The following is a 72089-nucleotide window of genomic DNA, read 5'->3' on the forward strand; positions in this document are numbered from 1 at the left end:
ACTCCATCCAGGGAAAGTCAAGGGCAGTCTTCACACCCAGAGGCCAAGTGACGCCCTTAAAGTGGCCAGTTAAGGATCTCGTCCCGTTGAGGCTAGTAGAATACCACCAGCCAGAGTGTCTCCCCACCCCAGGGGGGATCTGCCCAGTAAGAACTGGCGGCCTCCCTGTGGGCTCGGGTGTGGGGTTGGCCTTCCTGACTGGGCACCCTGTGGCCCTAGCGACTCTGGCCAGCCCACGGAAACACCTCCACGCTCTCCCCAGCAACCCTCACAGCTCGCAGGGCATACCTGACCGATCCAGCAGTCTCCACCCCACTCCCTTCCCTCCTGAGGGCCGCTCTGTCCTGCTGCTCCGTCCCTTCTTTAAGACGCTCCTTTAAATCTCGCTCATCTGCCCTCAGATCTCCTCCTGCGGCTCGGTATCAGATTTTGTTTTACAACACTCCTGTGAAACACTTTGGGATGTTTTATTACATTAAAGGCCCTGTATAAGTTGCTGTTGTTTTTAAAAGCAGTGCAGGAACCAGGCAGCAATCGTAGTGCAGCAAAGTAGACGGGGAGGGTAGAAGATTTAAAAGCAGCATGTGAGTCAGTTGGTCACAGTGCAGTGCAGCAAAGCAGAAATCAAAACAGAGGCAGGGAAACATTCAAAAAGTGACGTCATAATCAAATTCCACAGAGGGTCAAGCAGCAAAACCCGAGGGTTTTAAGACAAGTGTGTAGGTTAAGTATCTGTATACCTAGATCCACTAGACATGTGCATTTAGCATTTTTAGCATGATTAATTAGTTCAACAGTCAGCGAGTCTGGAGGGAGGCTGAAGGCATGTGAACATCAAGGAGAGAGGTAAAAAAACACCTAAAAAGTGAAATCAGTGCAAGAGAAGGAGCTGGTTGGTGAGTAGTTGGTGACTTTTTTTGCTGAGACCATGAACAAGTCTTAAGTTGATTTCCCATAGACTCATAGACGTTTACAGCACAGAAGGAGGCCATTCAGCCCATTGTGTCCGCGTCAGTCAACAAAGAACTGACTACACTAATCCCATTTTCCAGCACTTGGCCCATAGCCCTGGAGGCTATGGCAACACAAATGAATATCTAAATACTTCTTAAATGTTACAAGAGTTTCTGACTCAACTACCCTTTCAGGCAGTGAGCTACAGACTCCCATCACCCTCTGAGTGAAAAAATTTCTCCTCAACTCTCCTCTTAGCCTTCCACCTCTTACCTTAAATCTATGCCCCCTGCTTACTGACCCCTCTACTAATGGAAAAAGTGCCTTCCTATCCATCCTATCTATGCCCCTCATAATCTTATACACCTCTATCAGGTCCCTTCTCAACCTTCGCTGCTCCAAGGAAAACAACCCCAGCATATCCAATCTTTCCTCATAGCTCAGACCCTCCAGCCCAGGCAGCATCCTGGTAAATCTCCTCTGCACCCTCTCTAGTGCAATCACATCCTTCCTATAATGTGGTAACCAGAACTGCACGCAGTACTCCAGTTATGGCCTAACCAGTGTTTTATACAGTTCCAGCATAACCTCCTGCTCTTGTATTCTATGCCTCGGCTAATAAAGGCAAGTATCCCATATGACTTCTTAGCCACCCTATCTACCTGCTCTAACACCTTCAGGGATCTGTTGATATGCACACCAAGGTCCCTCTGATCTTCAGTACTTTCTGGGGTCCTACCATTCATAGTGTAATCCTTTGCCTTGTTAGCCCTCCCCAAGTGCATTACCTCACACGTTTCTGGGTTGAATTCCGTTTGTCACTGCTCTGCCCACCTGACCAGCCCATTGATATCCTCCTGCAGTTTACGGCTATCCTCCTCACTATTTACCATTTTCATGTCATCTGTAAACTTCTTGCTCATACCCCCTACATTTAAGTCCAAATCATTTATGCACACCACAAACAGCAAGGGCCCCAGCACCGAACCCTATGGAACCCCACTAGAAACAGACTCCCAGTCACAGAAACATCCCTCTACCATCACCCTCTGCTTCCTGCCTCTCAGCCAATTTTGGATCCAACGTGCCACTTTGCCTTGGATCCCATGGGCTCTTACTTTCTTGACCAGTCTGCCATTAGGGACCTTATCAAAAGCCTTGCTAAGGTCCATGTAGACCACATCAAATACATTGCCCTCATCAACACTCCTGGTTACCTCAAAAAATTAGATCAAATTTGTCAAACACAACCTTCCCTTTACAAAACCATGCTGACTATCCCTGATTAATCCGTGTCTCTCTAAGTGAAAATATATTCTGTCCCTCAGAATTCTTTCCAGTAACTTCCCCACCACCGAGGTTAGACTGACTGGCCTGTAATTTCCTGGTCTATCCCTTCCTCCATTTTTTAATAATGGGACGTTAGCAATCCTCCAGTCCTCTGGCACCTCACCTATGGCCAGAGAGGATTTGAAAATTACTGCCAGGGTTCCTGATATCTCTTCCCTTACCTCCCTCAACAGCCTGCGAGACATCTCATCCAGGCCTGTGGATTTATCCACTTTTAAGGCCACTAAACCCACTAGTACCTTCTCTCTCTCTATGTTAATTTCCTTGAATATTTCACTGTCCTCTACCCTGATGTCTATACCTGTGTCGTCCTTTCCCGATGCAAAGTATTCATTAAGAAACTGTACCCACGTCTTCCGGGTACACACACAGATTACTTCTATGGTCCCTAATTGGCCCTACTCTTTCCCTAGTTATTCTCTTGCTCCTTATATATTTAAAAAACCCTTTAGATTTTCCTTTATTCTACCACCAATACTTTCTCATGCACTCTCTTAGCTTTCCTAATTTCCTTTTGAAGTTCATAAGAACATAAGAAATAGGAGCAGTAGGCCATTCGGCCCCTCAAGCCTGCCCCGCCATTCAATAAGATCATGGCTGATCTTCCCCAGGCCCCAACTCCTCTGTCGTGCCAGCTCCTCATAGCCCTCAACTCCCCAATATTTCAAAAATCTATCTACCTCCTCTTCAAATACTTTCAGTGATCTAGTCTCCACAACCCTTTGGGGTAGAGAATTCCTGACATTCACTGCCCTCTGAGAGAAGAAATTCCTTCCTTAAATGAGTGTCCCCTTATTCTGTAACTATGTCCCTTAGTTCAAGATTCCCCCACTAATGGAAACATCTCAACATCTACCCTGTCAAGCTCCCTCAGAATCTTGTACGTTTCAATAAGATCACCCCTCACTCTTCAAACTCTAATGAATAAAGGCCTAACCTGTTTAGCCGTTCTTGATAAGTCACTATCTCCAAAATGCTCCCCTACTGATACACCTTCCATCAACTGGGCTCAATTCCAAATATTAGGTACAGATCTGCTCCCTCCCTTTTTGGGCTATGTACTGGATAAAAAAGTTCTCTTAGATGCATCTTAAGAATTTTGCTGCCTCCCTACCTTGCACACTAAAACTATCCCAGTTATTATTTGGGTAGTTAAAATCCCCGACTATTACTGCCCTATTATTCTTACACTTCTCTGAAATTTAATTACATATTTGATCCTCTATCTCTCCTTGACTCTTTGGGGGCCTATAGCACACACCCAACAGCGCGTTTGTCCCTTTTGTGTTTTTTACTTCTACCCATATGGCCTCATTTGATGATCCTTCCAAGGTACCATCCCTCCTCACTGCTATAATTGATTCCTTGATCAATATTGTGACCACCCCTGCTCTTCTTCTATCTCCCTCTCTATCTCGTCTGAATACCCTATAACCAGGAATGTTGAGCTGCCAATCCTGCCCTTTTAGCCAAGTCTCGATCATGGCTATATCATACTCCCAGGTACCTATCTGTGCCCTCAGCTCGTCTGTCTTATTCCTCAGGCTCCTTGCATTGAAATATATTCCACTTAGTCTTGCTAAACTCACTTCTTTCTTATTTAGCCTATGTTTCCTCTGCCTTCCAGACTCACTCACTAGCGTTTTAACTTCTAATTCCATCTCAGCTTCTCTCCCCCCTGAACTACTTTTCAGGATCCCATCCCCCTGCCAATTTGGTTTAAATCTGCCCCAACAGCATTAGTAAACCTCCCCGCGAGGATGTTGGTCCCGTTCCTGTTCAGATGTAACCCGTCCAACTTTCACAGGTCCCATCTCCCCCAGAAATGATCCCAATGCCCCAGGAATCTAAAGCCCTCCCTCCTGCACCGTGATCTCCAGCCACACATTCATCTGCTCTATCCTGTTCCTATACTCACTACTGCGTGGAACCGGGAGTAATCCCGAGATTACTACCTTTGAAGTCCTGCTTTTCACTTTCCTACCTAACTGTCTTCTTATGTCATTGGTCCCAACATGGACCATGACCCCTGGCTGTTCACCCTCCCCCTTCAGAATGCTCTGCAGCTGTCCTGTGACATCCTTGACCCTGGCACCTGAGAGGCAACATACCATCGCAGAGTCACGCCTATGGCCGCAGAAGCCCCTGTCTACTCCCCTCACTAATGACTCCCCTACCACCATTGCCCTTCCACGCTTCTTCCTCCCCCCACTGAGCAGCTGGACCACCCACAGTGCCGTGGCCTTGGCTCTGGTTGGCATCCACAGAGGAACCGTCACTCTCACCATTTTCCAAGGCTGTAAAATGGCTTGCAAGTGAGATGCACTCGGGTGATTCCCTCACTACCTGCCTGGTCCCCTTCTTCTGTCTGGCAGTTACCCATTCCCTCTCTGATTGCACTTCCTTAAGCTGTGGGGTAACCACGTCCTGAAACATGCTATCCACGGACCTCTCAGCCTCGTGAATGCATGGTAGTGCCCCCAGCTGCCGCTCAAGCTCCAAAACCCAGGGCTTGAGTTACTCCAGTTGGAGGCATCTCCTGCACACATGGTCATCCAGACCGGCAGGAGCATCTAGGATTTCCCACATAGCGCAGGATGTGCAAATCACGAGACTGAGCTCCCCAGGCACATCTTAGCTAAATAGAATATGGACCCTTGCTTTTATTTTACCCTTACTCCAACTTGAGTATAGACTAAACGCTAGATCCTTTAGATAGACTAGATCCTCTTGGTGCTGCTGACTGCCTGTCCCAGGGTCCTCCTCTCGCACTGTCTAGGTGCTGCTGACTGCCTGTCCCAGGGTCCTCCTCTCGCACTGTCTAGGTGCTGCTGACTGCCTGTCCCAGGGTCCTCCTCTCGCACTGTCTAGGTGCTGCTGACTGCCTGTCCCAGGGTCCTCCTCTCGCACTGTCTAGGTGCTGCTGACTGCCTGTCCCAGGCTCCTCCTCTCGCACTGTCTAGGTGCTGCTGACTGCCTGTCCCAGGGTCCTCCTCTCGCACTCTCTAGGTGCTGCTGACTGCCTGTCCCAGGGTCCTCCTCTAGCACTCTCCTCTGGTGAGTTTAGTTACGGTTTGATAAATAGAGGCATGACAGGGCATTCATTCCTGTCAAATGCACATCCTGTGTCATGTGGGAACTCCAGAACGTTTCTCGTGCCCTGGACAACCAGACGTGCAGGAGGTTCTGGCAGCTGGAGAGGCACAAGCTTTGGCTTTGGAGTTTGGGGAGCAGCTGGCATCACTGCAGTGCATCCCAAGGCTGAGAGCTACATGGATAGCACATTACTGAGACTAACTAGAGAGAGTACAGAAGGGATTTACGAGGATGTTGTCAGGGATGGAGGATTTTAGCTGTAAGGAGAGATTGGATAGGCTGGGGTTACTTTCTTTGGAATAGAGAAGGCTGAGAGCGGATTCACTTGAGGTGTATCAAATTATGAGGGGCCTAAGTAGAGTGGATAGGAAGGACCTAGTCCCCTTAGCAGGGAGGTCAATAATCAAAGGTCGTAGATTTAAAGTCATTGGTAGAAGGATCAGAGGGCAAAATTTTTGACCCAGAGGGTGGTGGGGGTCTGGAACTCAAGAGGTGGTCGAGGTAGAAACCTTAATAGCATAAGATGTCCCGAGGCTGTGAAAGGTGCAATAAAATGCAAATCCTTTTTTCTTAAATGGAGAATGACTGCAGAATTCAAAGCTGCAGAGAGACCTAGGTGTTCTCGTGCATGAGTCACAAAAAGTTAATATGCAGGTACAATAAGTAATTAAGAAGGCTAATGGAATGCCATCCTTCATTGCGAGAGGAATTGAACGTAAAAGTAAGGATGTTATGTTTCAGTTATACAGGGCATTGCTTAGATCACATCTCGAATACTGTGTGCAGTTTTGGTCTCCTTATTTAAGGAAGAATGTAAATGCGTTGGAGGCGGTTCAGAGGAGGTTCACAAGGTTGATACCTGGAATGAGCAGGTTGCCTTATGAGGAAAGGTTGGACAGACTGGGCTTGTTTCCACTGGAGTTTAGAAGAGTGAGGGGCGGCTTGATTGAAGTTTACGAGATCCTGAACGGCCTTGACAAGGCGAATGTCGAAAGGATGTTTCCTCTTGTGAGTGAGACCAGAACTAGGGGGCACGGTTTTAAAATTGGAGGTTGCCCTTTCAGGACAGAGAGGAGGAGAATGTTTTTTCTCTACAGAGTGTTGTGCAACTTTGGAACTCTCTGCCTCAGAAGGTGGGTGGAGGCGGGGTCACTGAATATTTTTAAGGTGGAAGTGGGTAGATTCTTGTTAGGCAAGGGAAACAAAGGTTATCGGGGGGTAGATGGAAATGTGAAATTAGTAATACAAACAGATCAGCCCTGATCTTATTGAATGGTGGAGCAGGCTCGACAGGCCAAATGGCCTATATCTGCGAGTTTCATATGTTTGTATGTTCGTTAATGTACTGCTACCTCTGCACCACCAGCTGTCCTTGCTGCAATTTACAAACCATGCACAATTACGAGACCCACAGAGGGAGCAAAATCACAGGAGCTGGTGATCTGATAAAATATATGCTGATGTGCTTTCACGCTGTGTGGCTTTCTCTTCCTAACAGTTAACTTACCTGTGCTATTAGCGCTAAATGATGATCCTTCTTCCTCAGTTTGTTTTAACATCTCTTAAGGGACTTCACCCAAAATGTTTAGTTCCCATTTCCCTTCTTAAGAGGCTAGTGGCCTTGTTGTGTATTTACAGCATATTCTGTTTCTCTTTTAGAAACGTAGGCCAGAATTTTACGCTTGGCGTGCGGGTGTGCACCCGACACGCCCGTGCGTAATATGACGCGTGATGATGTCGGGCGTGCGTCCCGACGTCATCCCACACTTGCGCGATGTTTTGTTCGACAGGCACGCGCCGGAGTTGGCTGCCCGCCCGCCGATAATTGAAAGGCCTATTAAGGCCATTAACGAGCTAATTAACTTGAAATTTACACAGCCCGTCCAACCTAACGATTGGCGGGCAGGCGAAAAGGCTGAGCGGCCTTTACATTTTTTAGGAAACCTCATCCACGAGCGGGATGAGGTTTCCTAAAGCTAATACACATTAAATAAAAACATTATTTTGAAATTAAAAACATGTCCCACCTCATGTGACACAGTCACACGAGGAGACATGTTTTATTAAATTTTTATTGTCTTTATTAATTTTTTAAAAAAGCGCTTCAATCTCCCGGAGGCAGTTCCGTGTCTCAGGGAGATTGAAGCGCTCTTTCGTGCACATGCGCTAAATGCACACCAGGCCCACTCTCCCTCCTCTCCCCCCCCCCCCCCACCCCACCGCACAAGCAGCGCTCAGCGCTGACGCTCGCGATGTATGCGGGGCGGGCCTTAATTGGCCCACCTGAGTGAAATCGCAGAGTGGAGCCTATCGCGGGTTAGTGGTCGACTTCCCGATTGCCGCCGCCTGCTCCCGCTGAGGGAAAAATTCTGGCCATAGAAACATAGAAAATAGGAGCAGGAATAGGTCATTTGGCCCTTCGAGCCGGCTCCACCATTCTGAATGAAAAAGTTTCTCCTCATTTCAGTCCTAAGTGGTCTACCCCGTATCCTGAGACTGTGACCCCTTGTTCTAGATTCCCTAGCCAGAGGAAACATCATCCCTGCATCCAGTCTGTCCATCCCTGTCAGAATTTTACATGTTTCAATGAGATCTCCTCTCATTCTTCTAAACTCCAGTGAATACAAGCCTAGTCAGCCCAATTTCTCCTCATACAACAATCCTGCCATCCCGGGAATCAGTCTGGTGAACCTTCGCTGCGCTCCCTCTATGGCGAGTATATCCTTTCTTAGGTAAGGAGACCAAAAGTGCACACAATACTCCAGGTGTAGTCTCACCAAGGCCCTGTACAGCTGCAGTAAGACATTCTTGCTCTTGTACTCAAGTCCTCTCACAATGAAGGCCAACTTACCATTTGCCTCCTTAACTGCTTGCTGTACCTGCATGCTTGCTTTCAGTGATTGGTGTACAAGGACACCCAGGTCCCTTTGTACATCAATATTTCCCAATCTATCACCATTTAAATAATTTTAATTGGATTCCAGGCTGGGTACAAGTGAAACCCTCCTCCCGTTGCCCCACCACAGCTATCCTCCTTAACCCAGCAAGGTGTCAGAGAGACGTTTCACCTGAAACAATCTCCACCTGACCTGATCTAAGTCTGCTTGTAATTCTGGGTTCATGTCACCCCAATAGGTCTGACATTCTTCCCCTCCCTCCTGAATGCAGGCCAAAATGGCAGAATGCACCAGCTTTCAGATCAGATGTTTAACCGAGGGCTCATCTGCCCTGTCAGGAGGACATAAATGTACATATGCCACTATTTGGAGAAGAGAAGGGGAATTCTCCCGGTGTCCTGGGGCCATAATTCACCCATCAACCAATATCACTAAAAGAAAACATTATCCGGTCATTACCACATTGCCGTTTGTGGGATCTTGCTGTGTGCTCAAATTGGCTGCTGTGTTTCCTACATTACCACAGTGACTACAAAAATACTTAATTGGCTTTAATGTGCTTTGGGATGTCCTGAGTTCATGAAAGGCATTGTAGAAATGTGAGAATTTCTTTCTTTCTAAGCATTTGTTATCAGTGGTAGAGTGTACTCTGATATAGGCTTCCACAGGCATTGTCAGCCTGAGTAGGCCCAGTGGTCACCTTGCTGGCTCTGTTTTAAAAAAAACACAGCTATTTGCCAAACGGGCTGCCTGTCTGTTTCCTCATTTAAGGCTGCACACAAGCAATAAGGCTCCGCCTGACATTGGGCAGTGCTTTCCCTTGGAGCTATGGCGAGCCAAGATCCAGAAAACTGAGGGGGTGGGGTGTGGGGAAAGCCCACTGACAACATTCTGTAATTACAACGCCCGTGTCTGTTTTGGAAGCAAGCCCTCCATCTCTTCCCTTCCCCTAAAATACGCAGCAAAATTAGCTTTATCAGAAGCCTCCACCCCTTTTCACCTCTGATCTACATCAGGGACAACTTCTCACCAGGTACAAAGCAAAAAAAAATCATTGAATCTTAAAGCACAGAAGGAGGCCATTCAGCCCTTCGTGCCTCTGCCAGCTCTTTGAAAGAGCTATCCAATTTAGTCCCATATTCCCCACTGCTCTTACCCCATTCCATTAACTTTTGATCAAATTTAGCTTCTGAAAGTTATTGTCGAACCTGCTCTCTGGCAATGCAAAAAGACCAATCTGACTGAATTCTTAACCATTAAAAAAAAATGTCAAGGCACTGCAAGCTGCAAACTCCAAGAGTACGAGAAAAAGTTGAACTGAAAGCGGCTTAAAGGGGCAGTGCCTGCATGAAAAGAGCGCTCAGCAAAACTTGTGCCTGGGAAAATGGAGTTGGGTTATTTTTGTTATTGCAAAACCATACATCTCAGCTGGTGAATTGTGTTCAACTCTGGGCATTACACTTTAAAAAAAGATGTCAAGTCCTTGGAGAGGGTGCAGAAGAGATTTACTGGAATGATACCAGGGTTGAGGAGCTTTAGTTCTGTGCAGAGACTGGAGAAGCTGGGGTTGTTCCCCTTAGAGCAGAGAATTTAAGGGGAGGTTTGATGGAGGTTTTTGATAGATTAAATAAAGAGAAACTTTTTCCATTGGCAGGAGAGATAGTAACCAGAGGACACAGATTTAAGGTGATTGGCAAAAGAACTGGAGGCAACACAACAAAGCATTTTTTTCACACAGTACGTTGTCAAGGTTTGGAATGTGCTGCCTTAAAGGGTGGTGGAAGCAGATTAAATAGTAACCTCCAAAAGGGAATTGGATAAATACTTTAGGGAAAAGTAATTACACGGGGAAACTAGCAGGGGAAACTCTTTCGAGTTATCAACAGTCACAGATTGCAACTCTTTCGAGTACAATCACAGTTCTTGGTTTCCGGGAGTGGGACATGAGCTCACAACCCTCTGATTCAAAGGCGAGGGTGCTATGAACTGAGCCACAGCCACAGTAGATTGAATGGCTTCCTTCTGTGCTGTATTATTCCAGCATGCTATATTCTACAAGGCCGTTTATTGCATCATGTATGTAAACAAGCAGGTAGTAACTCCAGTTACTTAATGCACTACAAGATGATTTGAACAGGGCAGGTGAGGATCACTTTGTTAACCCTCCGAGACTGAGTTTGAATACTTTGCAACTTGACTAATCATACTGTGGTTATGAAGGAAGCTGAGACCAGGAGACATTCAAGCCAACCACAAGCAGCGGCTAAACAAACAGCTTTTTGGGCAGGTAACTGAGCCTACAGTGAACAGGCAGGCCTATTAGTTCCTGGGGACTGAAGAAGACAAATGCTGCCTTTCAGGGGAGATTATAGCATAGCAGTAATGTCACTGGACTATGTAACCCAGAGGCCAAGGCTAATGCTGTGGGGAGATGGGTTCATACCCCACAGTGGCAGCTGGTGGAATTTAACTTCAATTAATAAATCTGGAATATAAAGCTAGTCTCAGTAATGGTGACCATGAAACTATCATTGATTGTCATAAAAACCCATCTGGTTCACTAATGTCCTTTAGGGCATGAAATCTGCTGAGTTTACCTGGTCTGGCCCACAGCGAGGTGGTTAACTCTTAACCGCCCAGAAAGCCTGGAAGGGCAATTGGGGATCGGCAACAAATGCTGGTCTTGCCAGTGCTGCCCACATCCCATGAAAGAATAAATATTTATTAAATTGGGATACTTGGACTTAACCGGGTTACTCCAGAGTAGAATTCCACAATTCCTTTCATTTTTCCATAATTATCAATCAATAAATAGAACATTTGACATGTTAATATATTAATGTTTATTCCTCAATCTGAACTCAGGTCGGAATCATTCGACGCTTCTTCCTCTCAGTCCTCCTGTTTCCTGGCTCTGAACTTGCTTCAAAACTGTTGAGTCTCTAACTTCTTCCAGTTCTAATGGAAGGTCTACCTGAAATGTTAACTCTGTTTCTCTTCCCATGAACACTATCTGGTCTGCCAGATATTTCCAGCATTCTCTGTTTTATTAGACATTAAAGTATTGTTGTTGCCGACACAGTGCATCTCTGAGGTAGCCTGCCCCTATTGGTCCTTTTCTCTTTTCTTCGCAGTGTGAGCAGCAGGATATCCCTGCGCGCTGTCTCACTCACAAAACAATACAGCACGGGGTCCAGGATGCAGTTTAAGCAGACAAGAGCCACTGATAATCGGTAAGGGACGAAGATGTATTTTACAATGCTGCAGGTTTTCTCCATGATGTTCCGGACCAACAGCATGATGTGGTAGGGGGCGAAGCAGATGGTGAACCCCACCGTGATGGTCAGCATCAGCTGCACTGCCCTTCTCTTCTCGTGGTGCTGAGTGGCGATATTGTCCCTCAGCGAGCAGTAAATTCTGCAGTGGAAGGCGAGGATCAGGGTGAATGGGAGCAGAAAGCCAAAGGTTATCTTGAAATAGTTCAGCTCGGCCTTCCAAGGCTCAATCGGGTAGATATCATAACACAACCGGTGATAGTTGGAGTCGTTGGCAATCTCCGGCTTGATTAACAGTTCAAGATTGGAAGCTGACTGGTAGGCCCAGACAATGCAGCTAATTGTGATTGTAGCTCGCATTGTGCGGGCTCCAGTCACCCTCAGAGGGTGGACCACCCCGAGGTATCGGACAAAGGAGATACAACACATGAAGGCGGTGCTTGCATACAAATTGGCGTAGGTCAAAAAGGAGCAGATCTGGCACATTCTGGCCCCAGCTCGCCAGTCGTCATCGTGCACAGTGAAATCAATCCAGAATGGCAGGGTCAGTATATACAGCAGATCAGCCAGGGTGAGATTGAAGAGGTATACTCCTAACTCGTTCTTGCGTCTCACTTGCTTGTAGGCTGCGTAAAGGGCGATGCAGTTTACCGGCAGGCCCAGGAGGAACACCAAGGTATAGACAGTTGGAAATAACCACCGGTCAATGGAATGTTGAATGGAGCATACGTCAACCTATTAAGAGGATCAAGAAATGAGTGAGTGAGAGATGGAGAAGAGATGCATGTAAAGGCTTCACCAGGAAACCCACTTTAACCTCACCCAAAGAGTGCTTCTTCATGTGTAAGCGTAGACACTGAATGTTACCAGAATAATGCACAATAGGACCATGGTTACCCTAATAATCCTTTCTCAGGATAAGGAGTTGGCCATTTAGGGCTGAGACAAGGAGATTGGTGAATCTCTGGAATTCTCTACCTCAGAAAACTGTGAATGCTCGCCATTGAGTATGTCCAAGACTGAGATCGATAACTTTTTGGGCACTGGATCGGGCAGGAGAGTGGCATTGTAGATGTTCAGCCATGACCTTATTGAACGGTAGAGCAGGTTTGAGGGAACTATATGGCTTACTCTTGTTTCTAGTTCTTTTGTTGCATTGCCTAGCTATGTTCTGTTGCTTTGAAGGCATTTTTGTTTTATTAAGTTTCTTAAGGGTGGATGTCCCCATGTTAATATTGCAAAGAGCAGCATCCAGCCACCAAAGCATCCCCGCTCCCTTCATTCCAGCATTGGTGGCCATGATTTCAGCGCCCCCCCCGCCCCAGACCTTTAGCTCTACAGTTTCCTCTCTAAACCTCCTCACTTCTATCTCCTCCTTCAAGGCCCTCTTTAAAGATAACAAGGGGAAGAAGACCCTGGTGGGAGTCGTCTATATGCCCCCTAACAGTTGCTGTACTGTTGGACAGAGAATAAATCAGGAGATAATGAGGGCATGTAAAAAAAGGAGTACATTAATCATGGGTAACTTTGATCTTCATTAAGATTGGGAAAATTAAATTGGCAGAGGTAGCCATGAGCAAGAATTCATAGAGTGTATTCGGGACAGTTTCCTAGAACAATATGTTGTGGATCCAACTAGGGATCAGGCTATTTTGGATCTGGCAATGTGTAATGAGGCAGGTTTAATAAATGACCTCAGAGTGAAAGATCCCCTAGGATTCAGTGACCATAACATAGTAGGATTTATAGGTGGGAAGGCAAGTGGTGAGGATGACACAAAGAGTCTACAGAGGGATATAGACAGGTTAAATGAGTGGGCAAAAACTTGGCAGATGGAATATAGTGTGGGAAAATGTGAGGTTATGCACTTTGGCAGGAATAATAGAGGAGCTGAATATTATTTAAATGGAGAAAGACTGCAGAAAGCTACAGTACAGAGGGATTTGGGGGTCCTCATGCATGAATCACAAAAAGCTAACATACAAGTTCAGCAGCTAATAGGGAAGGCAAATGGAATGTTGGCCTTCATTTCAAAGGGAATGGAGTATAAAAATAGGGAAGTCTTGCTAAAACTATACAAGGCACTAATTCGACCACACCTAGAATACTGTGAACACTTTAGGTCCTCTTATCTAAAGGAAGATATACTGGCATTGGAGGCAGTCCAGAGAAGGTTCACTAGGTTGATCCCAGGTATGGAGGGATTTTCTTATAAGGAGAGGTTGAGTATGTTGGGCCTGTACTCATTGGAGTTTAGAAGAATGAGAGGCGACCTAATTGAAACATATAAGATTCTTAGGGGGCTTGACAGGGTAGATGCTGAGAGGTTGTTTCCCCTTGTGGGAGAGTGTAGAACCAGAGGGCATAATCTCAGAGTAAGGGGTCGCCCATTTAAGACAGAGATGAAGAGGAATTTCTTTTCTCAGGGGGTAGTGAATCTGTGGAATTCTTTACCGCAGAGGACTGTAGAGGCTGGGTCGTTATGTATGTAGGGTTATGAGAAAAAGGCAGGAAAGTGGAGTTGCGGATTATCAGATCAGCCATGATCTCATTGAATGGCGGAACAGGATCGAGGGGCTGAGTGGCCTACTCATGCTCCTAATTCTTTTATTCCTGTCCCTGGCTTGCGACTGACCAAAATGGGGGAGGTTCATTCGGGAGGGCACAGAACACATCGTGAGACTTCATCGGGAAGGTGCAGAGGTGAAGTTGAGGCAGCAGAGGGAGCGCACCAACCTCCCAACAACCCATCTACCCGACCCTTCAAGCACCACCCACCCTGCATGTGGCAGAGTCTGCAGATCGAGCACTGGACTTATTAGCCATCTCAGAATTCATGAACCGGGGTGGAAGCATGTCATCCTCGATCCTGAGGGACTGTCTGAGAAGGAAAAAATAAAAGCAACATACTGCTCATGTTGGAGATCTGAAATAAAAACAGAAAATGCTAGAAAAACTCAGTAGGTCTGGCTGCGTCTGTGGGGAGAGAAACAGACTTAATGACACAACTTGGACTTGAAACATTGGGCAGAATTTTGCTCTCGTCAGGCGGGCGTGACGTGCGGGCGCGAGGCTGACCACCGCCCGCAATCGGGCCCCAACATGGATTTCACGCTGATAAAAACAAAAAGCTAAAAGCTACTACGGATGCTGGAAATCCAAAACAAAAACAGAATTACCTGGAAAAACTCAGCAGGTCTGGCAGCATCGGTGGAGAAGAAATCAGTTAACGTTTCGAGCCTTCACAACCCTTCGGCAGAACTGAAGCATAGTTAGGAGAAAGGTGAAATATAAGCTGGTTTAAGGTGGGGGGGGCGGGGAGAGAGAGAAGTTGAGGGTGTGGTGATTGTGGAGATAAGCAAGCAGTGATAGGAGCAGATAATCAAAAGATGTCATCTGTGACATCAGTGCTGCCAGGGAGGAGTCCGAGTGCTGAGGTTTACACATGCGCGCAGTAAAAGCTCCTTGGGGCTGAAGATTTTTATCAATATAAGTAAAGAGTTTTAAAATAATGAAAACATGTCTCCTCGTGTGACTCTGTCACATGAACAGGGACATGTAAAATATGAGTGAAAAAAATTTTTTTTTCTTTAACCACTGGACGAAACCTTACCCCCGCCTGTTGATGAGGTTTTGTCCGCCCGCCAACTAAGCCGTTGGACAGGCAGCGAAAAATTCCAGTCAATTAGTTCCTTAAGGCCTTAGTAGGCCGCTTAATTGTCGGCAGGCAAGCTGCCAACTCCCACTCGTGCCCGCTGACCGGAGTATCGCCCGAGTGCGGGATGACGTCAGGACGCTTGCCCAACGTCATTGCGCGTCATTTTACACTCGTTCGGTCGGGTGCGCAATGTTCTGCCCGTTAACTCTGTTTCTCTCTCCACAGATGCTGTCAGGCCTGCTGAGCTTTTCCAGCATTTTCTGTCTTTATGCCTATGGAGATTGGCTAGAAATTGCTGCAACTAATGCTTAATATATTCAAATGATTCTTCTGTCTGTGACTTTAACTGAAGGAATTAAACAAGTTTTTTTGAAATAGGTTAACTCCTCTACTGAAATAGCAGACAGAGGCATGTTTTACAGGCGGAATAAACACTAATCTCCCTTTAACACCTACAGTAATTTCTAGCTTCATGTGTTAGGAAATGCTTTAAGGGAACATACGTTGATTAGTATTGGAAACATCAAGGTTATTTAGCTGCAATCCCTTATCAGATTGAGTTTTATGACTTTGTTTAGATATGAGTGCTGTCTCGTGCCTGAGTCAAAAGCCTACGGATTCAACTCCATCATCTCTCTATGCCGCACTGGTGCTATCAGCAAACACTGGTATGTCTACCAAGAGGAAATTGAAGGCAAGATGGTGGGAGGCAGAGCACTAACACTTTGGAATTCAGAGAATATATAGGCCTGACATTACTGATTTCTCAGGCTTCACACTGTCCGAGCTGGGTGGTCTTTAGGTTGCAAAGATGCTCCTGATGTGTGCATGCTTACAAGGACACATTGCCAGTCAATGAGCACCGAGGAGATGGTGGTGTAGTGGTAATGTCACATTCACATACAGACCATACCCACCATCAGACCTTGTTCACAATCAGAGCACACTCACAATCAGAGCACACTCACAATCAGAGCACACTCACAATCAGAGCACACTCACAATCAGAGCACACTCACAATCAGAGCACACTCACAATCAGATCATACCCACAACCAGGGCAGAAGTTAGCCCTTGATGGGCAGGCGGGCAGACGACTGCCGCCGCTGAAACGGGCCCCGCCGCCATTTTGAGTGGGCGGGCCAATTAAGGCCCACCCAGCGGGTTGGCCGATGGGAAGCGCTATACACTTCCTGTGTGGAGGGGGAGGGATTCCCCAACTGTCAAAGTGCGCGTGTTCGCACATGCTTACGAAAGAGCGTACATCTCCCTGAGACTAAGTGCTGCCTCAGGGAGATCGGTGAAAGTTTAAAAAACATCAAAAATAGCAAAATAAAAAAATTAACATGTTCCTCTCATGTAACAATGTCACACGAGATGGGACATGTTAATAAATATTACATAAACTTTATTAAAGATTTTTTAAACAGACATGAAACCTCATCCCGCCGGTGGACGAGGTTTCATGTTTTTTCAGAAGCCCGCCGGGGCTCCTGGCCTGCCTGCCAGCCTTAAGAACCTGCACTTCGCTTGGGTCTACGAGCTTTGTTTGCCTACCTTGCTTCGGGCAACACTTATAATCATCAACGCCAGTCTTCGCAGACAGCACCACATCACTTTTAGGGGGGTTCATGGGCAGGACTCTACCTACCAGACCAGCTGTAAGGCAGGGGTGGCTTTTCAATGGTTGCAGGGCTAGGGCTTGCTTGGGGAAGGGGGAGAACTGGCTTCAGGGAAGGGAAGAGGCTGCAGGGTGAGGGCTTTACTGGGGAAGGGTGTACGTGGGGGCACATGTTGATCCGTGCAAGTGACCTCAAGATGGTGAGGGCTGAGGAGGCAGTCTCCAAAGGAGGTGAGGTCAGATGGCGATCGAGGGTGTGTGTGAGAGAGTGAGCGGTGATGTCCCTTGAGCTGGCAGTGAATGAGATGCCAGTGAATGTGTGATGGCCCTGTGATTATGTGAGTTTAAGAGTGGTAAGATGGTTGACTTACCCTGGCGGCACGGATGAGATCATTTATCTGTTTTCTGCACTGAATGGTTTACCACCACCTCTCAAGCTGGAGTGGTGAAACTGATTGGCCAGAATGGGGGTAGAGGACATCACAGTGGATCTCCACGACATCCAGAAGGCACCTTAGGGATGTGTCACTGAATCGGGGGGCTGCACTCTTCTTGGCTTTTGGGGCCATGTCTTCACTGGAGCAGTCCTGGGCTGCGAGCATTGAGAAGTGTGTGTACGGCTGCAGTTTGAATATGGTGCCCTGCGTGAGGAAGCAACGAGATAACGGTGTGGCGGGCAAATTGGAGGCCTCCTGCCAGCCAGGCGGCGTGGTTCCTGTGATTAATTAATGAGGCGGGAATGGAACAATATGGTGCGAAAAGTCGCCATTGCGACCGGCGGGTAAAACAATTATTTTCCTCCGGCTACTGCACCCTGTGGGTAAAGCGCCTGCAATTTCTTCACCTACTTCCTGGGATGGAAACAAGTCAGCTCCTGGGGTTTTGCAAGCCTTAGTTAGCATTACCTTTTTCTAACACTATTTTCTCACTTAATCCAAAACGTCAGAATATGTGCTGAATAAATTGTTGCAAGCAACATTGTCTAGCAACGCCCCCAAACTTCCCAGAAACTCAATTTTCTTGACTTTAGCACTCTCGCCTTCCAGAGATTCTAAATCCACCACTGCTGCAAACTGTTGTATTGTTCCAGTTTCTTTGCATACAGTGAGGTCTGGGAGCTGATGGATATGCCTGCAGTTTAAGGTATGGTAAACCTTTCAGTCTAGCCTGGCTTCATGCATTGTAATATCTATACTTGGTTTGGCCTGTCAGGCTTTTGAAGGTTGGGCCAAGGTTCTTTTTAAGTTCTAACACAAAAGCAAAATACTGCTGGAAATCTGAAATAAAAAAAGAAAAAAATGCTAGGAAAACTCAGCAGGTCAGGTAGCATTTTGCAGAGAAACTGAGTTAACTTTTCAGGTCGATGGCCTTTCATTGGAACTGAAGAAAGATAGAAATGTAAGAGATTTTAATGGGGGGGGGGTGGGGGGGGGGGTGCGGTGGGGAGGGCGTGGAGGTGCAGAAAGATCAAAGGAGAAGGTCTATGATATGACGGAGGCCAGAAGAGATTATTTCGTGATGCAACAGCCAAAGAGAATGTTAATAAGTAAAAAAACAAAGGCTGTGTCCAAATGAGGCATGAATGGCTACTTAAAGCCATCTGAAGGCAACATGAAGGGATAAAAAAAACATGATGAAGACCGACACAGTAAAACAAAAAAAAACACATGGAACAAGGTGAAGGCAAAGCTTATGAGATAAAGTTGTTGAACTCAATGTTGAGTACAGAAAGCTGAAGAGTGTGGAGTTGAAAGATAAGGTGCTGTTCCTCGAGCTTGCGTTGAGCTTCACTGGAACACCGTAGAGGGCATGGACAGAAATGTCACCGTGGGAACAAGGTGGACTCAAAATCCAGTTGCTGTCTGAGAACAGTTTAAAATCCAGTGCACTGGTGTATTTTTCCTATGTTAGTGTTTCCATGATAGAGCTTTAGCCTTCTGACAACATGCACTGGGAACTGAGAAGTGTGTGAGCGGCTGCAGTTTAAATATGGTGCCCCGCGTGAGGAATTTTCCATATCAAACAAAACGCCACGTGTTTTCAGAATACCGTTTGCTTTGACACGTGAAGCTCGCACATGGAAGAGCAAAGGCAGGAGACAAGCTTTTACAGTCGCGAGAATTGAGTCACTGAGTGAATCTGAGGTTATGCTTACTGACCTGCAATTTTACTCCCGCACCGAAATCCCAGCTCAAATCTAAAAATCGTTAATCTAAAATGCAAATTGGTTTGGCAGGGTTTGCTTAAGACTATATCTGCCTGGCTTTTGTGCTTGACTGAAGACTTACCACAAATGACCCATTCTCCTGAGATGAACTATTCGGCGTAGTTCCCATCAGTTCGGACATCCTTTCAGATTCAAAAACAGCCGAAAGTTGACTGGTAAGCAACAGGAAGCAGTTGGCTTGGCAAATGGCTGTGTGAATGTTAGTTGCAACAGGAAGCCACTCAGCAAGTAAAAATGAAATCTTTTATGTATGGCTAGAAAAGGGATGTTACGTGTCTCCGTGTGGTATACTGTGAAAAGGAACTTTCAGGTGGCAGTGAAAGAGAAATTGTTAATGGCTCTGTCTAGCAGTGGTAAATGAGTTAAAATTGTGCCTGTGCTTGCTAACCTACATTGGATCCCGGTCCAGCAACATCTCAATTTTAAACTTCTCATCCTTGTGTCAAATCCATTCATGGCCTTGCCCCTCAATATCTCTGAAATTTCCTCCAGCACCCCCACCCTTCTGATATCTGTGCTCGTCCTAACTGGGCCTCTTGAGCATCCCCAAGTTTAACTGCTCTGTCATTGGCAACCATGCCTAGGCCCGAAACTCTGGAATTGCCTCCCTAAACCTCTCTGCCTTTCTACGTTTCTCCTAACAGGAAGGCAGGGGCTGGCATGGCTACAGTCTGTGACGTAGGTACACCCACACTGCTGATAGGGAGCAAGTTCCAGGATTTTTTTACCCAGTGACAGTGAAGGAATGGCGATATTATTCCAAGTCAGGATGGTGTGTGTAACTTGAAGGGGACCTGCCAGGCGATGGTGTTCCATATGCCTGCTGTCCTTGTTCTTCTAGGTGGTAGAGGTCACAAGTTTAGGAGGTGCTGTCGAAGTCTTGGCAACTTTCCGCAATGCATCTTGTCGATGATACACACTGCAGCCACTGTGTACCAGTGGTGGAGGGAATAAATGTTTAAAGTGGTGGATGGGGTGCCGATCAAGATGGGCTGCTTTTACTCACCTACGTTAATGTCTCATGAGGCTCAGTGACAAATTTTGTTTGATAGTCAGTCATTTTAAGTGTCTTGTGCAATTTTATGACATGAAAGGCATTGTACAAAAGCAAAATGTTGTTAAAATTGAGGAAGTGCCTGTGCTGATGGCATTTCAACTGCGTACAGTCATATTCCTCTGACCCCGAAAGCAAAGTCTGGGCCACAACCCAGAGTCTCCACCATCCCCCATCCACAGCCAAAACCACACCCCATGACTTACTGAAGTGCTAACCGATGATCTCCAGGATGCCTGATGACTCCCTGGTGGAAACAAGCCAATTCCCTCTTTACACTCAATCCACTCAGACTGATAGGATGTAAATTAATTTACCAGTTATTAATATCAGCAGGAATTCTTGCAGAGTGTTACGATACCTGCTACTGTCAATACTGGACAAGTCAGATCCCAGGGTGAAACCTGGCTTGGTAGATCCTAACTTTTTTAAGTAAATGTGGAGGGAAGTTACTGAACAAGTTCACAGGAGTCTGCTGATGAACTTTTAGTATAAAGAATAAAATATTTATTACAACAAGAAAAGCGAACTATATTACACCAGACAAAAAGATTGGAAAGATCTCAATACAAATACAAGAAGACAATTCAAATTCCCACTATTCCTTTTCCCCAGCAATATCTCTACAGACACATAAACCAGTGAAGAGTTACCACTAGCTTCACACAAAGGCTTCTAGCTTGGGACTGGCACCGTTGCAAACGGTTTTCTTCTGGTGAATTCCTGAACATTCACTTGATGCTTCTCACCCAACTCGTATCTCTCCCTGAGACACCAAGGGCAGAATTTTCTGCTTGTCAGGCGGGCGGGTGTGCACCTGGGCCGAGCGAGTGTAAAATGACGTGCGATGATGTCAAGCGTCCCGATGTCATAGCGCATTTGCACGATGTTTCAGTTGGCGGGCGTGCGCGGGAGTTGGAGCCATGCCCGCCATTAATTAAGAGGCTAGTTAAGGCCCTTGACAACCCAACTGACGGCGATTTAACGTTGCCCGTGCGATTTTTCGCTTGTTGCATGGGCAAAACGGGCAGCCCACAATTTGCAAAACCACATCCATGGGTGGGATAAAAATGGTCAGCAGCATTGCCAGTGTGAGTCGTGAGGGGTGTTGGAGATAGTTTGCTGCTGATTGCTTATTGGTGCTTGTCAGCTTAATCTCTGATCGGGGCTTCATTCTTAGCATTTCCAGGCATTATTTCAGGACTCATTGGTGTCTTCAAGGCCCCATGAGGATTCTCACAGTGTGGACCCTTCCAGGTATCAGACAGCCTTCCGTTACCGCGTCAATGGGGATGGTGGTCTCCGCTGGAAACACCACCTCTGAGGAGGAAAAGAGGGGCAGAAGGGAGAGGAGGCCACAAGTCCCAACACAGCTTCCAGGATAGGGTCCTATGGGAGGAGAAGCCAGCAGGAAGTCCAAGGGAGAAGGGGCTGCAGAAGATGCCACTATCCTGCCGCCAGGGTTTACAGGTGGCGATGCAGCTACCTCAATATGTCGAAGGTACAATGCCGAAGGAGGCTCCGTCTGTCCAGGGAGACCGTGACCTCCATTTGTCAGATGATTGGACCTGAGATCAGCTCTGACTGTGTGGATGGACACCCTATGCCAGTGGCTCTGAAGGTCACAGTGGCCCTCAAACCCTATGCCTCCGGCTCTTTCCAGGGGTCAGTGGGGGATCTGTGTGGAGTTTCCCTATCAGCTGTCCACAGTTGCGTCAAGCTGGTGACAGGAGCTCTGTTCAGGTGGGTATTGACTTTCATTCATTTCCGAATGGACAAGGCCAGCCAGGCTGAGCGAGCCAGAGGCTTTGCAGCGATTGCTGGGTTCCCCCGCATCCAGAATCACACAGTGCAGAAGAGGCCCTTCGGCCCATCGAGTCTGCACCAACACATGAGAAACACCTGACCTACCTACCTAATCCCATTTACCAGCACTTGGCCCATAGCCTTGAATGTTATGATGTGCCAAGTCCTCATCTAGGTACTTTTTAAAGGATGTGAGGCAACCCGCCTCCACCACCCTCCCAGGCAGCGCATTCCAGACCGTCACCACCTCTGGGTAAAAATGTTTTTCCTCACATCCCCCCTAAATCTCCTGCCCCTCACCTTGAACTTTTGTCCCCTCGTGACTGACCCTTCAACTAAGGGGAACAGCTGCTCCCTATCCATCCTGTCCATGCCCTTCATAATTTTGTACACCTTGATCAGGTCGCCCCTCAGTCTTCTCTGCTCCAATGAAAACAACCTAAGTCGATCCAACCTCGCTTCATAACTTAAATGTTTCATCTCAGGCAACATCCCGGTGAATCTCCTCTGCACCCCCTCCAATGCAATCACATCCTTCCGATAATGTGGCGACCAGAACTGCACACACTACTCCAGCTGTGGCCTCACCAAGGTTCTATACAACTCCAACATGACCTCCCTACTTTTGTAATCTATGCCTCGATTGATAAAGGCAAATGTCCCATATGCCTTTTTCACCGCCCCACTAACATACCCCTCTGCCTTCAGAGATCTATGGACACACACGCCAAGGTCCCTTTGTTCCTCAGAACTTCCTAGTGTCATGCCATTCATTGAATGCTTTCTTGTCAAATTACTCCTTCCAAAGTGTATCACCTCACACTTTTCAGGGTTAAATTCCATCTGCCACTTATCTGCCCATTTGACCACCCCATCTATATCTTCTTGTAGCCCAAGACACTCAACCTCACTGTTAACCACCCAGCCAATCTTTGTGTCATCCGCAAACTTACTAATCCTACCCCCCACATAGTCATCTATGTCGTTTATATAAATGACAAATAATAGGGGACCCAGCACAGATCCCTGTGGTACGCCACTGGACACTGGCTTCCAGTCACTAAAGCAGCCTTCTGTCATCACCCTCTGTCTCCTACAACTAAGCCAATTTTGAATCCACCTTATCAAATTACCCTGTATCCCATGTGCCTTTGCATTCTTTATAAGTCTCCCATGTGGGACCTTGTCAAAGGCTTTGCTGAAATCCATATAAACTACTCTCATCTGCACTACTCTCATCTACATACCTGGTCACCACCTCAAAAAATTCAATCAAATTTGTTAGGCATGACCTCCCTCTGACAAAGCCATGCTGACTATCCTTGATCAAACCTTGCCTCTCCAAGCGGAAATAGATTCTCTCCTTTAGAATTTTCTCCATATAGTTTCCCTACCACTGACCTGAGACTCACTGGTCTGTAGTTCCCTGTTATCTCTACAACCCTTCTTAAATAGCGGAACCACATTAGCTGTTCTCCAGTCCTCTGGTACCTCCCCCGTGGTCAGAGAGGAATTAAAAATTTGGGTCAGAGCCCCTGCGATCTCCTCCCTAGCCTCCCTCAGCAGTCTGGGACACATCATCTGGACCTGGAGATTTGTCCACTTTGAAGCCTACCAACACCTCCAATACCTTGTCACTCCCTCTATCAATTTGCTCAAGAACCTCGCAGTCTCTCTCCACGAGTTCCATATCTTCATCCTCACTCTCTTGGGTGAAGACGGATGTGAAGTATTCGTTCAACATTCTAGCGATGTCCTCTGGCTCCACCCATAGATTGCCCCCTTGGTCCCGAATGGGCCCTACTCTTTCCCTGGTTATCCTCTTCCCATTGATATACTTATTGAATATCTTGGGATTTTCCCTACTTTTACCAGCCAGAGCTCTCTCATATCCCCTCTTTGCTCTCCTAATTGCTTTCTTAAGCTCCACCCTGCACTTTCTGTACTCCACTAATGCCTCCGCTGATTTGCTCCCCTTGTAACTGCTAAAAGCCTCTCGTTCCCTTCTCATCATATCCTGAATATCTCTGTTCATCCATGGTTCTCTGGGCTTGTTATCCTTCCTATCACCCTAGAGGGAACATGTTGAGCCTGTACCCTCCCCATTTCCTTTTTGAATGCCCCCCACTGCTCCTCTGTAGATTTCCCCACAAGTACCTGTTCCCAGTCTACCTTGGCCAGTACCTGCCTTATTTTACTAAAATCTGCTCTCCCCCAATCCAAAACATTTTTTTGCAACTTGTCTATTTCTTTGTCCATAACAGTTTAAATTGTACAATGTTCTGGTCGCTATCACTAAAATGCTCCCCCACCACCACCTCAGCCACCTGTCCAGCTTCATTCCCCAGAATTAGGTCCAGCATGTGCTGGACCCTCTACATATTGACCTAAAAAGTTCTCCTGTACACATTTCAAGAAATCCACTCCATCCAAGCCCTTAGCACTATGTCTATCCCAATTAATGTTGGGAAAGCTGAAATCACCTAATATAATTACCCTATTGTTATTGTTTTTACACACCTCCGCGAATTGTGTACATATTTGCTCCTTAATTTCCCGCTGACTATCTGGGGGTCTATAATAAACACCTAACAACGTGGCTGCCCCTTTTTTATTCCTAAGCTCTGCCCACAAAGCTTAATTCGGTGCCCCCTCCAAGATATCATCTCTCCTTACTGCAGTAACTGACTCCTTAACTAATAATGCAACGCCTCCTCTTTTACCCCCTCCCCTGTCTCGCATGAAGATTCTGTATCCCGGAACGTTGAGCTGCTAATCCTGCCCCTCCCTCAACCATGTCTCTGTAATAGCTACTATATCACAATTCCACGTGTGAATCCTCACCCTTAACTCATCTGTTTTACCTGTAATACTCCTGGTATTAAAGTAGAGGTCATCCAGCCTTGCCTTACTCCCTTGAAACTTAATGCAGCTGTACTCCCTTTGACTTGATTGTTTTACTGTATTATGATGTGTCCCTATTCTGCTAACATTCTGTGTCCCCTCCCCCTGCCGAATTAGTTTAAACTCCTCCCAACAGCACTAGCAAACCCGCCCGCTAGGATGTTAGTCCCGCTGTGGTTCAGATGTAGACCGTCCCACTTGTACAGGTCCCACCTTCCCCAGAAACGGTCCCAGTGATCAAGGAATCTAAAACCCTCCCTCCTGCACCAACTCTTAAGCCACATATTCATCTGCGCTATTCTCCTATTTCTGAGCTCGCTAGCACGTGGCACTGGAAGTAATCCAGAGATTACAACCCGAGAGGTTTTTTAGTCTACTGCCTAACTCCCTGAATTCTTGATGCAAGACCTCATCCCTCTTTCTACCTATGTCATTGGTACTAACATGTACCATGACCTCTGCCTTATCACCCTCTCCCTTCAGGATGTCCTGCAGCCGTTCAGTGACATCCCAGACCCTGGCACCAGGGAGGCAACATACCATCCTGGAGTCACGATGACGGCCACAGTAGCGCCTATCTGTTGCCCTGACTATAGAATCCCCTATTACTATTGCTCTTCCTCTTTTCCTCCCCTTCTAGGCCAGAATATTGCCATCGGCATGCAGGGGCGGGTTCAACACGTCGATGCGTAAAATGACACGAGATGACATCAGGCATGTGCCCCAACGTCATCATGTGCCATTTTGATGCTGCGATCGGCAGGCGCGCGCCAGAGTCAGCTGCGCGTCCGCCGAACTGTCAAAGACCTATTAAGGCCATTAAAAAACTAATTTAACTCATTAACAATGCTGCCCATCCAACCTTAAAGTTGGCGGGCAGGCGAAGAGCCCAAGCGACCTTCGCGTTTTCCAGGAAACCTCATCCATGGGCGGGATGAGATTTCCTGAAGGTTTCATAAAATTAATAAGTTTGGTAAACTTGACAAACATGTCCCTGTCACTGTCACATGAGGGGACATGTTTAAATAATTTTTTACTTGAATTTTTAAAAACTTTTATTGTCTATTCAATCTCCCTGAAGCAGCTCCGTGCGCAAAAGAGCGCAGACCCCGGCTCTCCCTCCACCTGCACAGGTAGTGCTGAGCCCTGTGGAATGCGTATTACGCTGGGCGGGCCTTAATTGGCCCACCCGCGTAAAATGGTGGCGTGCAGCCAATTGCGGGTGGTGATCTGCTCTGTGCCCGCTCCCACCCAGCCCGCCCGGCATAGGTAAGATTCAGCCCCTAATTTTCATCCTGTACGCCTCAGGAACCAACTCATATGCACTCAAAATAGCCTTTTTTACTGCCTCATAATCTATCAATATCTCTCTGACAGCGAAGCATAAACCTCATGAGCTCTACCTACCAACCTAGACTGTAAAAGCAATGTCTAGATTTCTTGTGGCCATTTCATCTGCTTAGCTATCTTCTTATACAAAATAAAGAACACCGCTACATTCTTTTCCTCAAACTTTGGAAGTGCTTGCACAAATTCAAACATCTCCCCACTGGGCTTTAGATTGGAAGTGGTCATTTTATCCTCAGAACCCCCCCCTCTCAGCCTCTGAGATATCTTTTTTAACTTCCAGTTTTTTAAGCTGATATTTCCTTTCTCTTTTCTTCTCCCTTTCCTCCACTGATAATTTCTCCAGTTCAAATTCTCTTTCCTGTTTTCATTCTCTCTCCTGCCTTTCTGCTTGCTCCCTTTGGAATATCCTTTCTCGTTACTTTTTCTTTTCCTCTGCCCCTAGCCTTTTCAATTCCAATTCTCTCTATCTTCCTTTTTCTTCCAATTCAAGTTTCTTCAGTTCCCTCGCTTGTTCAAGTTCAAGCTTCTTCATTTGTAACTGAAGTCTCACTACCTCCAGCTGTGACTCATCAGGTATCCCTTCTAATTTCAAACGCTGCGTTGTTACTTCAATTATGTCTGCTTTCTTTGCCCCTACAGTTAAGCTCAACTGCAATTTATCCACCAATTCTATTAACTTACCCCTGGATACTTTTTGTAAACCAATCAGAGTTATATCTTCTACTCCCAGAAAAGTCTTAGCTATGGATAAAGCCATTTTTGCAGCCTCACCGCTTTAAAATCCTTCACACCGACTCCCGAATTCAATGTGCTTCTTGTACTCATAGCCTTAAGATTCACCAACTCCAAACCAATCAAGGAATTTCAAGAATCCTGCAAAGAGCCTCCAATTTTGTTATGACATGGCAGGTGATACGTGCCAGGTGGACCAAATCCACAAGGAAACTTGGCCATGCCATCAAAATGGTTTTGCAATTTGTATTTATTACAAGGAGGCTTATGCACTGAATTCAGAAGAATCGAGTCCACTAACACGTTTAGAGGTTTTAAAATTAAGTTAAAACATCTATTAACAAACGAAAAACAAGCTAAACAATTAATACACACAAGATCACAATTACATGATTAGTTAGTCTTAACAGTTCCAAAAATTCTTCATTAAACAGACTCCCAACTACACACCCCCTTTAAGGCAACAGTCCAAAATAGATTTGAAATTATAAAATCAACCCAGCAAGGTTAGCACAGCACCCACTCAACAGTGAAATTCCAAAGGCTTGTAACACAATTTTAGTTGCTGGACACAGCAGACTTCTGCTATAGTAGCTGGAGGCTCTTCCCCAAGGACTCCTTCCCACATTGTACCTTTTGATCTCACATGGCAACATCCCCTACATAGCCATCCACCCTTCTTTACATATGTTTTCTCTCTCTTTAATCTGTAAATTCCATTGTTCTACAGGTCTTTGGAAACTTAGGTTTCCCATAATATAAAAATCTTTCATGTTGTCAATATGGCCTCTTTCATTTTAGGAAAAACAAACATAATAACCTTGCGTTATTTATCCTGTTAGTTGTAAACATGCTACCAATCCTTTGAAACCCAAACACTTTTTCACTTATCTGAAAATGCAAATTTCCTTAACACTCTACATGCTACCCTCATCCATGTTTACTCATTAGCAATTCGAATGCCTTTTTACACATAACTTCTTTTGATAATTTCAACCTTACAGTCTATCTGACTTTAAATTAATTAGATCAGCCATGCAGACAACCATAAACCCAAACGCAGCAGCCAATTTACATGTAGCGAACTCCCACAGACAGAAATGTGATAATGATCAGATAATCTGTTTTGTAATGATGCTGGTTTAGAGATAAATATGGACACCAAGGAGAACTCACCGGCTCTTCTTCAAAACAGTGGAACTGGATCTTTTATGTCCACCTGCGAGGGCAGACGGAACCTCAGTTTAAAGTCTCATTTGAAAGACAGATGCTCCTACAGTGCAGTACTCACTCAATATTGTATAAGAGTTAGCCTAGACCTTAATCCCCAAATGTTTGGAGTGAGAGTCAAACCCATGATGTTCTGAGTCAGAGTGCTACCTACTGAGCCACAGCCATGACTGACAAAGGTGCTAACAGAGAATGGTTTCCATCCATTGGCCTCTGAGTTACAAGTCAAGCACACTTCTGCTGTACTATTCTGCTCAGATGCTGGTTCCAATTCTGAGGTTTCCAATTTTTCCAATGTTGTGTAACATCCTTGAGTATTCAGAGTATTTTATAATGCTATTTTCTACAGCTTCCTCAAAAGAAACTTACCAGAGGAAGTGATAAAGGTTATAGTAAGTACATACACTGCAGTCTTCGGTCTGAACAGAATGGGAGATAATAAATATGTCAGTTCTCACTGACAGGCACTATGTTTGAGACTGTTCCATCTCCTGCCCCCATTTCCTTCTATCGGGTTCCCAGTCTCCACTCCCACTGAAGCGAAAAGGAAAAGAAAGTTGGACAGGGCTGTAAAATGATCTGAAGGTTTGTTATTGCCCGCTTTTCGCTATCATCCAAGACCACTTTCATCCTCAATGTGCATTGTGTCTATTAAGACTCCACAATATCATCTACAAATTTGTCTAATTTGTAATGGGTTTCTGATCCAGGTCATTGATGTGAATCTAAAACAATAGTGGTTCCAACACTGAGCTATGAGGGATGCCCTCAGTACTTGCACAGCTCCCCAATCTAACGTAACCTCTCTATCATGTACTCACTGTTTTCTATTCCAGCTGAGTTCATGTCCACATCCAAGGTTTGACCTGAACCGTCTCAGCTAACAGCCTTGAAGTCTAGTCACACCATGTAGCAGGGCTTAATTAAAGTCCAATTGGGATGACACTTCCTTCAACAAGTTCAGAAAGATAGTCAGGCATGATCTAACCTCAGCTTGTTTGGATGAGATTGGGGGCTACAAGATGGATGAGCAAACTGTCCATTGCACCATATTACAAGAAGCCATTCAAGTGGGGGGAGAAAAAAGGAATGTAGTGGTAGTAGAGGACAGCTTAGTGAGGGGGATTGACACGTTCTCTGCAGCAAAGAGCGAGAATCCAGTGAGATAGTTTGTGTTGGTTTTAATTTTCCAAAACTTCCTGGATTCGGGGAAGGTGCCATTCAGTTGGAAAATAACAAATGTAGTTGCCTGCTTCCTGTCTCCCTCCCTTTATTCAAAAAGAAGGGAGACGGAATGCAGGCAATTACAGGCCAGTTAGCTTAACATCTGTCATGGGGGAAAATGTTGGAAGCTATTATTAAAGATGTCATAGCAGGGCACTCAGAAAAATTCAAGGCATCAGGCAGAGTCAACATGGTTTTGTGAAAGGGAAATCATGTTTAACCAATTTATTGGAATTCTTTGAAGGAGTTAAATGTGCTGTGGACAAAGAGGTGGATGCATTGTACTTAGATTTCCAGAAGGAATTTGATAAGATGCCACATCAAAAGTTATTGTGGAAAATAAAAGCTCATGGTGTAGGGGTAACATGGCATCAACAGAAGATTGATTGGCTAACAGGAAACAGGGGGTAATAAATGGGCATTTTTTTCTGGTTGGCGGGTATAATAAGTGGTATACTAAAGAGTTCAGTGCTGGGGTCTGAACTTCTTACAATTTATATAAATCATTTGGATAAAGGGGGAGAAGGCATGGTAGTAAAATTTGCTTTTGATACAAAGATAGGTAGGAAAGTAAGTTGTGAAGAGGATATAAAGAGGCTACAAGTTGTCAATAGAAAAGTGAGTGGGCAAAGATCTGGCAATTGCAGTATAATGTGGGAAAATGTGAAATTGTCCATTTTGGCAGGAAGAATGAAAAAGAAGCATATTATCTAAATGGTGAGAGATTGTAGAACTCTGAGATTCAGAGAGGGATCTGGGTGTCCTAGTGCATGAATCACAAAAGGCTGTATGCAGACACAGCAAGTAATTAGGAAAGCATATCGTTTATTGCAAGGGGAAATTGAATACAAATGTAGGGAGGTTATGCTTCAGTTATAAAGGACACTGGTGAGACCACATCTGAGGTAATGTGGACAGTATTGGTCTCATTTAAGAAAGGATATGAATGCATTACAAGCAGTTCAGAGAAAGTTTACTAAATTAACACCAGGAATAGGCGGGTTGTCTTATGAGGAAAGATTGGATAGGCTCGGCTTGTCTCTGCTGGAGTTTAGAAGAGTTAGAGGCAACTTGATTTGAAACATATAAGATCCTGAGGGGTCTTTACAGGGTCGATGTGGAGAGGATGTTTCCTCTTGTGGGAGAATCTAGAACTAGGGGCCACTATTTAAAAATAAGAATAATTTTTTTCTCTCAGGGGGTAGTGAGTCTCTGGATCTCCCTTCCTCAAAAGGCAGTGGAAGCAAAGTCTTTGATTGTTTTCAAGGCAGAAGTAGATAGATTCTCGATAAACAAGGAGGTGAAAGGTTAACGGAGGTAAGGCGGGGATGTGGAGTTGATGTTATAATCAGATCAGCCATGATTTTATTGAATGACAGAGCAGGTTCGAGGGGCCGAATGGCCTACTCCTGTTCCTAATTCGTGGTAGATTCTTGATAAGCAATTCGTATGTTCTCCCTATCTACTCTGTAAAGGCCCCTCACGATTTTGAAAAGCTCCATCAAATCTCCTGACAGCCTTCTTTTCTCCAAGGAAAACAGTTCTACCATCTCCAATCTATCTTCATAACTGAAGTTCCTCATCCCTGGAACGAATCTCGTGAATATTTTCTGCACTCTCTCCAATACGTTTACATTCTTCCTGGAGTGCAGCACCCAGAACCAGACGTAATATTCCAGCTGAGGCCAAACTAGTGTCTTATACAAGTTCTACGTAACCTCCTTGCTCTTGTACTCTGCACCCCTATTAATAAGGCCTAGGATGCTGTATGTTTTATTAATCCCCTGCCTGTTAGTTTAAATCCTCCCCAATAGCACCAGCTAAATGACACCCCCACAACCACCCCCCGCCACACTCCACCCCCACCCCCACCTAAGGAACTCAGTCCCGGCTCTATTTAGGTATAAACCGTCCAGCCTGTATAGATCCCACCTCTCTCAGAGCTGGCCCCAATGTCCCAAGAATCAAAAGCCTTCCCTCCTGCACCATCTTTCCATCCACAGATTCATCACAGGTTCATCTGCTTTATCCTCCTATTTCTGCACTCACTTGTGCATGGTACTGGGAGCAATCTGGAGATTACCACTTTTGAGGTCCTGCTTGCTAATTTCCTTTCCAGCTCTCTAAATTTTGACTGCAGGACCACATCCCTCTTTCTGCCTACACCTTTTGTACCTATGTGGACCATAGCTGCTGGTTGCTCATCCTCCCCCCCACATGCCACCTCCTCCTCCTGTTCCTCCCACCCCCGACTGGTCTCAGGGTACTCTGCAGCTATCAGTAGCATCCTTGATGGGAGGCAACACACCATCCTGGATTCACTACTACAGTCACGGAAACATCTACCCATCGAATCACCTGTCACGATTGTTCTTCCAGTCTTCCTTATACCCACCCTGTACAGCTGAGCCACCAGTCATGGACTTGGTTCTGGCTGCACTCCCCAGATGCATCATTGCTCTCATCAATATTCAGAACCGAATACTGGTTGCAGAATGGGATGCACTTGGGGGACTCTGCACTACCTGCCTGTTTCTATTTGACAGTCTGGTGGTCACTCATTCCCTCGCTCCCTGCATACTCCTGTAGGGTGATCACATCTATAAATGAGCTATCCACAAAGCTCTTAACCTCATGGGTATGCCATAGTGACGCTAGCTGCTGCTCAAGTTCCAAAATCCAGAGCTCAAGCTGCTGCAACTGATGACAATTCTGCAGAAATGGTTATCCAGGACACAGGAAGCGACCTGGAGCTCCCACATGGCACAGGGTGTGCACTCTAGAGGTTGTAACAGCCCTGCCATTTCTCTGTTAGTTAATAACTTTGCTACTTCTAATAAATCTTACTGTTGTGAATAAACCTTACCAACACTAATAAACTTTACTAATACTGATAAATCAAACTAATACTTAATATACCTTACTAGTAGTAATATGCCTTACTTTCAGAAAAGAAAGCTACGAATCACCAGATTATTCGCTAGTTTAGATAAAATAAATAGGAAACACTCACCAGCCATTCACCATCCTGCTTCCCCGTGATGTCACACCTTTATCTTTCTTTCTGAATGTGGGCTCTGACTGGCTCCTGGTGGCAGTGGCGTTGGCTAGCTGTTTATATTCCCGCTCCTGGTCTCGCTCTTTCCGCTGCTCGCAGGCTCAACATACCTGTAGATACACCCGCCCAGGTCTCTCTGTTCCTGCATGACCTTTAAAATTGCATAATTTCGTTTATATTATGTCCCCTCATTTTTTCTTAAAACGAGTCCCTGCACTATTCTCTACTTTAAATTTCACCTGCCACATGTCTGCCCATTTCATCAGTCTATGTCATCAAGCCTGTTATTATTCTCCTTACTGTTTACTACATTTTTGAATTTTGCATCATTGGCAAACTTTGAAATTAGGTTCTGTACTTTTAAATTACTTTGCACTCACACATGGTATTAAAGACAGAACAAGGCTTGCAAAGTACATTCCAGGCTGATGCATGGCTTAGCACACATGCAGCTTAGCAGGAACATTGGTGGCCACCACCTGGAAATGTGCTCAAAGAAATTCCCAGCCTCCTGCATGTACTGCTTGAGCTTGAGTTGCTTGGAGGCACTTCTTAAACACGCAGTTATCCAGAACATATGAGGCATCCTGGAGTTCCCACAGGGAACAGGAATTTCAACCAGTGGGTCTTAGCAGTCTCATTATTTTGTTTAAGTCTATCTACTTAGATTTTGTGCTCCATGTTGGACACTGTTATTTTTGGTCCTTTATTCATTGGAGTTCAGCAGAATGAAAGGTGATCTTATTGAAACGTATAAGATCCTGAAGGGACTTGACAGGGTGGGTTATGTGGAGCAGTCTAGAAGTAGGGGGCACAGTTTGAAAATTAGGGGTCCCCCACTTAAGACTGAGGATTTTTTTCACCTCAGAGGGTTGTTATTCTTTGGAATTCTCTTCCCAAAGAGCAGTCAAAGCTTGGTCATTGAATGTATTCAAGGCTGAGTTAGATAGATTTTTGATCGACAACAGTTAAGGGCTATTAAGGCAGAAAGATAAGTGAAGACACAATTAGGCCAGCCATGGTCTTATTGAATGGCAGAGCAGATGCGAAGGGCCCAATGGCCTACCCCTGCTCCTAAATCTTGTGTATTTTATATATGTCTCATATGTTATATATGTGTTTAGTTTAACATCCCCTTGGTCCTTTTTATTATGTACACCAAATGTTTATTTCATTGCAATTTGGAAACCTTTAGAATTGGTAGCCTCTTGGTTAGTTTTATCTCCTTCTATCTAAATAATTATTCTGATGATTTTATATATTTACTTATTTATTGCTACTCCTTAGTTTTAATTACTTAGCACCTCATTGCCTCCTGCACCCAATTCCCATCATCACTGCTTAGCAAGTTAATCTGTTTGGCAGATTCATTCAAAGCTGTGTTTTTGCAGAAATAGTTTTAATATGTAGTCTTGAGAATTTACTCATTTCATTGCAGTGAGCCTTTTTAAAGTTGTATACCTAGCTCCTGAATTTTGGTATTTCTGAATTCCAGATAATATCAAATTTAATTCCGTGGCCACCCTTCCCCGACTACTTCCATTTTCTGCAAGTTGTCTGGATCACTTATGAATATTATATCATGATTTTGCAGACAGCTGTGACTACTTCTTCTTTTTGGCACTTCCTTTGATGCGCGGTTCTGTCTTCAAACCTCTTGGATTTTTTTCAATTTATGTAAGGTCAAATGGAAGTCACCCAGTGAAGTAATTCCATATTCTCATCTGTTGGGAGTCGGTTAGTTCAGTTGGCTGGATGGATAGAGAGTGCTGCAGAGCAATGCCAATGGCCTGGGCTCAAACCCTGTGTTGTTAGAGATAGTCATGGGGGTCTGTCTCCTTGCCATGCCCCATGCTTAATGTGGAGCGGTGCCCCTTGAAATATATAACCGCTTGTCTCTCTCTAATAGAGAGAGTCCAATGGTCTCTTGTGGACTATGAGAAATTATCTTATTTTAAATTCTCATATATCCCATTTCTTCACAGAGGACCATTTTCTACAATTTGGGAGCCTCCTCTTGACAAAGGCATACGTGGATGACAAAATTCATAATCGCCTCCCATGTGCCAGCTTAGCCTTTGGCTGACTGAGGAAAGAGTTTCTGAGCACCTGGATTTCAAACCTGAGGCTTAAGGTCATGGTTTATTGGGCAGCAGTGATCCCGAGCTCCTACATGCTTTGGAGACTTGGACAACCCACAGCCAGCATCTCAAAGCACTGGAGAAATAGCATCAACGGTGCCTTCACAAAATCCTCCAAATCCAGTGGTAAGAAAGGCGGTCCAACAGCAACGTCTTCTCCCAAGCCAATCTGTCCACCACTGGGGTGGTAATCACTCAAAATCAGCTCCACTGGGCAAGATCATGTCATTCGTATGCCTGACACCAGATTCTTGAAGCAACTGTTCCACTCAGAACTCAGTCACAGCAGGAGGCTCCCACTACAGCGGAAATGCTTTAGGGATGTCCTCAAAGCACCCTGAAGATATCAAACATCCCCTCTGACTCTTGGGAGCCCTGACATGTGACAGGTCAAAACGGAGAAGGTTTATTTGGGAAGGCACCAAACAGATCGAGAGATATCGTCGGGAGTACAAAGAGGCAAAGTCGAGGTGTCGTAAAGAGTGCACAAACCTCCAAACGCCTCACTTGCCGACTCTTTGAGTACCATCTGCCCCACATGTGGCAGAGACTGCAGATTGCGCATTGGATTTATCAGCCATTTCAGAACCCATGGAACTTTAGTGGAAGAAGAAGCTTCTGAAACCCCTTCTGTGTTATAAAAATTGGCTCATGGTTTCTCTGTAACACAACACTTTCTCGTTCTTCAGAAGAGTGCAGCTCTTTGTGGGTTATGTTGGCCTGAATGTTCACTCCTGAGTTGGGAATGCAGACTCTGCAAACCCAATTTGGGAGAAAGTGCCCTGGATGATATAATTTTGGTTCCGATAGGGGTGTGTTAATGGGAGTTGGGTCCGCCATCTCCAGAAAGAGCTCAGAGGCAGCCACAGGGGCTGCTGTGTATAGTGGTGGGTGGTGAAAGATCTGCCTTGGTGATCGGGGACTTTGTCCCAGCTGAAAAAAAAAAATGGATTCCCACCCCCCCTTGCACTAATTGTGGGAGCGGGTGTGAAAAACCACAACTTTCCTGCCGGCCACAATGTTGGGATTTTGCAACTTATCATCTGCTTCCTGCCTCATTAATTATACACGCTCAGGGGAAAATACCGTATCACTGGCCGGTGGCCTCTAATTCACCCACCCTGCTGTCAGCTCACTGGTTCCTCGCTCTGGGCACCATATTTAAATGGCACCTATGCACAGCTTTCTTAATCTCTCCAGCCCAGGACCGCTACAGATACCACGGATGGCCCCAAAACGGAAGAAGACAGCCCCCAAGTTCAGTGACACCTCCCTCGAACGCCCGCTGGACACCATGTCCTCTACCCCTATGATAGCTGTAGGAGGTCCACCAGCCTCACCACTCCAGCTTGGGAGGTGGTGGTAGTAGTGGTGGTCAGTGCTAACGCTGCCCACAAGACGTCAGCCACCCAATGCAGGAAGGGGATAAATGATCCCATCCAGAGCAAGTCAACCATCTCAACACTCTCAACTCACAGGCCCATCACACAAACACAGCGCTATAACTCACTGCCAACTCGAGGGATATCACCACTAATTCTCTCACACACCTTCACATCTCCATCTGGCCTCAACTCCTCTGGAGATCACGTCCTCATCGCGTCCATGGCTCCACTCACTACGCACACATGCCAGGCATCCTTATCATCAGCCCTGGCATGTGTCTTGCTCACACTCTCAATCTGTCTTTATGCAGGGCAAACTCGCACACAATAAAAGGGAGAGGTCCCAAATCAGGGGGTGGAGTGCCAGAACTCCCTTTAAAAATTGCACCATTGAACTGGCCGGTGAGGACGTGGACCGTGCCTGTGGAAACAGTGAGGTCAGCGGCAAACACCCATGTGAGGATCCTGCACCAGCTCATCCCTCACTCAAGTGCACTGTCCTGTTTTTCATTCAGCTGCCATGCAATAATTAGCTCTGAAGAAGGGTCATACAGATTCAAAACGTTAACTTTGTTTTTCTCTCTCTCCGGATGCTGTCAAGCCTGCTGAATTTTTCCAGCATTTTCTGTTTTTGATGCAATAATTACCTCTACTTTATTTCATAGGCACCCCTGCCAAGCGACCGAGGCCACCAGGCCCTTAGCTCCAGCCCCAAGGACACCTCAGAAGAGGAACCTGAGGAGAACACCTTTGAAGACTCGTCACAATTCTCACCCACACCCTCCACCAGAGACACACATCTTGGTGGGACGTAGTTCTAGGGCAGTCTCTGGATCACAATCTAGTGAGCACAGCGCACAATCTGCTCCACAGCAGGCGGAGGCAGGGACATGCGAGGTCGCTGGCACTCGGAGGACTACTGAAGGCCACAATTCTACTAAGTCTGAGTTTGATGACAAGCCTCAGGATTTGGTCCTAAATCAGTTGCTGATGCTGCAGCAATAATCACAGGAACATCAGGAAGGGATGTCAGCTCCATCCCTCAGATTGCAATGTACAATGGAGGAGTCCATTCTCATTCAATCTGAGGTCAAAGCAGTGGCATGCCAGTGCACCAAGGTCAACACTAGCAGGATGGCTGCCACCATGGAGACCTTGGTCCAAGACATCAGTCCTGCACTGCTGCAGGAGCTGCACTTCATCGCTGCAGCCATTCACAGCGTCACCCCCCCGGGGGGGGGTGGGTCACCTCAATCTCACTCCAGCTGCCCCTTATCCTCAAGGGGTTACCCAGAGGACCTTGGGCACCCATAGGGAGGAAGACCAACAGCTGGACACCCTGGGGCCATCCACCCAGATGACTCCAGGGCTCTTCGGCCCACCCAAATTCTCTATTCCTGTGACCCCATAACCTCCAGCTCCTCAAGCTGAGGAGGGTGCACTTGCCCCACAGCAGAACACCCAAGCAGGCCAAGGCCCTCTAGGTCTCAGCCCTCCAGAGGATGCCCGCCAAGATCATCACAGACAACAGGGTGTAGCAGTCAGCAAGCTGCCTCCATCTCCGCTGTGGATGTCTAGCTAGCACCAAGATGCAGCAACAGGGTTAGAAAAGTTACAAAGATCTAGGAACACAATGGTGGCACGGGTGTTCATAACATGTATATAATGTACACACATGTAAATAAAATAGCACCCATTTCACATCTCTGGTGTATGCCTCCTGCCTCCTTTTTACGATGAACTGTGTTGCTGTCAATCGGGTGCGATACCATGGTCCCTCCCCATCACCCACCCCCCAATTATCGCACATGTCGCTATCATGGGCCTCTCATCAAAGGAGCGTGCTTCCATATCACCACAGTGTGTGTCCCTTTTACACATCAGTGATGTCTCGACCTTAATGTTAAATGTGCTTATGGAACGAACCTTGTTCACGTTTTTCAGAGTCATGTCATGTTTATTCTTGGCCGTGTAAGAATGAGGCAGAGGTTTTCTCCTATTTCATCGGCATTCTTGATAGGTGGATGTACAGATGTACAAGGAAAAATGTGTTCATACACGGAGAACGGTCATATATTGTGCATTTCTGTCCCTCTGCAAGGTTTTCATGCTATGAGTCCACACTCAGAGCTAGTCAGCCAACCGCGTTTTCGACTTTCAGAGTGTACATCTGGTAAACTCACCAATAAGTGGGGGCACCTTGCCATCTCAAGGTGATGAAGCTCGGTCCCTCTCAGCCACATTATTCTTCTGGTGCTCGAATGTCCATCCTTGTGCGTCTCTCACTCTGTAGTTGTGTGTCATGGGAACCAAGACTCTCATCACAAAAACTAGGGATGTGTCCCCTCACCTGAGCACTTGCTGAGCTCACTGATGCTAATTCAAAATGGCCATTTCTGGCAAGCCATAGAGACTTTGAGCAGGCTCTGGAAGCGCACATGGTTGCTTTAGACAATGTGTAGGGGAGCAATGGGATAGGAGCGAGGATGTACTGAAGTGTGCTCTTTATTAGCAATGACACATGCACTTGAGGGTGTGTGCATTTTGGACTTGCCAAGGGCCAGGGCTGGCCATGAGGGCACAATGTCTATGATAAAGAAGAGACATTTTAATGGCTGGCAGGCAATCGTTTGGCAGTGTCATGCTCAGGTGGTCTGCATCCATATCAAACTGAGGATAAATGCAGCCCAGGATCCCTGAGAGTGCCAGGTGTCAGTGTGATTTGAAAGAATGCACCACAGACGACTGAGTCATCTATAAATTGATTGACAGCAGCGGAACGTTATTGGCTGCTTTACCCAAGTGTGAATTATCTGATTCACCATTGATATTACACAGAGTGCATAGTTCCTTTGCTTCAGATGGATATCCTTGAGGAGCCTTGTCACATTAAAGGCATACAGCTATAAGACCACTGAGGAATGGCCATAAGCTCCTGGCTCTTGTAGGGTGCCGTTGCGACTGGGATGCTGGAGAGACGCTTGAAGAGGCAGCACCTTCTGATGTCTGATACCAGGATGCCCTCCTGCAGTTTGCACCTCATCTCAGCAAGGACACATGCTGCTGAGGGCTCATCATTCTACAAAGGATCAACACAATATGAGGCTTATATGTAGCTATTCATCTCAAATTGAAATGCATGGACGAAATGAGAGGAATTGCAGCGCTGGTGCTCATGCTGGCCCATAATGATGGGCTCTTGTCCAGGACAGTACTCACTACAACATGTCATCCTCCTGGTGGAATCTAGGGGCTGTTAGGGCCTCACGCGCATGCCTGCCTCAACTGGCCTTTGCTATGGTCGCTTCCCCTGCAGTGTTGTCTTCCTCGAAATCATCACCCTTATCCCCTTCAAGGTCCTCCTCATCAGGGGAGACATGCAGCTCCCCCATCTCATCATCTGGCAAGCCCTCCCCGCTTTGCAGTGCCCAGCTGTGCACCACACGGCAAGCCACGATGAGTGCTCCACCTGATCTGTTGAGGCATTGGAACCACATCTTTAGAATCCCTTTGGTGTGCTCCACCAATGCTCGGCTAATGCAATGAGCCTCATTGTACCTTCCTCCTGCAGGGGTCTGCTGCAGGACTATCATCAGCCACGTCCTTTGCAGGTACCCTTTATCACCGAGAAACCAGCCCTGGATCATGTTTGGTTGCTCGAAGATGTCCCGGATCTGCAATCTACTCAAGATGTATGAGTCATGGATGCTTCCTGGGTATCTGACGCAAACCTGTATGGTCAGTTTCTTATGGTCACAGACCAACTGTACATTGAACTAGTGATAGTCTTTCTGGTTTATGTGCTGCAGTGCCTGTTGCCAGGGAACTTTTATAGCCATGAGTGCAGTCGATGGCACCCTGCACCTGTGGGAATCCGGTAAAGCCCAGTGCTCTGGCGTCCTGGCTTGCTTGGTCTCGGTCGAAGTTGACATAATTAACATCTCTAACCTAATGAATGCGTCTGTGCATGGACACTTGAGAGGTCCCACAAAGGTCCCCAGTGGAGCCCTGGAAGAAGCCACTGGCATAGAAGTTCAGAGTGGACGTTACTTTCACAGCCACCGGCAATAGATGCCGTCCCAGTCCCTGTGGCGCCAATTCCTGGAGAATGTAGCAAATTTGAGTCACCAGATCCCTGTGGCAACACTGGCTCTCGCTCATCTGCAGGTAAGACATGTGAGTTCTGTAGAACCTGGGTCTTGCCAACGCATGTCGTCTCTGTGAGCCTCAACCCCTGCGTCTGGAGGATGCCCTGCTGGCCTTTGGTCTTGAGGATCTTGCTCCTCCCTTTGGTGATCTAGATGCCTCCGTCACAATCTTTTCCTTCTCTCCCGCCTGCAAGTGATAATGCAGGCAGTGATAAATCCAGCTTCCATCTTCCTAATGGTCTCCTCCCTACAGTTTCAATGAAAAAGAGACAAGTGTTAGCATTAGTCTCCAAGGGTTCTCTTTCTGTCAATGATTGAGCAGTGAATGTGGGTTCATGGGCTTTATTCCCATGTTGAGAGTACTTGCTCCTGAAATGATGGCCACTGCAGGGTATGTATCAAGGTCTGCACCCTCCACTCTCTCCCCTAACATGACCGACTACTGTGACATTGTTTTCGCCAGGTGCTTGGATATATTGCCCAGGTGCTGAGAGCCTCATTCACTGCACTCTAATGCTACACTCATGGAAATAAACATTAGGGTCAATGTTCATTCAGGAAATTAGATGATTTGAGGGTGGTCTGAGGCTTCTTTTCAGTGAACTGTCCAGCGCCAACTTTCTAACAGGCTTCTGGAACATGTCCATTTACCCAATTGCTATGAAGTTCGTTATTACTCCGGGAAATCTCCACGCTACAAACAAGGGGTTAAAACAAGAGATCGATTAATGCCACTTTGCGGGATTAGTCATCATTGCTTCACTTTACTGATTCCCTGCACTGTCATTGAAAGGTCCCTAATATGCTCAGCTCATTTGGGAATGCACAGTTCAGTTGCATGCCAATGTAATCAGCCACCACCCGCCACCCCGTGCATGCACCTGAGCTCCAATCTGCCTGCAGAGCCCTCATCAGCAGAGCTTCACCTCATTTTAATTCTGCAATGCGCCATTGCTGCAAGTTGGGAAATGGTGGTGCAGAACACACACTGCCAGACTAGCTTGGAACCTCCCTGTGAGAGTATGGAAACCCTCCCATCATCCTGGAAGAGCTTCATGTTCAGGTTTCCCTCCCTCACAGACCTCCTCATCCATATTCCTTGATCCCGTCGTGGTTCTGCTGCATGTCTGTTTGTCAGCTCCTGAACATTTTGAAGTGGATGTGCCTATGGCTTGTGTGGACCTCAGCCATCCCCATGTCATGAAGCTATTAATCTATATATAATGTTATTGGAAATTATTATTTTTTAAAATTAGAGGTTTAGTCTGTGGGTGTGTCTATCTGTGTGTTAATTGGATTAAAGCCAGTTAGTCTGGGTGCTTTGATGTATATGATGCAGTTTTGAGATATAAACAGAGGTAGAGGTACATTTTCATTTTGTTGAATGGAGCGTTCAAGAGTGGGAGTGAAATCTTGCATCTAGCTAGGAGACACCAAGCAATATGTTTATATTACTAATAAAATTGATATTATGAATTGTTAGAAGTTCAGGAGTTCAAAGGGCCTGGTAATACAATGAAGATTTACATTCAAAGAGAAGTGCTGGGTATAACCTGAGAGGAGTTTGCAAGCAGAGGTATATAACATCAAAGCAGCTGTAAACCTACAACTGTCTGCAAAGGAACCAAATTGAAAGGAACCTCATTTTGAATTTGTAAGGTGAAAATGCTTTGCTTGGTGTCTGGTTAAATCTATTAGTTGTTGTTGTCTTAATGGAAATTAATTTGGGAACTTGTTAAAAGTTATGATAGTACCAATTTGTAGCCATGTGTACACGTTTAATTTGTTGTAAATTAATAAATGTCTCATTTAGTTTGATATAAAAACCTCTCGAGAACTGGTGGTCTTATTCCTGAATTTAGAGCTGCATCTCAAACATACCAATTGAAAATATAGGTTATGACAGTTGTTTAAAGTTTCCCTCTGGGATTTTAAATAACAGCCTTTACCAACTGCTGTGTCATAACACCCCATCTTGAGGCCACTTACACTGTTCAGCATATGCCATCCCCTGCACCATTCCCCCAGTCATGTGTTTGAGTGCAACCTTCCCCACTCGTAGCCCCCAGTACAGCCTTCTCCTGCCTGAAGCCACTTGCACCCCCTTCCCCAGTACAGGCTTAGCCTTGTAGTCCCTTCCCATGCCTCAGGTCAGGTCCCCCCCTTTCCCCAGTGCAGCCATAACTCTGCAGCCCATTAAAAGCCAACCCCGTCTTACCGCTGGTCTGGTAGATAGAGACTTGCCTGTGACACACCCCTGAAAGCAATGTGGTGCTGCCTCTGAAGCCTGGCGCTGATTCCTGCAAGCGCTGTGCAATGCAAGGTAGGCCAACTAACCACAAAGTGATGAGCTAAGTGTAAGTTGCCAGGCGCATGTTGCTTATATCCTGTTGTGAAACATGTCGTTCTAATTGTACACCGACATGGCTTGATGTTCCAGCATGGGGGGATGATTCCAGTGAGCAGGGCTTATAATGAGATGCAAACGTATTAAAATGATGTTCCTATCACTATCTCCCGCTGCTGCACTGGAATAGGCAATCAATGCTGCTGATGTCTTCATTGGGTGCCTGGAACAGGAAGTCAGCATCCACTCCGCCCCAAGCGCACATGCAGTGCTGCTAACGCCACTGACTTGCTTACCTTGCTCTCCGCCCCACTTGCCACGATGCTCACCCTCACTGCCCCATTCGCCGCTTAGCTCACCCGCACCGCCCCACTTGCTGCTTTGCTTGGTCCTCACCATCACACTCGCCACTATGCTCACCCTCACCGCTCCACACGTTGCCACTATGGGAAACATGCCCCACCATTGACAGGTGGAGCGGATGATCACAAACTGGTTTTACGAATGATGTAAAACTGATTTTTGACCTTCTTGCGATATTCTCCGCTCTCACCTGCCATGACACCCGCTGTGAATATGAGCGGAAAAATCCCAGCCAATACAATAGCCCTCCAGCCTACACCCCCTCACACCCCAACACACTCCCCATGCCCCATCCGTGCCAGGCCATGCCACTTCATGCCACCTATCCATCGCCCATGGCCCTTCATACCCTACATGCCAACCTAGGCCCCTCTACCCAGCCCCCATGGCCCCTCAACCTATGCCCCTCTACCCACCCAATGGCCCTTTGTAGCTCCTGTGCCAACTTAGTGCCAACTCATGCCAACCACCACTCTTTTCCCTCACAACCTCCATGCCAACTCACCCAGTATTCACCATGGGCAAATCTTTGGACCCATGCTGAGAAGAAATGAAATAAAAATCTAAGCGTTGTGCTTAGACTTCATATTTTTGAAAACACGCTCATTCACAAAAACCCATTCACTACATTTACATTCTTTGAGCTACATAATCCCTTATAAAAACAAACATTTCACTCAAGTGCTTAATCCCTTATAAATCAAACATTTATCCAAAAGTGCTTAATCCCTTATAATAACTTGCATTTGCATTCGTAGCCCCACATCAAAGACCATATAACCATTTGGAACTGTCAAGTAAACTGTGAACTGACAGGCATGGCACTGTGATAATGATAGGTTGTGAAATCAGTCATGCAACACAAATCCTAGAATGATAACCCTCAGGCTTATATCTGACAGTGGAATGGCAAGCATTGATTTTTTTTTAAAAATTGTACAATTTTTTTGAGCTTTTGAAAGTCAGATTTAAATGCCTTGACTGCTTGACAACTCCAATGAGATTATCCACTTTTTATGCACATTCATGTCTAGCTTTGATAGTCCAAAAGGGCACCTGACCTCTCTCAAAGAGCATCTAACCTCTCCCAAAGGTGTCCATGGACCTATCCAAAAGGTTATCATAACATTCCAAGTAACTCTGGCAGCTTTAGACCTTCTCTTGAAAAGTGAAAAGCCCACAAGTTATATTTTGGGCATCCCACTAGTGAAAATCAGATCTAATTGATGGTAGCTGCACTTTTACATGTACCGCTGCTTCCATGATCCATGGATATACAAATTATAATCTGTCCCTGCTACCACCCCACCCCTCGATGAAAGTGGAGGGTACCAGGACTTGCAGAATCGCATCCCCGGCACCATTTGGCTATGCGGAAGACCGTCTCCATCTTTACAAGAATTCAGGCTATTTATGTAATTTAATGATGGAAGCTAGGGCCAATTCTTCATTTTTCATCACAAACTAAGTAATTTCCCAGTCATACTTTACCAGAATTGCTCGGTAAAGCATCCACTGAATACCATGGGACCACCACTTAGAAGTCCAACTACAATGATTCAGAGCTAACAAAATGTGCTCCAAGGGTCTTTCACCAAGATCATGATAATTACAGGGCAGGCCATTCAGCCCACCTTAATTGAACCATCCAAACTTCACATCAAGCAAAACTAAAGTAAAATATATATTTCTGTTTAATTCTGTAACTAATTTTTACACAATTAAGTGTCATGCTACAGAACCTAACCACTGATGCTGGGAAGTCAGCAAGTATTGGTGCCAGATAAATGCAGAGGGCTACCAGTCGGAAGGGCATCCAGCTGTAAGATCACCCACCAAATCCAAATGATGGAGACTGTTAAGGCTCACCCTGCAGAGGATGTGCAGAGTCATTACCCGAAGCCTGTGAGGAACTGGAAAAGGTTACCATCCAATATATAAGGATTACTAAACAAGAAACAATGAAGAAGTGAAAAAAATGACCAAACACAAAATAGCAAATCTAAATGTTGGTGGTCCAACAGAGAGAACTAAAGAACATAAGAAATAGGAGCAGGAGTAGACCATTCGGCACCTCAAGCCTGCTTTGCTATTCCATAAGATCATAGCTGATTTGATTCTGGCCTTAACTCCACTTTCCTGCCTAACCCCCATAGCCCTTGACTTCCTTGTCGATCAGAACTCTCTAACTCAGCCTTGAATATATTTAATGATCCAGTCTCCAGTGCTGGCTGGGGAAGAGAATTCGAAAGACTAATGGCTCTCTGAGAGAAGAAATTCCTCCTCATCTGTGTCTTAAATGGGTGGCCCCTTATTTTGAAACTATGCTCCCTAGATTTACATGAGGGGAAACATCCACTCAACATCTACCCTGTCAAGCCCCCTTATACATTTCAATTAGTCGCCTCTTAGTCTTCTAAACTCCAATGGATATAGAAGAAGACAGCAACTGACCTAATGGTGAGAAAAGGAATGCAAATCAAAGGTCTACAGGACAAAAAGTAGAAGGGCAGCAAAACAAGAGAAACTGGTAGTGGATATACACTTTGCTACCATGGGCAGGGAGGAGGAATAATTGGCAAGTCGACTCTGATTGGCTAAAGTGTTGCCATGGAGAAAACAAATGGGGGAGCATAGGCTCTCTAGGTTCCCGGGCAATTCAAAAAGGCACAAGGCTTGAACATCTTCCTTTTGCGTGCAGAGAACAGGTCCCTGCTTATGAATGTTTGTTGCTTTTAGCAATTGTAAATAAGCCATATTATAAGCTCGACTGATTATCTTAAATCAGTTAGTGTAGTCATTGGTGCACTTAGGATTGTTCAGCAAGTGCTGTTACAATCACAGGCTGGTTCAGTACAGTCTGTACTCTGCCTATTATGACCAACCAAAGGAAAGTGCTGTTTGATTTGATCTGCCAGTTGTTGGGACATATGGCCAATGTACCTGGCATTGGACAGGCATTGAAATTGTCACATTAATTTCTATTCCAGCAATTTTTCTACAGCAGATATTATGCCAACTGGCCTGTAATTTCCTGTTTCCTTCCTTTCCTGAATAGAGTCATATTTGCTATTTTCCAATCTGATGGGACCTTTCCTGAATCTATGGAATTTGGGAAAATTAAAACCAATGCATCTACTATCTCAGTAGCCAGTTCTTTTAAGACCCTAGGATGCAGACCATCAGGACCTGGGGACTTGTCAGCTTTTAATTATAATGATTTTCTCAGTACCCTTCCCCTGATGATTGTAATTGTTTTAAGTTCCTCCCTCCCTTTCACCTCCGGATTCACGATTATTTCTGGGAGGTTACTTGTATCCTCTACCGTGAAGGCAAATGCAAAATATCTATTTCATTCATCCGCCATTTCCTTATTTTCTATTATTAATTCCCCATTCTCATTCTCTAGAGGACCAACGCTCAATTTACTTACTCTTTTCCTTTTTAAATACTTGTAGAAACACTTCCTATCTGTTTTTATATTTCTAGCTAGCTTTCTCTTGTACTCTAATACCTAACCTCCTTATTAATTTTTTAGTCATTCTTTCCCGTTCCTTATATTCTGTCCAATCTTCTGACCTGCTACTCATCTTTGCAAAATTATATGCTTTTCTTTCAACCTGACACTATCTTTAACTTCTTTAGTTAGCCATGGAAGGTGTGTTCTTCCGGTAGACTATTTCTTTCTCACTGGAATATATCTTTTCTAAATATTCCAAAATATCTCCTTAAATGTCTGCCACTGCATTTCTACTGACCTATCCCTTAATCTAATTTCCCAATTCACTTTAGCCAGCTCTGTCTTCATGCCCTCACAATTTCCCTTATTTAAATTTATTAGTCTTAGTTCAACTCCTCCCTCCCTTAAACTGAATGTGAAATTTAATCATATTACGATCACTGCTATCTAGGGGTGCCTTCACTATGAGGCCATTAATTAAACCTGTCTTATTGCATATTACCAGATCTAGTATAGCCTGTCTGGTTGGTGTTCTGTTGCTGCAAGAAACGTCTTGAAAACACTCTGTGTCCTCTTCATCCAGGCTACCGTTGCCAATCTTTGTCCAATCTATATGTAGATTAAAATCACTCTTGCTTATCACCATAGCCCTCATTATTTCTTCCTGCATACCCTGTTCTATGGTGTGGTTACTGTTAGGGGGCCTATAAACCACTCTCACAAGTGACTTACCGTCACTATTTCTCACCTCTACCCAATTTGATTCGACATCTTGATCTCCAGAGCTAAGGTACCAATGCCATCCTTAATTAACAAAGCTACTCCTCCACCTTTTCCTAGCTTTCTGTCCTTCCTAAATGTCATGTATCCTTGAATATTCAGGTCCCAATTCTTGTCATCCTAGTCTCTGTAATGGCTATTAGATCATATGTATTTACTTCTGTTATGTTAAGAATGCTACTTGCAATCAGGTACAGAGTTTTTAGTTCTGTCTTTCTAACTTCAAGCTTTGTAACTTCTAACCTTATCTGCTGGTGCACTCTTCGGCTTGTACACTCTGTCCTTTCCTTCCACAGTCTGATTGCCATTGATTGAAACCTTTAAGACCCTGAGGGGTCTTGGCAAAGTGGATGTGGAGAGGCTGATCCTCCTGTTGGAGGAGCTAGAACTAGGGGTTGCTGTTTAAAAATAAGCGGTTGCTCATTTAAGGCAGAGTCGAGGAGAAAGTTTTTCTCTCAAAGGGAATCTTTGGAGCTCCCTTCCTCAAAAGGCGATGGAAGCAGAGTCTTTGGATATTTTTAAGGCAGAGCTAGATAGATTCTTGATTAAGAGGGTGAAAGGTTATCAGGGGTAGGCAGGAATGTGGAGTTGAGGTTACAATCGGATCAGCCATGATCTTATTGAATGGCGGAGCAGGCTCGAGGGACCAAGTGGCCTACTCCTGCTCCTAATTCATATGTATGTTCATGTTCCCCTTATTCCTACCTTGCTCTTTTGCCTTCTCTTCTCTATTTATCACATCTTCCCAAACTTGATCACTTGCCCCCCTGCCCTAGTTACACATCTAGCCAGAACATTAGTCCCAGCATGGCTCAGGTGAAGGCCATCCCAGCAGTACAGCTCCCACTTTCCCCAGTACTGGTGCCAGTGCCCCATGAACTGAAACCCATTTCTCCCACACCAATCTTTGAGCCACACATTTAACTCTCCAATCTCTTTTGCCCAATGCCAATTTGCTTGTGATTCAGGTAGTAATCCAGAGTTTATTAGCTTTGAGGTTCTGCCTTTTAATTTAGCCCCTAGCTGCTCATACTCCCTCAGCAGAACCTCTTTCCTGGTTCTACCTATGTCATTGGTGCCTACATGGGCCATGGCCACTGGATCCACCCCTTCCATTGCAAATTTCTCTCCAGCCCAGAGAAAATGTCTAGAACCCTGGCATCAGGCAGGCAACACAGCCGTATGGACTCCCACTCTTGGCTGCAGAGAACTGTGTCCGACTATACTGTCTCCAACTACCACTAAATTCCCATTAACTCACTCTGCTTGAAGGGCTTCCTGTATCATGATCAGTTTACTCATCTACCCTGCAGCCACTACTTTCATCCATACAGGCTGTAAGAACCTCGAACTTATTGGACAATTGCAAAGGCTGAGGCTCCTCCACTTCTACATTCTGGGTCCCCATATGTGCCTCACTCGCAGTCACACTCTCCTGTCTCTGGCCAAATCAGAAAGCCCTAACCTAAGAGGTATGACTGCCTCCTGGTACAAAGTATCCAAGTAACTTTCCTCCTCCCTGATGCTTCGCAGCGTCTGCAGCTTGGCCTCCAGCTCAATGACTCTGAGCCGAAGCTCCTCAAGCCACATTTACTGCAGATGTGTTTGCCCGGAATCATCTCTGTGTCCAAGAAACCCCACATTCTGCAGTCGCAATACATCACCTGCCCTGCTACCTTTATTATTTTTCTTAATTAAAAAGTACTGCTACTCCAACAACCTTTATAACTGTAAATTAGTTTATTAGTAAACATTACTATGGCTAATTAAACCAAACAATTACTAATACATTGAACGAATTTTAAAGATAAATAAGCAGAATATTCACCAATCAATCACTTATCAGTTTTCCTGTAATGGCACACTTGGTTTCTCTCAGAATGCGGCCACTTCACTGTGGAGCCACAGGTTGGACTGGATAGCTCTTCTAGGTGGTGGCTTCTGCCTCCGGGTACTCTTTTCAACCGCTCTTCTTAATTCTTAATATTTAATTAGTCAATAGGGTTAACTAACAAATGAACATGTGTTATAAAAGGCAATTCACCATTTACTGGCTTGTTTGTTAACAATTTAGTCACAATCAGGTTGACATAAATTGGTAAAAATTAAATTAGGACAATGCATCTTGGAAAGCTGGATGTTTAACAGCCTTAGGTAGCCAGACTATTGGATAAAATTGAGTCCACATGCTGCCAGTTAGCAATGCATTCACAGCTTGTATGATAGCTTCATTAGGAACCGTATACTCGGACTTTCTCTGGGATGGCGGTGCTGATTTCTGGGAATGGGTAATGCATTTCTACAGAGCTGTATTCCAGTCCTCTTGCCTGCTCCTGGGCAAGTCCATTTTGTGCAGTGGAACCAAATCTAAACTGTCAGTCTTAAATCTCACCTCCCTTGATCTCTGGAAAACAAGATTCTAAATTATACCCTTTTGGCTTCCTGTAGCTTTTTCTCTAGCACACTTTTTGTCATTTTGCTTCTTTCTACATATATTAGGCAAAGATTATTAAACAATAAGAACTAGAAATAAAAAATTCTTTATTTTCAAAGAAAATCCTGCTCCATTCAATGGAACAATTTAACACCTGTCAGAAGAGTTCACCTCAGTTTGATGCCAACCACCTCAGATAGCTGGTGATTGATGCTTTAAGGTTGCTAGTCACTCTAATAGATATATTAGGGGGTTGGCCATTTGCTTCCCTAGTTTCTCAGCCTCTCATGGCAAAAACCTTAGGCAGGATTTTAGTCTCCCACTGACAGGCTTTGCAGGTAATGGAGGGACCTGCAAAATTCCCCAGATGGCCTTCCCACTGCCCTCTCTGCAATTTTACACGGGATGGGCGAGACTCTAGGCTGATCCGCTCTTCCCCAACTGAGGCAATTTTGAGGTTGGTGGGAGGCATTCAGGGGTGGGGGGAAGCCTGGCAGGTTGTTTTGCTCAGGCTTTGGGCAAAAAGGTTGCGGGGGGGTGGTGAGGGCACCTCCCTCAATGGCCACCTTTCCACATAAGGTGTCACTTTTCACAAGATCTGCCCCTCATGGGTGCTCCCTTACCCCCAACCTCTCTACCCACTTCCCCAGACCTTACCTTCCCTTCCACTGCTGTGAGACCATCCGCATTTACCTCTCCTGGACTCTGGAACTTTGCATCTGGGGACTGCTTGTAGTCCCAGTCCTGGCACTGCTGCTGCTGCAGGGACTACAGAACTTCTGGCCAATCTGGTAGCTCTCTGAGGCTAGACTTCCTACCGAATGAGGGGCAGAAGTCCTGTCTCCAGTAAATTAATATAAATGGCTGTGGGACAGCTGGTATTAGTGCAGACGCATTACCTCAAGTGGTGGGAGAGGAAACCCCACCATCCAAAAAATCCTGCCCCTTATATTTTGTTTCCAGTTAGGCAGTCACTTGGTTATTTCTTGCCAAGCTGTCCCTCAGCCTTTAGTGTTTCAAGAGCATGGTCCTTTACTTTCTGTGAAAATACTGTGTTCTTACAAGCACTCACAATCCTTTAGTGTACTGCAGTTCAGTCTGGTTCTTGGCTCCATTTTGAAGAAGCCTTTAAGGCAATTTTCACAGCTTACTAGCTACAAATCTTAGGGCTTAGACAGCAAGCCTACAAAGGCCACTGAGATCTATTGATACTGGAAAACAGCCCTGATAATGGTCTTAAGTGCATATCAATTGAAAAGCCCAGTCAACAATGTTGAGGATTTCTGTTGTCGAAGCCCTAAGCTCTGGTTCCTCTCCACTTCACTTTCTTCTTTTAAGACACTCATTAAAACCTATCTCTTTGACCACGCTTTTGTCCATCTGACCTAATATCTTCTTATATTGCTCAATCATATTTTGTTTTATAATTCTCCTGTGAAGCTCTGGGTGTTTTATTACATTAAAGGTGCTATATAAATTAAGTTGTAGTTGAGGAGAAACTCAAATCACTAATTATTTTTAACTTTCTTCCTTGTCTTTCCCTTCAACTTAACTGCTTTGAGTCCCACTCAACCTTTAATACATTAACCTCTTCTGCGCTTAATCACCCACCAAGCTCTAAGGAATTGTCCTTCTCAAACTATTCAACAGGTTTTATTGAGCATTGCTGAAAATAGAGACATGTTGAAGTTTTTTGTCTTGCACTCATCAGGACACTTTGCAAGAATACCCTTCCTTGACATACTAGTTGAGAAATTTGCCAAGGTGTCCTCTACCACAGCCTACCTTCACCTGTCAATTTACGTGTTAGGATTCTTACTCTTCCACAGGCTATAAGATTGGTCTTATCAGTAACATTGTAAATAGGGCCAAGCCATTTGCTCACCATGCAAGCTTGATGCTGAAATAGGGCACATTAAAGGCATCCTGTGGGAAAATGGCTACCCTGATCAGGTCATTTCACGCTGTATATCACGCAAACTCATGAACAGGCCAAAGGCTGTCACTTTCAGCTCTGAAAAGTGCCCAATCTACCTCAGGTTACCCTGGAAGGGCAAGGTATCTCAAAAAATTTGAGGAACAGGTGAAGCCAACTGTTTCACACTGTGACTATGCAGTAGCAACACGAGTGGTATTTGCCACTAACAGGATACAACTGTCAAGCCAAAAATATGTTCTGCCTATCTCACAATGAGTAATGTGGTATATGAATTTCAGTGCCAGTGTGATGCTAGGTACGTAGACCGTTCCTCCCAAAGACTGGTGAACTGTAGCAAACAGCATGTCCCAGCCACTATTTGCAATGGGCAAGGTACTCAACCAGCCCGTGCTTGCAAAACTCAAAACAGTGTCCAACATTAGATGTGATTCCACAATTGGACAACATTTGCTAAATAATTCTCAATGTACTAAGAATTACGCTGACAGCCACCTTCTCAGTCAGGCTTGCAGTATGATGCATTTGCATGTGCTGGAAGCTACATATATTAATACACAGGGCCCTGTTCTTTGCAGACAGAAAGAAACATGCCCACACATTGTGCCTGTTTCAGCTAAACAAAATAAGTGACAGATATTCGCTGACTCATTCCTCAAGGCAATGTCTTGCTCAATCAGGGTCAAGCTGCCCGACTTAAATTTCAAACAATGCTTGGCAGTTAACTGTCAGTTACCATCACTGGTGCATTCTCCATGGCAACGCCTTTGCCAATCAGAGTCCACTTGCCAACCAATCAGCACCCTCTTCTCATGCAGCATAAATTGCTGTTTTCCCTTTATATTGGTATTCATAGCATCTTGATTGCAACATGTAAAGCTTCGAGGTCTTTTATCAGCAATACTCAAGTTCTGTACTACCAAACGACTACTTTTTATTGACCATCTTGCCCCACCCACATCCAATCTCTTTTTCACTTCTCCACAGCCCAGCTGCATCCTATCTTTGTTTTCTCTAATGTTTTCTATTTCCCCCTTACTATAGACTTCCTCTAATTGTCAAACATCAAACTTAATATTTGTACTAAATTCAGAGAAACTGACAGTCATATGAATATAATATTCTGAAATACTTTTAATGATTTATATACAAAATACGACATACAAATTATGTTCAATAACAGATTATGGAGTAAGATATATATCTGCCACTACAAATACATATAGAAATACACTGTATTGCATAATGTTTGTATTTCAATTCATTTATTTTTCCTCAAGTCTTATCCAAATATCCAGTGTTTATTTAAAAAATCTCAAATGTCTACAATGACACATTCTTCATTTTTACTTGACAAATTTCTGGGTTTCTGATCATCTTTCTCTTCAGACAATGATGTTTCAGATTGAGTTAGGTTTAAGTGTTGTGAAACAATGAATTTGCACTGGTTTAAAAATTAAGTAAGGCACAATTTACAGGCATTGAACATGTGCAACAAAACTAGATAGTGAAATGTCATATCACAAACTGCTTCAAAATCTTAGTTTACTTCAAACTGGTACAGTACAGGTCAATTTCTCATTCTAGGCTTATTGTCTATGATGACCTTAATTCATCTCTGAGAGCAGAAGGTACCTCTTTAATACAAACTCCTCAAAAAAGGAGGGGTAGCCAGTTTTATTAGGGCACTAGCCACATCACCATATAGAGTAAGTCAGCACCTCAGCCCTCCTGCTGGCTAGACAACAGAGCATAAGGTCATATGTAAGACAAATTTTAAATGAAGCTCTGTTAAACACAAAAACTGGCCAGAGACAACTAAGAAAATTCAAGAACTCAGTAGCTGCATTTAAGTCTGAAAGGAGGATTATGCCAAAAACAAATAATTGGCTCACAAAACAAAAAATGTAATTTATTATTCTTCTATCTATACAAGGAAGAAAGTTAAATTTATTATGTGGAATTTGTTTTTGTCTGTTACACTATGTTCATTTGCTGTTTGCGAAATAAAAGAGGAATTTTAACCAAGAAAAATGGGTGGGTTTCAGTCAGGTGAGATGTGAAAATTTTTAAAATCTTAAACCCAGCCCCAATCCACCCAATTCTTCTGCTTTTCAGGTGGGTAAGAACCCACTCCTAAGAAGCAGGATTGTACCATGCAATCGTATAGATAAACCCACTAACTATAATAAATAACAGGCACAATGCCCTGAATCTTAAACCTCCAAAAAGGATGAGATATTTAAACTTCAAAAATCTTCAAATCCCCAACCTGCCCACTTATGGGTTTAATGGAGGAGGGACAAGGGGTGGGCAGCCAAATCCGGCCCAGGAGGCAAACTGGTTAATTACATTTGTCGATCTGTTTTGCAATTTTAACCCCGGCACATCCAGGTTTCAGAGCCCTATGGAAGCTTGGTAGCCAAGTGGAAGTGAGGACAGCTTCGGGGAGAACTTACGTGTTATGCAGGTAACATGCCTGCAGCTACTCCTCTCAAGTGCTCCTCATCCAACTGGATGTCAAGCCTGTCCATTTGTTTGCCTTTTAGGTAGGGAACGTTTCAAAGCAAAGCAATGTACTGTCCTTATTCACTGTGGATACTGAACACAGAAGCCATTCAAAATTTTGGTTTAAAAAGGTCACTGTGTCCACAAAATTGGCCGCTGAACATCAAGTGACATTGCTGTGTGGATTCCATAACCCAGTCAAGGAACTGACTCACTGTCTCACAGAACAAAAAGTGCATTTGTGGCTAAAAGCTGTTAATTACACATCCTGAAAAATTTAGAACACATTCCTGAATTTATCGAGTCTTTTGAAAAACAAAACACTATCTCCTGCTGCTGCACTGGAATAGGCAATCAATGCTGCTGATGTCATCATTGTGTGCCTGGAACAGGAAGTCAGCATCCACTCCGCCCCAAGTGCACATGCAGTGCTGCTAACGCCACTGACTTGCTTACCTTGCTCTCCGCCCCACTTGCCACGATGCTCACCCTCACTGCCCCATTCGCCGCTTTGCTCACCCGCATCGCCCCACTTGCTGCTTTGCTTGGTCCTCACCATCGCACTTGCCAAAATGCTCACCCTCAACGCTCCACTTTGCTGGCCTTCAACGCCCCATGTGTTGCTTTGCTCACCCTCACTGCCCCATGCATTGCTTTACTCACCCTCACCACCTCATTTGCTGCTTTGCTCGCCCTCACTACCTCACTTGTCACTTCGCTCGCCCTCACCGCCCCACTCACCACTTTGCTCGGCAACCTGCTCTCAACCCTTGGCCTCTTTGCTCGCTGTCTATAAACAGTGAGGGCACAGGGTGGCAAGTGAGAAGGAGGCAGTAAGGGGTCAGGAGTGGGACGGCCAGTGAGGCAGCAAGTAGGGCAACGAGCAAATCGCAATCACAATCGAAAATCACAAAAATCCCAGGATTTTTAACCGGTGATTTGAGGTTCAATATTCTATGAAAACTGCAATCCTCAATAATGATGAAAAAACCCACATTTTATTGACGCTGCTATTGTCTAAATAGCTCTACATTGCTCAATATTATGGGTAGTTGTATTCTTTGTTGCAGGCAGCTGGCAGTGATATCACCGGCACTGCCACTGCATGTCCAGTGAATGCACCCCTGCAGTTGCAGTGGCTGCAAATGCAGCCAAAAAAATGTTTCAGCCCATTAAAGTGGAGGTCTTAATCAATGGGCAATAACCCAGAAATAATAAAGCAGGATATAGGTCATCAATCTAAGAACACTTGATAATCCACAGATGTGAGGAGTCATATGGTGGAGCAGCTATGTTTGTCCTTTTGAATCTTTAAATAAATGCGAACTGCAGGAAGACACACAGAAAAGGCAGTAACACTTGGGGGAATATCGAACCCCCATAAAGCTGTGTTTTCTCCGGCCCGCATGACAGACAACTGTCCACCTGGACATCAACCCACACAAGAACTGACTGTAAATCGGTTGAAGAAGTGACCAGAAACCGACCTCATTCCTTCAAAAAGATTCCTCCAGATCCCTTCTTCCACAGCTGTTGAAATCACTTAACCGATGCATCGACTAAAGAGGACCTCTCATCAACCTTGATACTCAGATTACATCAGTCAAGCGATATCTGAACATTTCCCTTCATCCACAAGTTATAACAGTGCACTCCTACCCCTGTAAGGTTTCTTGTGTGCTTCTGTGTGAGTGAAAGCGTGAGTAAGTGAAGTAGCATTCATTTTTGGCTTATTTAGTGCTTTTAAAAATAAACAGTCACCTTCTTTAATACAAATTCCTGGGAAGTCTGCTGCTGTACAATTTCTTGACTACACACTTGGGATTGAAACAAATGCATACACCATTCCTATTCATTAAATTCACTGATCAGAGGCGGTTTGAAAAGGAGAAAGGGGTTGTCAACAGTTCCCTTTCAATCTGACTGTGACAGTACATTGCATGGGAAATCCAAGCTTTTGAGTATTCCCAGTGCTCCAAGTACCCCTCCCCACCCCGATTTTCCAGGGCAACTGCACTTAGCTTCACTGTCTTGGCTATTGCAATCCGACCTTCCAGATCTATTGAGTACAATCTCAATATGTTAAATGAGCATCCGGAATTTGCAAGTTTATCGATCAATTGGGCTGAATCTTGACAGTGATAGGGTGCATTGGTGGGGGGGGGGGGGGGGGGGGGGGGGGGTGAATGGATTGATAGAAACAAGAATATGCAGATAAAAAATTCTTAAAGTGGCAGGAACAGCATACAGAGCTAAGAGTGCATTCTCCCTTTATACAGGATTGAAAAAAAATGTAACTTAAACAAAGTAGGGAGTATAAAAGTACTGTGATTTCTACAGCAGGAGAAATTGAGGCATTATTGAAAGGGGTAGACCTCAAACAAAGAGAAAAAGAGCCTGAGGCCTTTCTGGCCAATGCACAAACCTGATGGGTCATGGAGGTTAGCCAGAGACTACAGCAAATTCAATCAGGGCACAACAGCACTACTGCTGTATCAGGCTTAGTGGTAGTGATGAAAACAACCTAAGTATTGAATGTTTTCATGGACTGGACAAGCTGAATGAATTTGGTCTGTTCATTCCATCAGGACCGCCAGTACAAATTAACACATCTTCAAAAACCAGCAATGTACTTGGACCTGTTTGCCACAGGGATTCCACAACTCACCATCAACTTTCATGCAGTAAATGACACAAACCATCTTGTCATTCTTCTAACCGAGTATTCTAATCCAGTGTGTGGATACTTATGCAGAATATGAAATCACACCCACAGATCTTGGACGAACTGTCGAGACCATTACTGGCATCGGGATTAAAATTCAACCCTAAGTAAACCCAAATTTTTTGAGATTCTGTCATGTTTCTAAGAGTATGTATACGCAAAGATGGATATAGCTCAGATGAATCGAGCACTTACACTGCCCATGGTCTGTCACATTATTACAATCCTTTCTAGGGTTACAGCAGAGATAGAGGATTTCAGCTCTTGATGTTGCCCAAAAGCCATGTCTACATTGAGGTTCCCTGACAAGGAATTGCTGTTTTACCCTAAAAAAAAGCTATAGACTAAAGGAAGGTGTCAATGGGCTGGTCAGATGGGCAGAATAGTGGCAAATGGAGTTCAATCCGGAAAAGTGCGAGGTAATGCATTTGGGGAAGACTAACAAGGCAAGGGAATACACAACAAATAAGATACTGAGAAGCGTAAAGGAACAGAGGAGCCTTGGAGTGCGTGCTCCAGAGATGGTGGCTGGATAGGTAGATAAAGGTGGACAAGAAGGTTTTCATTAGCCAAGGCACAGAATATAAGAGCAGGGAGGTTATGCTGGGACTGTATAAAACATTGGTTAGGCAGCTGGAGTTTTGCATGTGGTTCTTGTCACTGCACTATAGGAAAAGTGATTGCAGTAAAGGATACAGAGAAGATTTACATGTTGCGTAGACTGGAATTTTATGAGAAAAGATTGGATAGGCTAGGATAAAAACAAAAAACTGCGGATGCTAGGCTAGGGTTTGGAACAGGGGAGGCTGAGGGGAGACTTGATTGAATTGTATAAAATTTTGAGGGATCCAGATAGAGTGCATAGAAAGGCCCTACTTCCATTGATTGAGGGGACCATAACCAGGGACATAGGGTGGAAGTGTCCCATTAAGTGCGATAATGGGCGTGAAAACCAACTTTTTACCCCCCAGCCACAATAGTGGGTTTTCACGCCGTATCGTCCCATTCCTGGCGCACCCCACTTCATTAATAATGTATTCATGGAAAACAGACCGGATCGCTGGCAGGCAGGCTCGGATTTGCCTGCCCCACCATGACCTCACTGCTTTCTCGCTTTGGGCGCCATATTTAAAGCGCACCAGAGCGCAGCCTACTTCACGTTTACAGACCAGGACTGTTCCAGGCGACAGACGGTCCTGAAAGCAAAGATGGCAGTCCCCAAATTTAGCGACACCTCTCTTGGGCACCTGCTGGATGGAGTGGAAGGCTGCTGCAATGTCCTCTATCCCTGGTGGACCTCCTGCAGCCAGAGCAGTGTCAGGCAATCTGGCCTGGGAGGTGGTGACAGTGGTAGTCAGCACAATCAGAGCACAGAGGCGGGCAGCCATCCAGTGCAGGAAGAGGATGAAAGTTCTCATTCGTTCCGTCAGGGTAAGTCAAATGCCTCATCACTTTCAGCTCACAAACCCATCACACATCCACATAATCTAATGTCTCAAGGGACAACACCACCAACTCTCTCACACAAGAACAGAAAAAGGGACTGCTTAGTTCATGGACATTCTAAAAGATTTTGTAGCACCATTAAGCTTTTGTGCCAACATCCCCATCAGTCTCATATCCTCTGGGAGCTTGCGTCCTCATCCAGTCCATGGCTCTGCTCACCACACAAACATTCCACGCAGTGCCATGCGTCCTGCTCACTCTCTCTCTGCCTGTTTTTATGCAGAAGGAGCTGGCTTACAACCGCAGGGAGAGGACCCAGACTGGGGGTGGAGTGGCCCACATTAGGCCCCTCACTCACTTTGTGGAGCATGCCATTGCGCTGACTGGAGAGGATATGGACCATGCCTGCGGTGCCAGTAAGGATGGCATGTGAGGATCCAGCACCACATCATCCCACTCTTAACGTAACTGTCAGTGCTCTCTCTCCTACTTTTGACTCTACTGTCATGCATTCATTATATCTACTTTGGTTCACAGGGACATCTGACAAGTGACCAAAGTCAGCTCCATCCACATCCTCACCTCCAGCTAAGAGGGCACCTCCTCCACTGAAGAGCTGTACATAAGCAGCCTGAAAGACTCGCCACAGCACTTACTCACACCCTCCACCAGCGCAGACACACACCTCAGTTAGACCTAGACAATAGGGCAAGCTCGGGTTCACGATCTGGTGGTCACTGCATGGACACGTGTCCGCAGGAGGAGGCAGGTTCAGCCGAGCTCTCAGGCACTTGGAGAATTGCTGTGGCAGAGGCATGAGGTTTTTTTTTAATTCATTCATTCACGGGATGTGGGCTTCGCTGGCTGGGCCAGCATTTATTGTCCATCCCTAGTTGCCCTTGAGAAGGTGGTGGTGAGCTGCCTTCTTGAACCACTGCAGTCCATGTGGTGTAGGTACACCCACAGTGCTGTTGGGGAGGGAGTTCCAGGAGTTTTGACCTAGCTATAGTGAAGAAACGGCGATATATTTCCAAGTCAGGATGGTGGGTAACATGGAACAGAACTTCCAGATGGTGGTGTTCCCATCTATCCGCTGCCCTTGTCCTTCTAGACGGTAGCGGACATGGGTTTTGAAGGTGCTGTCGAAGGAGCTCCCTCCCTCACACCTTCCTCCCCCTTTCACCTACCATCCCATTTGCAGCATTCACCCCCATTATACCCTCCTACCACATACTCATTCCTAAACTCACCCCCCCGACACCTTTGTCGCCCCTGCTAAATTCACTGCTCCCCCCTCCACAACACCTTTGTTCCCCCTTCCCACCTCACCTGCCCCGACAGCTTCGTCCCCCCCAATCTCACCGCCCCCCGGTACGTCTTCCTCTCCCACTCACAGCTAGACCTTCCTCTCCACCCACCCCTGGTACACCTTCCTCTCCCACTCACAGCTAGACCTTCCTCTCCCACCCCTTCGCTGAACATCTGTAGCAGCCCATGGCCAAGACTGTTGTGTTCCGAAACAGACCGGAAGCATCAACGGAAACCTCCCAGCTTCCGAGAGGTGCATCGTGGCAGAGTCATGCTCTTGTGGATCCATCCAGCATGGGGTGCACGTGTTCCTCCAAGGTCCGCTAGCTGCAGGGTTACAGCATTTTCTGCTCTTGGACGTCTGAGATCTGAGCAAGGCCCTAAAGGTGAGTCTCAACTTCTGCACGTCTCGTTGTCCAGACGTGTTTTCCCACCGGCGTAACTGTAAATCGGGGGTAGAGGGATGATTCTGGTCCGGCCTTTCTTTGCATTCCAGTAGTGGGAAGCAAATCGGGTTCATGCCGGCCTCCAGCAGTATTCGCGATCCCCCATGGCGGACACAATTGGATGATCCCACTGTGATTTCACACCAGCATGAAACCGATTTCTGTCCCTCCCGCTGAATTGTCCCCACCCACCGCCCCCCCCGCCCCACCCCCACACCCGCCACGGCACCCACCGCCAACAGGACCAGATGATTCCACCATAGACTTTAGGTAAAAGGATGAAGGTTTATAGGGGATTCAAGGGATACTTTTTCACCCAGGGGGTGGTAATGGGGGTGGGAACCGCATAACATTTAAAAAGTACTTGGATATCCAATTGAAGTGAAGTTACAAGGCTATGAACTAAAAGCTGAAATATGGGATTAGGATAGATGGCTCCCTGTCAGCTGGTGTAAACAATGGATCCATTGGCCTCCTTCTGTGCTGTAAAATTCTACGATTCTATGAAACTACTGCCACAGGTTATACACTATATGCGTTACTATAGCATAAGCAGGGGAAGTTGTGTCCCATTGTGTATACTTCACAATGTGATAAATGACCAGATAATCTAATTGTGATGTTGGTCAAGGAATAAATATTGACCAGGACAGTAGGGAGAATTCCCTCTCCTCTTCTTCAAAATCCACCTGAGAAGATAATGGGGCTTTGCTTTAATATCTCATCCAAATGACAACAACTCTGACAATGCAGCACTCCATTGGTAGAAGGGAAACAGGACTATGATGACTTAAAACATAGCTGGCTAGCCCCTTATGATATAACCATCAATCTCATCTTATGTTGCATTCCTTATTTCACCATATCAAACAAAAATCTGATGCTGAATTTAGTCTTTATAGACAATCATCTCATTTCCATCAGCAATTCACTGGAGCAAAATGAATCAATCAGTAAATTAATTGCAGTCTGAAGATTATAATTTACATATCCATGGGAGTCACTGTGGAATTTATTTCTTAACGTTTTGTTGTAACCCAAGGCGTTTAGTGTTATTACAATAAGTTAATGTTGTTGCTGTGTTTTGAAATACATTAAGTTGGCAAGGGTTGGTGCCAATAATGAGATTTTACAATCACAAGTACTGTAAATGAAATAAAAGCAAAATACTGTGGATGCTGGAAAACTGAAACAAAAACAAAAATAACTGGAAAAACTCAGCAAGTCTGACAGCATCTGTGGAGAGGAACACAGTTGACGTTTCAAGTCCGTATGACTCTTCATCAGAACTAAGGAAATAGAGAAATGAGGTGAAATATAACCCTTAACATTACCCTTAATGTCCCCATTAGCACATCACCACCATCAACACCCTTTGTCCTTTTGTCTACGACATCTTTGGCAATCTCTTCTTTGCCTCCACCTGTCACTGGCCCTCTATCTAGCTCCACCTGTCCCACTCCCCTCTACCAGCTTATATTTCACCTCATTTCTCTATTTCCTTAGTTCTGATGAAGAGTCATACGGACTCGAAACGTCAACTGTGTTCCTCTCCGCAGATGCTGTCAGACCTGCTGAGTTTTTCCAGCTATTTTTGTTACTGTAAATGAAACATCTGCTTAAAAATGTAATTGCTGCATGATAAGAGGCTTGGAATGTTGGTCTTGGAGAACCAGTGGCTGACAACTGCAAAGAGTCTAGTTTCATTATAACTCATAGTTGCTAGAGGAGGAAGTGTAAGGATTCATCACAATAATGAACAATGTCAATGGTCTAAAAAAATGATAGCGAACAACAATACAACTTCATGGCATGACTGCTGAATGGTAGTTCTCTCAGTAATCACAGAAGAACAGCTGGTGAAAAACAACAGGTATATATAGTAACTGAAGACTCTCAGCAGTGATAGAGAACATTACTTTACTCAAGCTAACCCAGATCGTATAATGATTATGAATTGGGAGACAGAGCGGGGAATGAAAAGGTATTGATGTAAATAGCTAACCACTTGGTGCTGAGAACTAGCTACAAAATAGTCACTCCGGTTCTCTCAGGACAATGACCTGATCAACTTGCATTCTGAATTGCCCTCCACAGTTGTAAGCATAAACCCTTTGGACTACAAAAAGTGTTCTCATTTGAACGCTGAGTGAATCAGCTAATTTGGCTCCCAATTGGTCTCTGTCATTGTCTCAGCTCAGGGTCTTAAGAACACATAAAACATATGACCTTTCACACCACCCATCAACCTTGCCAACTTACATGACATCTCCATTCCCAGTGTCTTAATTAGACAACACTACCTCTGATCATTTCCATGTTTCCTAACCACTTTCAAACTCCTACTTGTGTAAATTTTGGCCATCTGTTTATCATAATACTTCTGCTGCCATCCATGGCCTCAATCATTCATCCACAGCTTTGATGCATTTGTCTCCAGTAAAATTACTCTCTCCTACCCTGATCTTTTCCCTTGGTGTGGCCCCAGTCTCCATAAGTTCAAGAGGTGCAGAGTTGAACTTTCATGGTGTATAAATGATTTAGCTATTCGTTGCCAGATGTATTCAGATCACATCAAGCACTATCGCTTCCTGGTATCCTTTACCAAAATTGTTCACTACTCCAGGATCATCCTGGAATTCAAACGTAACCCCCAGCTTCTTTTTTCCCATTATAAACCATCTTCCTCCTGCTACCTCTGTTCTCACCAACAAATGCGAGGAGAACATGGACTTCTTTGTCACTAAGATTGAGAGTATCCATTCAGCTGCCTCTGGGGATGGGGAGGATGTAGGTTATGTGCATGTGTTCCTGTGCCTGTCTGCACACCTTGTGTGTGTATATGTGTCAATTATTTTAATGTTATACAGCAGAGCCTGGTCTCCAACTGTCTTGGACTTCTTTGCCATTGGATCAAAACCTCACTCTTTCAAAGCCATGTGGTAGCCGGTGTACAATGGCCATCCCATGTTAAAAGTTCTCACAGGCATGTATCTTCCACCCCTCAAATGAAGTTTGGTACCTGGAACACCAGGGCCCTTATGAACAACACCAACAGCAACAGACTTGATTGCTGCACCGCTATCATAACTTGGGAACTCAGACACTACATTATCGATATCACTGCTCTGAGTAAGATACGGCGGGCAGAAGACCAGCTCAAGGAACAAAGTGACGGGTACACCTTTTTCTGGAAGAGTAAGCTGGAAGAGGAATGATGCCTTCATGAGGTGTGATTCATCATCGAGAACAAGCTTGTCTGGCATCTCTGATGCCCCGTGGGGTAAGTGAAACACCTCATGACCCTTCAGGTCACCCAAACGAGGAATCAGTAGTGCATATACTCATCTTAGGTGCAACAGGCAAGGCTAAAAGAGGATTCTACTCCGACCTTAAGCAATCCCTAACCTGGGTCCCAGCAAGGGACAAACTGGTTCTCCATCGGAAAGGGCACGAACCTCCAGAAGGGTGTGATTGGCAAGGAAGGAGTCGGGAAAGCAAACTCCATTGGAGTGCTTCTCCTGACAAAACTCTTAGAGCATGACTTGTCACAACCAATATACTTTTGCCAGAGACAAGCAATTATGTTAATGTTATGCAGCAGAGCCTGGTCTCCAATTGTCTTGGACATCCTTGCCATTGGGTCAAAACCTCACTCTTTCAAAGCCATGTGGTAGCCGGTGTACAATGGCCACCCCATGTTAAAAGTTCTCACAGGCATGTATCTTCCACCCCTCAAATGAAGTTTGGTACCTGGAACATCAGGGCCCTTGACACCCGCAATCCAAACACTGATACATGCTTGACTGCATCATCATCTGAGCGAAAGCATGCAGGGATGTCCTCATCATTCGTGCCATGACAGGTGCTGACAACTGATGAACCGGTCATCACCTAACTCAGCCTATCATTTCTAATAACCTGGCCACTAAACAGCACCGGTAATAGAAACACTTGCAAGGAAATTAACATTGGAGATCTCATGGATCCCTCAAAGACAGCTTTTCTCAGCCATCACCTCACATGCAACCTTTCAACTTCCAGCAAACAGCAGCTGCAGTGTGCCCACAGTGCTTTTCCCACTTTGTTCTCTATAATCAGTACTTGAGGAGAGGTTCCCGACTTCTCCACCAGGAAAGAGAGACCAGTACAATAGTAATGACCAAGAGATGCAAGCTAATTGAGGGTAAATGCAATGTTTGTAGACTGAAAGCATCAGCAGACTTTAGGAGGAACAACATTAGATCTTTAAGTATCTGAAGGCAGCAGTACAACAAAAAACCCAAGACATAAACAACAAAAGAACATAGGGGATCCAACAATTTGCAAACAACCATGTCATTCCAAGAATGGAGGAGAGCTTATCAAGGACAGGGGCAATCACAGCTTTCTGAAGAATTCTGTTTTCGCGAAAGTGGCAGCCACTTTAGATATCGCACAGAGGGTAAATTCTTCTATTTGAGACTACAAGTCAAGACCAAAATGCATGAAGTTGCAGTTAGTGACTTTCTTTTCAGTGATAACTGTGCACTAAACACATGGACCACTTTTCAACTATGAGAACTTCTCACTACCACCAAAAAGACTGAAGTTATGTGCCAATCTGCCCCATAAAAGCAGTATGTGAACTATTACAGTCAATGGTCAAAGGCTTGGAGCAGTTCACAAATGTACCTACCTCAGGTGCACCTTCTACAGAGCAGTTCACATTGACAACAAAGTCAATACTAGAATAGCTAAGGCCAGTGTCACCTTCAGCAAGCTACAAAAACTGTCTGGAATGAAGAGGAATTAGTCTCTCAACAAAAGTGAAGGTATATAAAGTGGGTTGCCTTGTATGCTTGTGAGACATGGACATAGTACTCCAGGCAAACAAGCTACACCACTTTCACATAACCTGCTTGCAGAGATGATTCAACATCAGATGGCAAGACAAGGTTCTAGTGTAACTGCAAATCAATAGTCTGGCAGCTTCCCCTCTTCACATATTCATGCATAATCATCACACTATATGATACAAATCACTTTTGCATAGATTTCCCAACTTTAATGCAGTGAAACATGAGTGGTTTCCTCCTCTTTTGATGGAAGCATATCTTTGATTGGTTCTTTTAAGTTTGTTAAAAAAAGCTTGTATTTCTAATTGACAACCAGCTTCAAAATTACCTTCCTCAATTACTTCCTTCAGGACAGATTTTGTCATTTCATTGTTTTGTTCAGTACAGATGAATAAACCTGCACACTGAGGGAGTTTTTCTGCCTTTACTCAAGTCATTTTCTACATATGTCCCTTTGCTTTTAGCAGTTGGATTGTCATTACTGTTACAGGTAACTTCACTGCTCTCTTCTAGATGAACTTTCAAAAGAACGAATGCACATTCTTGACAATTGCACAATTTTGACAATTTGAAGCATGGCTTGTTGCCACTAATTTTCACAAGTAAGTCACGTTTCTTACTTTCCGCTGGATCAGACATATCTGTTGGTTTCTCTTTATCCTGCCTAGCCTTTTGAGCTTGGTCTCTAGTTAGCATACAATCTGGGAACAATCCAGCATGTTCCTCCTGAAAAATCTCAGGGCAGAATTCTCCCATCCAGGGCTAAGTCCCGTGGCGGGGGTGGGGACAGGGAGTGCTCTGCGCTGCGGAGGCCAACAGGAAATCCTGCAGTATCTTCTGGCCCCGATGTAACTAATTGTGCATCCGGGGGTTTCGCACCGTCTTCCGTAGCAGGGTGAGCTTGAAGGTGCCGAACATCCACAATGATAAACCAAAAGCAAAGATGTTTGCAAGGTCATCCGCTGGCCCAGCTCAGAAATGTAGTGACACCTCCCTGCGCATCCTTCTGGGCTATGCTGAGGTGCGCAGGAGTGTCCTTTACCTGCTTGATGGTTGGAGGCAGCCAAGCAGGGATACTGACACTGCATTGATGCAGGTGGCCAATGCGGTCAGTGCCCAGGGGATGCACAAGAGCTCTGAAAAACAGTGTCGGAAGAGCATGAATGACCTCATTCGCTCTGCCAGGCTAAGTCTCATCAGATGGCCGGGGTCCAAGGCCTAGTAGCAACAGCATATCCTGCATCACAGTCCCATTTTAGTGCATCCCCGCAGCAGTGGAGTGATCACTGTGCTTCCTTCACCATTCAGCAGACATGGAACACTGCATGGAAGGGGGTGGGGAGGAGGGGAACTGGCTTAGGCGCAGAAAGAACCTTTCCACTGCTCTAATCCATGGAACTCCTCTCTAACATGCTGTTCTCTTTGAGCAGGACGAGATCTGACACAACTGAAGAGAGGGTGGAGGGAGAGAGAGAGAGCGGGTGCAGGCAGGGGGTGGCACCCATTTCTCAGCTCTCTGAGAGCTCAGGGAGGCATCTGAGCTCGCAGGAGTGGAGCAGGACTGAGCCATAGGAGATGGTGAGATCGGAATTGGGCGTTCACCTAGTAAGGATTCAACCATTCAATGCAAATCTGAGGATTGAATGTGCCTCCATGTTGGAGGCAGCTGAAGCTGCCAGAGCTGCTGCGTCAATATTTTCATCATTCACTGCATCCTCCCTTTCCAGCACCAGGCAGCGGATGCGCATCTTGAGAAGACCGATGGTTCTCTCTAGCACCGCCCTTGTGGAGGCATGGCTCCTATTGTACGGCTGCTCAACCTCTGTTCTTGGATGGCGGAAATGCGTCATGAGCCACCTTTTGAGGGGATAGCCCTCGTCACTTAGCGGCCACCCATCCAGCAGAGCTGGAACACTGAAGAGCCTCAGCAGGCACCTGGGAGTGTCTCAGTATGTAAGCGTCATGGGAGCTGCCTGGACTTGCAGAATCTGTATCCTATGGTCACACACTATCTGCACGTCCATGGAGTGGAATCCCTGCCTGTTGACGAAGGCACCCAGCTCACCCGCTGGCGCCTTGATGGCCACGTGTGCAGTCGATTGCACCCTGGATGTGGGGGAACCCAGCAATCGTGGCAAAGCCTCTGGCTCGCTCTGCCTGGCTGGCCTCGTCTGTATGGTAGTGAATGAAAGTCAATGCACGCCTGAACAGATCATCTGTCACCAGCTTGACATCTGATTGGGAGACTCCACACAGATCACCCACCGACCCCTGGAAAGAGCCGGAGGCATAGAAGTTGAGGGCCGCTGTGACCTTCAGTGCCACTGGCATGGAGTGTCCACCCACACTGTTGGAGCTGATCTCAGGGCCGGTCATCTGACAGATGGAGGTCACTGTCTCCCTTGAGAGGCGGAGCCTCCTTCGGCATTGCACCTCAGATAAATTGAGGTAGCTGCATCGTCACCTGTAAACCCTGGCAGCAGGATAGTGGCGTCTTCTGCAGCCCCTTCTCCCTTGGACTTCCTGTTGGTCCTGCGCCCCTTGTGCCTGTGCCTGTCCTCCCACAGGTCACTCCCCTGGAGGCTGAATAGGGACACCTGGCCTCCTTCCCCTTCTGGCCCTCTCTTCTTCCTCAGAGGAGGTGCCTCCATCGGAGACCACAATCCCCATTCTCAGGCTAAGGGAAGGCTCATACTTGGAAGGCCCCAAGTGTTATGACTCCTCCAGAGTCCTGGACTAAAGCCTGTTTTTTTCTGTCAAAGCAGTTCTGAAGCAAAACGAAGTTGTCCTGTTCATACAAGCAAGCAGCAGTAAGTTATAAGCTAAAGTGCTAACAACTCACATTATCGAGCCTACTCACCCCTTATCCCACCTGTGGATGAGATTTTTGAAAAGTGGCCTACCCGCTTGCCCGTTGCACCTGTGCGACGCCCTGAAAATCGCACAAGCTGCAGAAAATCAAAGGCAATTGGTACCTCAAGGGCCTTAATTGGCCCGTTATTTAATGGCGGGTGCGCCTCCATCATCATCACATGCCCGCCTACTGAAATATTGCGACGGTGCACGGTGACGTCAGGGCGCACGCCCAACATCATTGCGCGTCATTTTACGTTCTGGCGTGTCGGACCCGCACACCGAATGTAAAATTCTGCCCATGGAATCATTGCATCGAGACTAGCCAAAGGTTAATCATATGTTCCTTTGATTGTTTATTTTCTTCACAAACTGTAAAATATCTTTAAGTCTATCCTCTTATTCTACCATCTGTACTAGTGTGTTTGTGGGGCCCAGGGAACGTGTGTGTGTATTTATCATTGTCGTGATTTACCTAGTTTTTTTTAATTCGGGAAGTAGCTTCAATAAACTTCTCGTTCTTTGCTTTAAACTCAAAACTTGTCTGATTAATTCTTTATAATCTGAAAGCGTGCATAGTGGAACTCCTTCAGTATTGGTAAAACATATGCTTGTTAAATTCACAACAAAACCCTGTTACAGCCAGACCTGGAGTGGTAAATTAGGGGAGTCAATATTTACCCCATCTCACATAGGTATAACAGAAATTTGGGGGTTAACATCAGGGATTAGATCCCATAGACAATGATAGGATTTGAGTTGGGAAGTAAATTTGTTCCCCAGTAGGAAGTTTTCTTCAAAAAAAACTGCCACTGGTTTTCTTGGGTTTACAATACTGAAGTGTAAAAGATGTCGACATTCAAACCCAGTACGTTTCTAGAACAGATGGAAATTACTTTTGATCATTTAAAAGATCTGTCCCTTGAAGAGTTGAAAAGTGTAGCAAAGGAGTTAGTGTTAGAATTTTGCCCCAGGAAACCGTAAATTTTAAAATCAGTGGCTAGAGAATTAGATTTTGAACTTGGAGAGGTTGCAACAGACAACCTAATTTTAGCAAAATTACAGATAGAACAGAGAAGGTGAGAGTTAGAATTCCGAGCTAGGGAATGAGAGAGAGAAAGAGAAAAAAAAGAGAGAAAAAAAGGAAAGAGAGGATGAGTTTTCCAAAGAGAACAGCAAGAAAGGGAGATAAGAATATGTGAACTGCGTAGGGACAGGTCCCCTGGGGCCACTGAAGGCACCCGTAGCTCAGGTCTGAGTACTGTTATTCATGTTTGTTCATTTAATCCCTAAAATTGATGAGGAAGCGGTGGAAGCCTTCATCTCTTTTGAGACAGTAGCTCAGCAAGCGGGGTGGCCAGAAGAAAGCTGGATCCTGCTCCTACAAAGTAAGCTATCAGGTTAACAAAACCTTAGTTAATTGTTGCAAATCTCTCAGAGGTAAACCTTCCCTCTCTAGAAAAGGAAGCAATTGACAAAGCCATCACGATTTTCAGTAAGTATAGTAAAATTCACCGTGAAATGTTGTTCGCCTTAGCCGTAGCAAGTCCGAGCACCTACATCAATCTGTGGATTTGAAATCCTGCAAAGACACTCTAATTTGTTATGAAATTGATAAGACTACATTAAAAATACTAGTTATTTACAAAGAGAATGAAGCCACAAGATTCCATGGTTTGAAACAGAAGAATTTTCACTACAGAAGATTCAACAAAGCAACACAAGATACTATCTATCTTATTCTCTAACATACAGAAGTAACATGAGTCAAAAATGAATTAACAGACAAATTGTGGCTGAAGAGAAACTACAAATTGCAAATTAAAAGGCAAATACAACTAAGACAAATCTTACAAATTAGCTCAGCAGTCCAATCAGATTTTAGTGATAATAGAGAGTCAAAGTCCATCAAACTCTGTCTCCCTCTCAAGAAATTTCAGCTCCTTTGCTTCTAGGAGCTAGTCTGATTCCCAGCAGACAGCAATGTACAACTAACCCGAGTTTCACAGTCATGGTCTTCACCACAAATGGCACACATTTGCAGAACATGCTCACCTCAGTCTGGACGGTGTAGCTCCACCACTGTTATCTTCAAGTAACGGAAACATCTGCAGAAACTTATTCTCAGCTTCTGGATCTAGCCTTTTATGAAGTCTCCTTTAGAAAAGGAGTCCAATGGACTCAACAACTGCTACTGCTCAGCTTGGACAGATCCATGTCCTTTTATATCTTTCAACAAGGTTTCAGTTGCGATTTCCCAACCTCAGTTTTGGTTTCCTTATAAACTGGGAAATTCAGTTTCATTTCTAGGTTTACCTTTTCTGCTTCCCTTCAATTTCATTTCCAGTTCAGTTTATGTTCTGAGGTAGGGTTTGCCTCAAAAAAGTACAAATTAAATTGAAAAAGTTGTATTCCCTCACAGCAGTTTAAGGGTTTTACTATTAATCTAATGGTGCAACATTGGTACATGTACATGGGTGTGGGTGGGGATAGAGACCAGTGGTGTGTCTTGGACTAGTAATCCAGAGGACCAAGCTAATGGTCCAGGGACACGGGCTCAAATCCCACCATGGCAGCTGATGGAATTTGGATTTAATTAATAAATCTGGAATATAAAGCTAGTCTCAGTTATGGTAGCCATACAACTGTCATCAATTGTCGTAAAGACCGATATGGTTCACTTACCTGGTCTAGCCTATATGCGACTCCAGATCCACAGCAATGTGGCTGACTTTTAAATGCCCTCAGGAATGACCACACAAGCCACTCAGTTCAAGGGCAACAAATGCTGGCCTTGCCAGCGACACCCACATCCCATGAAAGAATAAATAAAAAATATTAAAAATGAAGTGTTGATGATATTGATTTAGAATCTTAGATAGTAGATAGCCTGAGTGTGCATTGTTTTGCTTCCCTTGCTGGCGATTTCCTAACCTCAGTTTTGGTTTCCTTAGAAACTGGGAAGTTTGGTTTCATTTCTAGGTTTACCTTTTCTGCTTCCCTTTAGTTTAATTTCCAGTCAGTTTTTTTCCCTCACAGCAGTTTAAGGATTTTACTGCACTTGTGGGTGTGGTAAAGAGTCCATATGAAAAAAGCTCTATAATCGCATGAGGATGAAAACAGTACATATTGTAAAAAGTCTTCTCTTGAATGGCACCAGTTGGAAATATACTTGACATACAGGTCTGGCATTGATAATCTGTTAATACAAAATAGAGAATACTATCCCCCAAAAAACTTCAATGTCATCAATACAATGGGGGGAAGGAGGATTTTGATTTCAGAATGAGTAAAACAGCATAGGTGATGTTAATGGTAATTTTTTGGGGTTAAATGAGCTTTTGTCTCGTTATGATCTAATTATTCATGAACATGTAACAAAGGTAAAAGAAGCTCAGAAACAAGTGACTTCAGGCTCACTGTTTAAGTTATTCTTCACAAAATGAAAATTTATCTCTGTGCTGAGAAGGTCAAGTCCTTCATCTTAAGTGAACGTGAAAATGCTAAGTTGCTTTCAGTTATGGTTGACACCATTACAGATGTATCACACATGGAATAATGTATGTTTATCTTGAGAAGTACTTAGCTTATGCATGATTGAGAGGATGGGGAAGAAATAAGGGGCCCAGAAATAGGAGAAGCACTAGGGCCCACCATTTCTCTTCTGGGCATTAATGCACTAATGGGTAGGATATGTTGCCAGAATGCCTGTAGAGCACCTGCCAAAAAAGCTCTTCTATAGCAAACTAATTGAAGGGAAACATTCACATGGAGCCGGAAAAAGTGATTCAAGGACAGGCTGAAGGTCTCTGAAGAGTTTCAGCATCATTCCTGAAACATGGGAGAACCTCACGCAGGATCACACTATATAGCAGTCTCATCAAGGCACCATCTCCTATGAACAGAAGTGTCACACTGGCCAACAGGAAACATCAGCTTCACAAGTCCGCAGCAGCAATCACCTCTTCTGCACCAAAAATACGTGTGTCCAACATGCAACAGATCTTCTTGTGCTCAAAATTGACTGATTAGTATCTTGAAAATCTTTGCATTTGAAACAACTCGAAGAATTATAGTTGATGTCATAGTTTGCTTCAACTATGATGGACGAACACAAACTGGATGAGCTAAAATTCCGTCCAACTAAACAATGGGTGTACTGAAGTCTTTAGCTGGGATTTTCTGGCCCCGTCTTGGCGGGACCTGTTGTGGGAGATTCAGTGGCCCAGCCAAAAGTCCACTGACTTCAGGCAGGATCGGACTATCCCAGCGGCAGGCGGGGCCGGATAAACCCACCTTTTGTCTTCAGACTCTGCTATGAACTCTGCTCCTCAGCCACCAATTCTATCTTCTGATGAAGGGTCATACGGACTTGAAACATCAACTGTATCCATCTCCGCAGATGCTGTCAGACCTGCTGAGTTTTTCCAGGTATTTTTGTTTTAATTCTATCTTCCTCCCTGATTACTGCCTCAGGTTGAATGAGACGGCAACCTCAACGTTCCTTAATCCCGAATACAACTTCTGATCCCATA

At 45.2% G+C, this 72089-nt stretch overlaps 1 protein-coding gene across 2 annotated transcripts; it reads right to left on the reverse strand.

The window, feature by feature from the left end:
* Positions 1–10300: 10300 nt before the first annotated feature.
* Positions 10301–19260, reverse strand: LOC144693432 (G-protein coupled receptor 68-like). Of its 2 annotated transcripts, XM_078563307.1 has the most exons (3): positions 19140–19210; positions 14351–14453; positions 10301–12307 (listed from the first exon to the last, which is right to left on the reverse strand). In XM_078563307.1, the coding sequence occupies exons 2-3, from the start codon at positions 14426–14428 to the stop codon at positions 11354–11356; spliced, it is 1032 nt and encodes a 343-aa protein (XP_078419433.1). In that variant the 5' UTR covers positions 14429–14453; positions 19140–19210; the 3' UTR covers positions 10301–11353. The 2 variants fall into 2 exon arrangements, with proteins under 2 accessions (XP_078419433.1, XP_078419434.1); XM_078563308.1 differs by lacking the exon at positions 14351–14453 and having other exon boundaries at positions 19140–19260.
* Between the last annotated feature and the right edge of the window lie 52829 nt (positions 19261–72089).

The sequence above is a fragment of the Cetorhinus maximus genome, chromosome 18 (genome assembly GCF_964194155.1).
Source record: "Cetorhinus maximus chromosome 18, sCetMax3.hap1.1, whole genome shotgun sequence".
NCBI lineage: Eukaryota > Metazoa > Chordata > Chondrichthyes > Lamniformes > Cetorhinidae > Cetorhinus > Cetorhinus maximus.

Bases quoted from the DNA above. Each gene is read 5' to 3' on its own strand.
- LOC144693432 (XM_078563307.1), bottom strand. From the start codon at position 14,428: ATGCTTCCACCCCGGTTCATGAATTCTGAGATGGCTAATAAGTCCAGT. The intron at 12,308-14,350 runs GTGGGTGGTGCT...TCCTCTTAATAG, and splicing joins CAGACTCTGCCACATGCAGG to GTTGACGTATGCTCCATTCA.